We start from the raw sequence: 72089 nt of genomic DNA on the forward strand, positions 1-72089 counted from the left end.
TATGTAATGTGGTATTGGAAAATAGTTTTAGTAAGATTTATCATTTTGTGAAACTATTTGAGTGTACGCTATCCCGTAAACCAAATGTTTTGTTAATACCCTATGTGAGTTATTATAACCATACTAATGTGACTAGTTTCCTGAACGACGTGCTTCAGACGTCGGAAGTGTTACAACATTTGTCACCCTAGACTTGCCGGTCTAACTTTAGCTAACAGCTTAGGTGCGGGGTTGTCAATCCCGTATAGATCTATACGCAAGTGTCACGCTCTCCCTACAAGAGGCTCTGGTTATAATGCAGGTCTTAGTGTGTACTCTGGTAGGTATGGTGAAGCAAAATGTCTCACAACCAGTATCAACCAGTTTACATCTATTGTACTGAAAATTCGTTTTCTTGTAAATGAAATAATTATACCTTTAAATAATTATATGTTTCTTCTGAAATGATAATGTAGTTTTGTGACTCCCAAACTATACCACTTATAGATTATCATGATTCCTTGTCAAGAACATTTATATAATCATTTATATAAATATATAGTAATTATCTTGTCTAGTTTCAAAATGTAAGGTCAAACATCATAATTTTGGGTGGTAACCCACAAAATAGTGAAATAACTAGAATGTACTCGTTTTTGATAGAATAGCAAATAATATCTTATAGTTAGAAATCAAAAATTTTCTTATGATTTTATGACATGGATTATATTTTGTTTTTGCTAGTTTTGCATTTGAAAACTAATATATCACAAATATTTGTATAAAAGCAAGTAACAACCATAACTAATGCAAATAATATCTTATTTTGACATAAAGATAAAACATTGCAAGTATTTGTGTGGTAAACTAAGTTTTACTTGTATTCCCCCCTCCCCCCCCCCCTTAAAACATGGAAAACTTGAAAATGTGGGGGTATGAACTCACCTTGAGTGAATTTGTGGCTTGTTTAAAGAGATGGTGTGAAGATTTCCAAGCCTAAAACACTTGAATGTGGTTGATGAAGTCTTTCAAGGTGATATTATCCTAAGAGTTTGAGACATAATAATGTGTGTAAATATAATGAGACTAACATGAAAGGGTATGAAAACTCTAGATACTCAAGAAGAACTTCCCAAATTTCTAAGAATAAATGTAAGTCCCAAATTTGCTTGACGTATCAATCAAATCCAACTGATGGTGCGGAATCCCAATCAATTGGATGATGCCAGATCAAAATATAGAAGAAGGAGAAGAAGAATGATATGAATCTAATGTATTTATATGATTAGAATTATGTTCGTTACACAAGATTCACTTTCTCTCTCTAAAACACACCTTGAGTTTCACATACTTAAGCTCCTCTCTCTTTCTTGGCTGTATACACACTCTCGCCTCACGTCCTCTCTTTTATATCAACATGAAATCCTCACCCTTACAACTATATATAACGGGCATGGGCCGCAAATGATTTCAAGACCGTGAACCAGTTCACGGCCGTAAACACCACCTGGGCCGTGAACACTCAACCGCAAACACCATAAAGTTTACGATCCTAAACTGAAAAATACAGTTGACTAGAAAAGCAAAGTATAAACCAAATTTTTGACCCAACAATCTCCCCCTTGGTTTATAGCTTTCTTTTGAAGTATCTTCCTCTTGGCGCGTTCTGCCAGCCTTGTGCGTAGTAGGGAACGTATGCGCGATTTCGACAGTTTCGGGCAATGTGACCAGGTGTTCCACAGTGAAAACAAGTCTTTTTCTTCATGTAGGAATTGTTTCTTCTTGCCCCTAATGGCGTGCCCTTGCCTTATATTTTATTGTTCCCACATGCACATTTGCAGCAGGCACTCTGATTTGCTTGTTTTGGTGGCCTGTACTTACCAATAACATGTTTAGAAGTAACTGAGTTAGGAGCAACAGATTCAGATTTCAAGGAGTCATTGGATTGTTCAATAGTTTTCTCCTTGTTCTCATCTTCCGCTACTTTACATGCACATGAAGTAGAAACATTAGAATCTTTCATCTCAACACCCTCAGTTGGCTCAGATTGTCCAGTCTTAACTGAAACTAATGCAGGGGGTTGGCCATACTGAAGGTGTGCTTCATTTGCTATTTCTTCTTGTGTCAAAGGGGTGAAAAGTTAATTATGATTGAAAGGAGGAGGAACACTTCCATAACCTACACCCTTTTGTTGGTTATCTTTAAATTTGAAACAATTGTCAATCAAGGACATAACTACCTCACTTGACACATCAAATTTCTTAAAATTGAATTCAACATCTTTATATTATGCTTTTAATGCATCAAGTTCAGCAGTCACAGTGGCAAGCTGTTCCTTAACATATTTATAATTTATGCATTTGTTACTATATTCTTCTTGAAGTTTTCGGAAGTCCTTGGTTTTAGTCTCTGATTGAGCTTTTAGGGATTTTTGATCCTTCCTAATTGTCTATCTTTCGTATTTTAGGTCCTCAACCTCTCTTTTTAGTAAATCTATTTGTTCACGAAGAAACTTAGTTGTAGCTTCACAAAATGGAGTACATGAAACTTCATTTACCGGGATGTTTGAAGAACTCATTGTTTACCAAAAATGCCCTTTGACTAAAAACTCAAAAGTCAACCTTAAAAGTTAAATTTAAAAAGTCAAACTCAAGAAGTCAAACCGAAAAGCTAAATTTGAAAATTTTAAAGTTAAACGAGAAAGTCAAAGTTCAAAGACAAATGTTAAACTTGAAGGTCAAAGTCAAAATTTTTAAGTCAAAAGTCAAAAATCAAAGTCAAAAATTGAAAACTAAAATTTTTTTTTGGTTGAAAATGGATTTTGAAAATTTGAAAATTTGAATTTTGGGCAAAACATGTTAAAAATGTGAAATTAGTTGCAAAAGTATAATTTTGAGTTAACTTTTGAAGGCTTGTAACAAGATGCAGCCTAGCCCAACTGGTAAGACGCGAAGGTGGAAACAATGGGAGACCCGGGTTCGAAACTTGGCAACCCCCAAAAAGTTTTTAATTACTGTTGATCGCAAATATGAGGATACGTTGCAAGGCCGAGAACGAAGCTGCTGAGCCATAAACGCTGCTGACTGTGAACTGTCCGAAGACCGTGAACCAGCACAGACCTCGGACCGCACACAGTTCTCGGTCGCTTACGAACCGTGGACCGCAAACCCACCGAGGACTGGCCGTGAAAGCTTCTTCAGACTCGGCCGTGAACCCTTATTCCGAGGCCGTGAACCCTTCTTCGGATTGGCCGTGAACACTTCGCAGATGACGTGAAAAACAACGATTTTGCCCCTTTTTGCTCCAAAACTCGATAAAAAACTCGTTTTTATCAAAAACACAAAGAACAAACCCCCGCTATTTTGCCAAGATCTATCCAAAAACACAAAAATCCTTCAAAAATAGGATAAAAAACGCTCCAGATCTGGCCAAAATGATTGATACAATCCAAGCTCTGATACCAACTGTAAGTCCCAAATTTGCTTGACGTATCAATCAGATCTAATTGATGGTGCGGAATCCCAATCAATTGGATGATGCCATATCAAAATAGAGAAGAAGGAGAAGAAGAATGATATGAATCTAATGTATTGATAAGATTAGAATTATGTTCCTTACACAAGATTCACTTTCTCTCTCTAAAACACACCTTGAGTTTCATACACTTAAGCTCCTCTTTCTCTTGGCCATGTACACACTCACACATGTACTCCTCACCTCCTATATATATGGCACATGGGCCGTGAACAGGATCACGACCGTGAACCAGTTCACGGCCGTAAACACCCATTGGGCCGTGAACACATCCAACCACATGGACCGAAAACTTGATTGCCTAAAGAAGCAAAGTATAAACCATATTTTTGACCCAACAATCGCACAATGGTGACTGGAACGTGCAAAGTCCAAGAATCAAACCCACAAGACCAAGAAATCAACTCTCAAGAACAAAATGACGGCCAAGAAGTCCAATCCAAGAGATGCTCCAGTGAAACAAAGATCGGTGAGGTGAAAGTCATCTTGGCAGCCGACTTCAAATTCAAAAGCAAGTACTGAGCCACCCATCGGATCGAACAAGAAATAGGTTAAACCCAACTACAGATGGGTTCTGAAGGTTCACACTTCCAAATCTTCTAATAATTCTAATATTTCCACATCTTCTATTTGTGATAAGAAGGATATGTCATGGGAGAGGGTACTTTGCAAGGATGACAAAGGTCAACCCAGTTTCAAAATGGACTGGGTTCCAAAGACCAACTAATCCCGCTCTGTGCTGGAGAAGCTATGGAGGCATATTATCAAACTTCGGTTTGTTGATAGTGGTTGTTCCTGGCACATGATAGGAGGCATCTCTCAACTGTACAACATTCAGAACATTGTTTGATAGTATGTGTCCGTTGCGGCAAAGGAAGAAAGGAAAGGATTACACATGGGGTTTTGTGCTTAACGATATGAAGAATTTTCAGATCTGTTCTGAGATTATGCGTGCTAATCTCAGACCTTCTGGATGCAAATTCAGTCGGTGACTTATTGTTTGAGTTTTCTTCTCGATACTCCCGCGTTTATCTTAAATTGATTCGTTTTGAAGACAAACTTTTATTTTTCTTGTAGTTTTTCATTAGTAGGTATTATTGGGAAGTGATATCATCATGTGATAACATGCAATTTGAATCTGTGTAAAGTACCAAAGTTGAATTGTCTAGGCTCTGTGTTCGATGCGCTGGTAGGATCGAAATATTTAAATGGAATTGACTAGGTATAGATGAACTTAAGGAATCTAGAGATTTGACAAATCTTGATTTAGATAGTTCCGTTTAGCCTGACAATACGACGCTCGGGTAGATTGAGCAGGGAGATATACATGAGAATCTACCAGATACATTAAAGGAACCTGTTGTGGTTTAACTTTTCCTTGATGTATGGACTTTTGTCCTTAATTCTGGTATTGATAGGGTGACTGGGGAATTCCGATAAGTTAGATCTGTAGAAAGTTATTTTCTTTCTTTCTTTATGTCAGTCATTTGTTTCTTCCTCTGCGTGATTGGAAGATCCGACCTGGATTGCAACATACGCAACTCTATCTTCTATGCATCTCCTATCTATGCAATTCTTTATACCTGTTATCCATATGTTGTCTTCTATGCGTGATTGAAATATATCCGAGCTGGAACACAGCATATGCACCATTCTATTTCTCAATCCCTCTAAATCTAGTCAGTTATATGTTAACCCCTCTGCGTGATTGGAAGAGATCCGACTTGGGTGTTTAACATATGCAATCTAAATCTGTCCTCTCTCTTAATAATTGTCTGCTCATCTAATGTAAGGAACATTTCCGAAATTCTTGATTATCGGGGTATATCAGAAAGCGGGAAACATGTTCTAGTACAACTAAAATTGAACATTAAGAGGTTGTCTGTAGATCTCGCTGCTTAATTTAGGTGGACAACAATATCCTTGGTCGCCGTCAGTTGAATGGTCCTTTAGGAATATTATCTAGGATCATAGGGTCACAAGTCTTGTCACTTGTAGCATGTAGAAAATTTGTCAAATCTTTCGTGTTTAAGTGGACAACAATACCGGCGATTGACCAGATCTATTCATGAAGGGGGAGGTACCGATAAACAGATTGAGGTTGTCTAAAAACTTTGATCCCAAATATTTTTGTATTTGTTAAACTTGTTCATAGTTTTCCTCTATGCACAAAGTTAGGGGGAGAATTAAAATTTTAAAAACCAAACAAAAATCAGAAAACCAAAAATCCAAAAAACAGTGTTATTCTGGTTTTATTTCTTTTCAGAAAAATCCAAAATCCAAAAAAAAAATTTGTTTCTGTTTTATTTCTTTCAGAAAATATGAAAAATCCAAAAAATATTGTGTGCTAAGTTTTCTTTTAGTTTTGTTTTTATCTCAAATTTTTCTTTGTCTTGAAAAGTGAATTCAGATGTAGATGAGACTCATGGAGACTGTATCGAGATTTTCTGAGCCAAGGATTCATCCGTGATCATCGAAGAATTCTCATTCGAAGGAACAAGAAATGAAGATTATTCTTTCAACATTCAATTCTTCAACTCCAGAAGCAAGGTGAAGCTGTACTTGAAGATGATGTGACAGATTGAATTCAAGCCTCCTCAATCAATTTGCTGCTATCCTATACCTGCTGAAGTGATTCAGAAGATTCGTTCTCTCTGATATTCTCCCTGAAGATTCTCAAGCTGAAAGCACAAATTTTCAAGAATCTGTACAAGAAGCCTCCTCACCCAATGTGCGTTCAGAGTCAAATTTTGAAGAAAAGACCAACTGCTCAAGATGAAGTCATTTATTGAAGACTCATCAAGTTCATCTTGAAGCTGTGAAAAAATCGAAGATAAAAGATGAAGCCAAGCTCCAATGAAGATTGACAAGAAAATCCAACTACATTTTTAAGGGGAGTTTGTTGGGTCAAATTAGAAAAGAAAGCTATAAACCAAGGGGGAGATTGTTGGGTCAAAAATATGGTTTATACTTTGCTTTTCTAGGCAATCGGGTTTTCGGTGCATGTGGTTGGATGTGTTCACGAACCAATGGGTGTTTACGACCGTGAATTGGTTCTGGTTCATGGCCCACGTGCCATATATATATATATATATATATATATATATATATATATATATATATATATATATATATATATATATATATATATATATATATATAGGAAGTGAGTACTGCATGTGTGAGTGTGTACACGGCCAAGTGAGAGATGAGCTTAAGTGTGTGAAACTCAAGGTGTGTTTTAGAGAGAGAAAGTGAATCTTGTGTAAGGAATATAATTCTAATCATATCAATACATTAGATTCATATCATTCTTCTTCTCCTTCTTCTCTATTTTGATCTGGCATCATCCAATTGATTGGGATCCCGCACCATCAATTGGATCTGATTGATACATCAAGCAAATTTGGGACTTACAATAAACTTTGAGATTTTTAAACGTGAAGGATCTGGACTTGATTCTTTGAGAGGAAAATGGAGTTAACAATATGAAGTAATGGAAATGGTGGGGAGTCATGGGTGATTTCGGCCCTAATAAAGAGGGAAAGGATGATGGGATATTTACTTCGATATCTGGTGGGTATTTGCTTTGATATATGTTAGGTATTATTTCTTATTGGAAAAGAGGAAACATCTAAATCACGAAGTCAACCCCTATTCTTTCTTCTGTTAACCAAAACCCCCCCTAGAAAACCCGAAAAGATACCCCACTCACTTGTGATTTTGGCCCATGCTCTAACCGAAATCACATGGTGATTTCAGTCTTAATTCAAACCAAAGCACATGTGATTTCTGTCCTTACATCAACCAAAATCCCATGTTTTGGGGTCCTAGGCGGAAAACACTTAAATACGAATGGAATTTTTTCATAATTCTTGGTTATCTTGTTGACTTTTAAGTGTTTATTACGAATATGATTTTCAAAGTATATATATACCTATATATGTACCTATACAAACAATGCCCTTTTGGCTTTCAAAGTTTTATTGCAATAAGGTTACATTGGGGTTGTACTTATACATAGATACATTTTAAGCCTTGCTTAACATGAAATTTTCCAGTTGTCACACGATTAAACAACCCTCACCCCACGTTCAGTTGGCGTGTGATCATAGTTCTGCAATGCATTAAATGCTCCTCTTTTCCCAGAAATAATTTAATTTTGATTTTCTTTAATTTTAGCTGATAATGGTAAAAACCGAAGCTTTTGTCACTTCAACAGCTTTAATTAAATTGGTACCAATAATTTTTGAAGTCCGGAGGTATAAAAACCTCCAATTCTTTCCAAGATAGTTGTTAGGCTATCTAAACTCTCTCGACAAACTTCATCTTCTTCATCCTCTTGCTAAAACATTTTCTACAAGTTCTCAAAACCTTTTTGTAACAATGGTGAAGTCTGTAATCTCGAAGAAACAATCAAAAGCATCCGGCTCAGCTCGTCCCACTGGTTCCGAATCCACCATCAAGGATCAAAAACCATCAATTGCTTCAAGCAATTTTAGAGCAATCTTCGAAGATCATCCATCGTGCAATGAAGCAATCAAGTTAATGATCAAGTTCCTCCCTTCTCATCAACTGTTTCATGCTTTCGGTTCATTCACAGATTCTGTTCTTCTGTCCGTGCTGTTTCAATGTGCATTTTCGTCATTCCGACCTAGCCACAATCTGCAAGAAGTTCATCTTAAGCTTGTAGCTGATTCTCTGGTGATGTTATCTAAGGTAAAGTTTCTGAATGCAATCAATCTCAGAGTTCTTACAACAACGAAGTTTTACTCCCCCAACACAAACGATGTGTTGGTGAATTAAAAAAGAACCAAATACTAGCTATCTGGCAATTCGTGTGCCATTTCGTGATTAGGAGTCTCTCAGGAAGGACTGGTGGTACTGACAATATGGGAATCAAGCTCTTGGAGATCATCTGGAGTATCTACACCAACAATGCAGTGAATTATGGGCAAATTTTGTGGGATGATTTCTTACAATACATTCCCAAAGATGTTCCAGAGGAGGGTGTGACAGAGCTCACCTTTGCTCGTTTATGGTCTTTATGCATTTTTGATCTTCACAAGGAGGCTAACATTAGCTTGGACAACGACACCAATCTATTTCCAACCTGCGGTCTCAAAAGATATATTGCTTCCAAAAGATCAAACTCTTTTCGGTCCTATTCATCGACACCCCATGTATATCTTAGAGTCCATTAGAGTAACTACGGTTGAGGTTGTTGACCACATCATGGCTACGAGTGATATTGCCCCATATCACTCTTCCCCGCCTAGACCCAGTCAGCCCACCGCAACACAGGACCCTCAGCCTACTATATACCAAAATCCTAAACCAAAACCTAAAAGAGTCAAGTCTCTTTTTTTCCAAAGAAAAACTCCCAATAAAATTGTCAAAAAGGGAGTTTCTCCCTTGAAGAAAAGAAAAGCTAAAACCACAAAGCCTACTTCTACGGCTGCGGTTCATGACATTTTTGCGAACGTGTTTGATGAACACCAAAGTGAGCCTTTCGAATCACAACTTGTGTTTAGGAGAAAGAAATTCAAGTTAACTCCCAGTCATAGCTAAATTCTTACCATGACACATACCGAAGTCTCTCAACGGACCCCGGTAGCTATTCGAGTCACCACAGACTTACCCTATAATACCCAATCTTACCACTTAGATACAACAAGTGTATCTGTTTCATCACATAATGGATACATGACCCCAATTGTAACCCAAGTGGATCCAATTATATCGAGTCGCCCTAAGGTCTCCAGGGCATCAAGTGTGCATGTTTTTGATCCTTAGGAGTTGAAGTCCATTTTAGTTCGTGTCACACAAGCACTTCATACACCAGTTGCACCGCAGTGCACTTCCTTCTAAGCCCTTATCGGAACTTAGCCAAGGCCATACTTGACTTTAGGTCAAGGAGACCAAGGAAGCTTAGGAAATCCTATTCCATCGACATTACAATCAAGTGGTCTAGGCGTGGGGAGCACCAATATGCAAGGAACCACGAACCCGAGGGACACCTCGGTGAGACAAGGATTTGAAGGGTACACATCTGATGATTCTTCGAATCGATACCGTCCAAGTACCGAGTCTGGAATGACAAAGTTTGAGGCATTCAAGAGGGATGTGCAAGCACGTAAGGTGCAACAAGTGCAACAACAACAGCAGAAGGAGGAAGCAATTTAAACCGTAGAAAAATATTGGGCTGATTTCATCAACAATGCTAAAATGGTTCATGACATTCTTTCCATTCAAAAATGGATATCTACCATGGAGGCAACTGTTCAAAATGCTCATCAACTGGAGAATATCGTTGGCACTTCAAAGCCCCCTCCAAATGCAAAAGATCACGATTCAAACGACGAAAATGCAATTGAAATAAGCTCAGCTTCTATGTTTGGGCTATATGAAGACAACTTTGATGATGTTCAGTAACCCGTTCCCTCAGATGACTTCATAATGGTGCTAGATGATGAAGAATTGAGTGGATCCCGACACTCCACCTCTATGCCAAAACAAAAGAAGAAGAAGAAAATTGCGGTCTCCAGGAAAGAATTCCTCACCTTACAAGCTAAGGTTGATCAGATTATTGCTGCGTTATCACCTTAAGCACCGCGGAACACTGAAGTCCCAACACCGCAGTCATTGGTTGAAAGAATAGAAGTGTTAGAAAGAAAAGAAAGGTTGAATTCTCAACGAATTCTTATTCGACTTGAGATGGGAATTAGGGATCTAGACAACCATCGAACCACAGAGCACAAGGAGTTCATGTCAACAACTGAAAAACTTTTCAAGGAGCTAACTGATCTGAAGAATGACCTGAATCAAACTCTTGAAAAATAAACTAGTCATTCCAAGCAACTCTTTGAAGAAACGCACACCACATACGAATCAGGGCTTGGTGTTCTACAAAACACAATCAATGGGTTACGACATTCACTCATAGCACACTCGAGTGTTGATGAGATCCCGTGACTTACAAAGGAGATTTATTAACTACTCTTCAACAAGAAGATCCCCAACAATCAAAAGATTTGTGAACAGATGAAGACGTAGTTTAATGAAACCTTTGAAAAGATCGATGGGCTGTAGTAAGAGGAGCACTGCGAGCTTGCTTCCTCAAAAGAGGGAAGTGAAAACACTCCAAGAATTCATCAAGAAAAAGACCCTTCACAATCAAAGACCCCTTCGGTTCAGCAACATCCAACACCTCCAAGAATTCAACCTCTTCCTACCAAAGAGCACAACAAACCACCAACTTAAGGATCTTCACCGCAAAAGTCCCCACAAAAATCAACTTCTCAAGGCTCTCCGTAACAAACTCCCCCATATTTCAAGAACTTAGCCCATGAGATGTCATCTGAACACTCTGATGACTCTCCTGCCATGGCTCAAAGAAAACGCGATTGGAGGGAAGTAAAGTTTGTTGAACAGATTTGGAGAGCTCATGACTTCGATACGATGATGGATGAATCCTTAGTCAACTCTTGGGTAAACCCTACCCGCAGGCAATTGGATGATGATTATAGGCTAATTCTTACTTACGCCGAACCTCCATCAGACGTTACTGGGACATTCCCGTCTCCCCAAACTCCTATTTTTTCCAGTATTTCAATCTTTTGATTCTAGTCTTCCAGATGAATAGAGACTTCCGATGGAATTTGAGCGCCTTAACCTCTTCTATTCCAAGCATGGTTCCGAGTTCAAGAAAATCTGGTCTAATGATAGACTAGATGGGGTCAAAAACTACGAAGTGATAAAGTTTATGAAGGCTGAGTTCTATCAGTATACCCTGACCAGAAGAGGAGATGAATACATCCGAACTCAAGAAGATTTTGTGAATATGAACCCTGTGGAAATATTCTTCATAGCTCGCGTGTTTCAGATCAAAGCGGAAAAGCATCCGAAGATGAAGGTTGCTTATGAAAGAGCTTGTGAGTTTCTCATGGCACTGATTTTCGTTTTTCGAAAGATTGTTGCAGAAATTCACCCAATCCTTGCCAAGAAATTTGACTATCTTAAATTCGAGCCTGTTCCAACATACACTAACGGGTTTCAAGAAATGTCACTTGGAGCAAATAACTACCCAGAGATAGGAGTTGAATACAAAAGAGCTCAAGATGGTCCCAAATACTTCATTCCGGTGAACGCAATCCACAGAATCACCAAGAAACAACTTGACATCACGTTGGATTCAGTGAAAAAATCGAACCACACTACTGATGAATTCAAATTTGAGCTAACAAGGAGAATCCAGTGATTGTTCGAAGTCAGAAAATTCTGGTGGATTCTCATCTGGTTCCTTAAGTTGAACAAGTGATGAAAGATAGCTAAGAGGTCACTTTGGGGGAAATTGTTAATACAAAAAGTGACTGTCTTTCGCTAAAGGAACCGTAGTCTGGATTGTCGCTGCTGCAGAAGAAGAAGTTGACCACCGAAGTTGGAGAAAGCTTTTTGTGAACCGTAACTGCAACCGCAACCGCAACAACTACCGCAGAGGTGAATGATGAAGACCTTCAAGTTACTTTACTGACTTAGCGTGTTTGCTTAGTTATGTCCAGTTAACCTTGCATGGTCACTGAAGTCAGTAGAATAGTATTTGTTTTTTTCAAATGTAACTTTTCGGGACTCTTTAAATAAAGGATCCCACTTCATGTACAACTACACCTTTCACGATCTTTTTGAACTGTTATCGAAATAAAAAGATCATTCATCTCCATTCTATCTTAACTGATATTCCGAAGTCCCTCTTCACTCTATGTTGATTACATTTATTAACTTGTGTTTGCATGCAATCCTTGTTATGAATCAACTTGGTGTCTATTTGATATAACTTCCTGCCATTTATATTTCCTTTACATTTCTGCAATCTAACATTTCTAACTTATTATTGTTGAGCTAACAAGATCATTGAGATTAAATTATTCCGCAACTTCTTATATTCTACTAACATTTGTTCAGGTATTCTTCACAATTTTTCTCTCAACACGAAGCAAACAGGACTAACTCAACTGCAGATGTCAAATGTGTTTCGAACATGATTCTTTGGTATGTATCTATCCGGGCAACCCTTCTCAAGATTACGCCGAAGATTTTCGATGATAAAAGGCAATAAAGAAGGCTTCATTCCGATTTGACACAAAGGGGGAGATTGTTGAGTCATATTTTATGTTGTGTCAAATGGTAGTTTTTGGAATTTTGTGTTGTTCCAATTCCGAAATCGGCATGTCTGTTTTTGGAATTGCTGTCTTGCTTGGTCTATACATAGCGTCTATATTTGTCTTTTATGTAACAACTTCGGTAACATTCTCTTCCAACATTAAAAGAATAGTTCCGATTCCACGAACTATTCTATTGTTGGGATTAATGGAGTTCAACTTCTTTTCAATCATTATCGTACCATATCATTCATCTTCTTTTCAATCATTATCGTACCATATCATTCATCCGATTCATAATATAGAATCTATCAGTCTCTTCTTAATTCTATCATTTTCACTGATAGCTTGAAGTCCTAAAATAACATTTTCAACCAGGTCTTTACCTTCTTCATCACCAGACTCAAGAGGTTGATGAGTTCTAACCTCGAGTATTTCTACATCGAACGACTCATCTCGGAGCACAAATTCTGTGACAGGTTTCCAATAAATGCCCATTTCTCTTTCACTAGCTCCTTCTTCCCCTCTTGCATTGGAAGGCCCAACATTCGATGCAAGTCTACTTTCTTGTTGAAGTTTCGATCGTTCAAACACTTTTTGGAAGCTCATATTGATTTGTTTGGCGAGAGCATCATAGGCTTCGGCTGTGGGAGCTTGAGCTTTTAGATGGGAAAATGTTTCATCAATAATGACGAGCATCTCAGCGATTTTATAATTTGGAAGATTAACAATATTCCAGGTGGCTCAGATCAGCTGGATGAGAACCTGTTGTATAATTATATTCATTTCATCCTTTTTCTAAATCTCCTTTTCCAACCTTTGAAGTTGTTTCTAGTGACGAACATGAGTATGCTTGATGAGCTCGTTCGTAGAACTGATCATGTCATCATGAATCTTGAGCATAATGGTGGTGGTGGATCTGTGATGATCCAGAGTGTGCTTGAATCATAGGGAAATGAGTTGGTCGAGTTGATTTGATCTCTGAGAGAGATTCGAGAATGATTTTAAGCTTGGAGTCGAGACTGAAAACCTTCTGATCAATCTTGGAATCAAGTTGTGCAACAGTCTTGTCGAGAGAGTCAACTTTGGAAACTACATATGCAATATTGTCTCGGAGTTCTAACAAGGCAAAAGGATCTGCAATGTTTTCATTCGAAGATCCTATGTCTGACGTAGAAATCTTAGACATCTTATCATTGTGATGATTGTCAACTTCATTTTTAGGTTCGGAAGGCTTGGGATTATAAGTTGGATTGGCTTGATCTTCGTTTCCTTGATTGCCTTGTATGTGGGCGTCAACATCTACTTCTTCTTCTTCTTTGGATTCTTCCGAGGAGGAGAAAAGATCGAAATCATATGATGGTTTGGAGGACGAAGGCTTCTATAACGTTTTGAAAGATGTGAGGATCGGAATGAGACCAACAGAAGTGACGTCATCATGAAACATTACATCATCTGAATGATCTTAATTGGAGGTAGGCTTGGGAGTTTCATCGCTTGTGAACGTCGGAGGAGGATCATCCGAAATAATTGTGGGATCGGGAACATCTCTTGTAGCGTCTTGTTGAGCTTATTTGGAAGGATGGAACACTTGATCAGTCTGTTTATCCGATGTAAAGGAGAAGGGAAGACAACTTTGAAGAGCTCGTTCACACATGGAAATAAGCGTATACTCCACTTGTTCTATTGTTAGCTCCAAATGTCTAGAGTGACCCCTGTCAACAAAATCAGACTAGTCTTTGTCAAAAATACCTGATCATCCTTTACCTGAAGTAGGTACCAGACCGGTTGGGGCTTTCAAAGTAGGAGGGACCGCTCCAACTTCAAAAATATTTGAATCAGAGGCAGGAGCCACTCATTGTGTATGTGTAAATTGAGAGGGATTTTCGAAAAGACTCGTGGCGGTTCAAGGGACTATTTTCAATACCAACACTATCTTTTTTGGAAGATATGGGTAGATTATGTCCTAAATCCTCGTGAGTGTGTGCATGTGATATTGAAACTCCGAAGGTTACATCGGAATAGTGGACGGGAGGGGTATACAATGATCCAACGTCGGATTGATTGCTAATCTGTGAATCCTGTTGAGAGGATCCATTGGCTTTGGTTCTCTTTTTGGTTCTAACTTTGAGGGAAAACTCTTTCGTTTAGCCATTTTCATCTTACGACAACCAGTAGAAGTTGGTTTGTTCACATGCGAAGGCTGATCATCCCAAACTGTGCTAGATTATGTAGGGTCATACACAACCAAAGTCTGTAGATGGTGTTTGAGATATTTTGAGTAAGATGGAACTGCAGCCAACATATGTTCTGGCAAATGACGGTGTAAGGTCCTTGACGGAAGGATCTTCACCAATGATCAATCAAGCAAATGAAAATAAAGAACAAATGGAGTAGAAGATGGAATGAAACTTGAGATTGCATACAATTCACACACGAAATTGTCGGATACAACTCAATGGACCGAAAACACCAAATGAACCACAGTGGATCAACAACTTACTACTGACAGCCTGACAACCTATATATACCCAACTGGACCGAAAACAGGTTTTGGTCAGGCTAACCGAAAGCCTATTTTTGGTCACTCCCTAACCGAAAGCTCATCTAGACCGAAAACACCAAACATGCACAAAAGACTCCAAAATACATCGTCAAATGCCCTAACTCATCTATACATTGTTGCCTACCTAAACCATATATATTGGCCCTTCAATCTCCCCCTTGGTTTGCAGCTAGTATGATTCAGTCTTTATCAACCACCAGCACGTCTGACTTTCCCATGGCTCTATTCCACATCTTCTTTTGAATAATATCAGCAACCATGGCAGTGTACTCCTTAGCAGCATACTCAAAAAGGTCTTCAGCCACCTTGATCTGATGATGAGAAATCTGATGTATATCCCACTTTCCAAACTATAGCAGATCTCTACTGTCATACAAACGAATACATACATGTTCAAGTTTGATGACAGCGGAAAGCTGTAGTTTCATCAAACACCCAGTATTACATGGATTTTAGAGATCCATCTGGATGGTTCTGAAGGATAGGAATCTGCTTTACTTGATTAGTAGCAGGCCACATCACAGACCGAAGAGGCTGATTGGTTTTGGGATCAATGACACTCGGGTATATCTTGATGATAGACTCTGCAGTCTTCATTGAGGGAAAGCCCTTTGCCACTTGAACTTCCAAAAATAACTTGAACTGTGTCGCCTTGGGTTCATTTGATGGATTTGCAAAAGGAGCCTTAGACAACTCCGTAAGATCAACCCTGGTCCAAGAGCGGAAGTCGTGAGCATCTTTATACAATTCGTTATTTCCACTCTTCCTTCTCATGATCCACATGTTCAGAGTGTCGTGGAATCCCCATGAGATGATCCCTGACCTATCACCATATACGTCTCTGAAGCGATTTTCTCCAAGATCCGTAAAGGTGATGTTTGGTTGACCCCCGGGAGCATTCTGATCCGAGCTCCTCTTGAACAAAAATTGACCCTTCTCAACAGACTTGGCTAGTTTAGCACGTTTTAACGCCACGACATTTGGAGCCTGCGCTGGTTCTTTGTCAAAACGATTGCCAATCGTGGTTGTTCTTGTTGGAGGTGGAACTACGGGAGCGTCTTGATTGGGAAGATAGACCCTTGGCTCATCGACAGATGATTTGAATTTGTCACCAAGTTCTTCTTCCAGCTTCTTCTTCAAATCATAATAGCTGGCGGTCAACAAACCAAAATGCGTCTGAAGATCGGTGATCTCCTTTTTCTTCAGAGCTTTATCTTCAAGAAGATCAGCAACTTGAATATTGAGCTTGGCGTTCTCAGTTTGAAGGTCTGCAACCTTGATATCAAGCTCGATATTTTTCTAGTTCAGCACACCAATCTCCTTTCTCAGCTCAGGCACTGAGGCGTCATCATCTCCAGATATGCCTTCCTCAAAGGATATTCCTTTTCCGCGTGAGGAGTGAGTTGGACTTAATTGCTGGTCCAAATGAATGGCTAGTCTCTCAGAGACAACATCATGATAAGGCCTTGGAGGAGACGATCTCAGGCCAGAAGACGAACCACCAGCTTCATGGATAGAGTTGGGACTCTCTTGAATGGGCACAGATGAGGAAGGGGCAACTGTTGTAGATGGAGGGGTCTCTGTGGTTTGAGTTTGATCAGGAAAAATTACTCCCACCCTTGATCAATTCTGCGTCTCTTTATCAGGGGTTGGGAGGCCAGGACTGTCTGGGAATCACTTGTAACTGGCTCGAATGTAGGAACCACATTATCAAGGGGAGGAATCCCTGATGATGTGTCCATTTGAGTTGAAGAATCAGCCACCTGAACGGTAGACGGAGGCACAGTCTCTTGAGCATCAGCTTTCTCCCTTATCTCCGGTGTTTGATTAGCACCATCATGGATGCAGTCAAAGAAGTCATCAAGGTCTTCGTTTGACAAAAGATTCTCATTCACACCACAATTCACCGCTACATGATCTCTGTCGTAACCGGATAGGTCAAGAACCTCATAATCATCATTTTCTCCTCCTTCACTGAAATCATTTTGAACTGTCACATTCTCAAGCTCATGCTCTTCAGCAACAATGGTGGGCGGAGTAACATCTTCAATCTCATGGTCTGAAACGGTGATGACATCATCATTTACATTTGCATGATCTGACAATGCTTGATCTGTAGACTCTTGTTCTGGGGACCCATGAGATTCTGACGAGTCGGCCAGTTCCATAAACTTTCCAAATTTCACGAGTGGATACTTTCCCTGAAACATGATTTTCCCTTTTCGATTTTGCTTGATGAGGCTTATAGTGTTGGGACCAAATGCTTTCATGTCTAGTATCTCTCCTGTCTTGATCAACTCAGGGTATTGCTTGTTGATAAAGATTTGAATGAATCTTGCGTACAATAGAAATTGATCTTTTGACTTCTTGTTAGCATTTGTAACCATTTCCTCCAAAATGAACTTTGAAAAATTAAAGTCAATCCCCGCAGCCAGAGCAACAATTGCCTGAGTATTCCTTGAAGATATCTCATCTGAGCCACCCTTCCTTCCAGAAATGCAGTTAACAAATACGTGAGCTAGAAACCTCCAGTAAGGAGGTAACAGCTTTTTCAAAGTGGGTGGGAAGTCACCTTCATATCCCATTTTCTCAAGATACTCATCAACAATTCTCAAATCGATGTCAGTCGGGTAAGTAGCTTTGTCATCAATCTTCAAGATATCTCTGATGAATTGCTCAGAGATAACAATTTTGCATCCCTTGACAGAAGCTTCAATGATCACTGAGCCATCTTCTCATTTCTTGACAAGTGCAGATCTCCAGAACTCATTGATTAGGTTCAGATAGATGATTGGATTCCAGTTTAGTGCAGTGAAGATGCAACATTCCCTTAATCCAAACATCATTGACTCGAATTCATTGTGTACTACTAGAGGATCATCGAGGAGGATGGATACATTGTGACTGTCAGCAACTTTAAGACTTGCCATTTTACCTGCACAAAACTAGCCTGGTGAGAAAACATTTGATTACAACAAATTAAAATTATTTTCTCAATTAATTCCATTTATTTTGGCCATTTAAAATAAAATTCATTTGTCAAAAATTTGGTTCTCGTTCAAGACAGTTAGACCGAAAGCTCATGGACCGAACACTAATGTTGACCGAAAGCCTTTAGAACCGAAAAGGCTTAAATGAGCCGATTTGACCGAACACGGCTTCGACCGAAAGCCGTCTAAGCCGGTTTGACCGAAAATGGCTCGGCTTGACTGAAAGCCGGTTAGCCGGTGAACCGAAAACGGCTCGACCGACCGAAAGCTCCGACAGTCATGTTTTCGCGATTTTGCTTCGATTTCATGGTCGATTCTCGGTAAAAATTACATAGGCATGGTCGGAATCTTCATACCTTCAAGAAAAACAAGTCGATTTGAAGAAATAACACAAAACATTTTCGAGCGTTTGAGAGAATTCTTGGAGGTTTTCGGTCAGAGGGGAGTAAAATGAGGGAAGGAACCGATTTCGGTGTCCCTTTTCCCTTATAAACCTGGTCCGTATCCAGTTCATACCCGGATCCATAATCGGTGGGCTGCACCCGAAAGTATGTGAGGCCCAATACCCAAAACCTTTTTTTAAAAATAAAACTCTTGGAGGATTAAAATAAAATAGAATAAAATAAAATAAAATAAAATAAAATATTCTAAATTTTACCAATCCTAAAAATTTAAAGAATAAAAACAAAAAAAATAAAATAAAAATAATAAAATAAAATAAAAAAATATTTTCTAAAATTTATCAATCCTAAAAAATGAAAATAAAATAGAATAAAATAAAAATACCAAAATTTTTAATTCAAACTAATTTTAATCCTCTATCTTGAAATTGATTAACTTTTTGTGATATGGGATCAAAGTTGTTAGACAATCATTTTCCATTTATCAGTACCTCTCCTTTCATGAATAGATCTGGTCGATCGCCGTTATTGTGATCCACTTAAGCACGAAAAATTGTGAAAAAATTTAGGAATGCTATCAGTGACAGGACAAATTGATCCTAAGTTACTAGATAAAATTACCTAAGGACCATTTATCTGATGATGACCAAGGATATTGTTGTCCACCTAAATTGAGCAGCGAGATCTACAGACAATCTAGAATTGTTCAATTTTAGATGTACTAGAACATGTTTCCCGCTTCCTCACATACCCAATAATCAAGAACTTCCGAAATACTCCTTACTTTAGGTGAGCAGACAATTATTAATAGAAAGGATAGATTTAGAATGCATATGCTGTACACTCAGGTCAGATCTTTCAATCACACAGAGAGTGAAGCATATGACTAACTAGAATTTCAGAGGGACTGAGAAGTAGAAGGTTGCATATGCTGTGTACCAGGTCGGATTGTTAATCACGCAAAGGAGACATCATATGGCTAACAGATAGGAAGAATTGCATAGATAGAAGATGCAGAGAAATAGAGTTGCATATGCTGCAGTCCAGGTCGGATCTTTCGATCACACAGAGGAGGCAACATATGACTGACAGTAGGAGAGAAAGAAAACAATTTCCTACAGACCTACTTTATCGGAATTCCCCAGTCGCCCTGTCAATATCGGAATTAAGGACAAAATCCATACATCGAGGAAAAGTTAAAGCACAGTTCTAGATATGGGTTCTTTAATGTAAATGGTGGATTCTCATGCATATCTCCCTGCTCAACCTATCCTAGCGTCGTATTGTCAGGCTAAATGGAACTATCTAGATCAGAAATTGTCAAATCTCTAGATTCCTTAAGTTCATCTGCACCTAGTCAATTCCATTAAATTTTTCGTGCCTACTAGCGCATCGAACACAGAGCCTAGACAATTCAGCTTTGGTACTTTGCACAGACTCAGATTGTCTGTTATCACAAGCTGATATCACTTCCCATCACATCATTTCTCAGCGATATTTTTGATTTTTCTATTTTTCTAATGTTTTTGGATTTTCTGATCTCCTATTGTTTTTGGATTTTTAATTTTCTAATTTTTTTGTTTGGTTTTTGTTTATTTCTCCCCTAAATTTGTGCATGAGTGAGAATGAAATTAAAATGCGCAAATTTAAACTAACCTAAACAAAAATTAATCCTCAGAGCGAATCATTTTCAAAAAGTTTACCAGCACATCGAATCGAGCTTTGTTAAACGACTTGGTGAACAGATCCGCCACATTATTAGCAGTGGGAACCTGTTCTAGCCGAATGAGCGAGCGCTCATAACAATATCTGATAAAATGAACTTTGATGTCGATTTGCTTGGTTTTTGAGTGCTGGACCAGATTTTTAGCAATTTGGATTGCAGCCTCATTATCACAGAATATAGGGGTTTCTTGAAAATTCAAACCGTAGTCCAACAGCTGATGTTGGATCCATATGACTTGAGAACAACAGGCACACGCAGCTACGTACTCCGCTTCTGCTGTTGAGGTCGAGACAGTATTCTGCTTCTTGCACTGCCATGACACCAGCCTATCTCCTAGAAATTGACATCGACCTGAAGTCGATTTCCTGTCAAGCTCGCAGCCTCCGTAATTGCTGTCTGCAAAAGCATAAAGATGAAATTTGGAATTTTTCGGATACCAAAGACCCAGTTTTGTGCTGCCTTTGAGGTACCGAAAAATCCTTTTAACAGCAATAAGATGAGACAGTTTAGGATTAGCCTGGTAGCGCGCGCATTGACAGACCACAAACATAATGTATGGGCGACTTGCTGTCAGATAGATCAGCGATTCGATCATCGATTTGTAGTACGTTTGATCTACGCATTCGCCTTCAAGATCAGGAGTCAGCAGTGGTCTCTCCGCCATGGGCGTCAAGGCAGGTTTGGCATCTCTGAACCCGAACTTCTCGAGCATATCATCCACATATTTGGCTTGATGAATCAGGATTCCGGCTGAAGATTGTTTGACCTGAAGCCCCAAAAACGTGGTCATCTCCCCCAAAGAACTCATCTCGAACCGCTTTTCATAACGTCCTCGAACTCCTTGCATAGCTGAGGACTCGTCGACCCGAAAATGATATCGTCCACGTATATTTGGACAAGAATTTGATCTGGACCGACATGCTTGATGAATAGGGTCTGATCGATAGTGTCGCGGGAATAGCCATGGTCGAGCAAGTGCTGTGTTAGGGTAGCATACCAGCCTCTAGGAGCTTGATGCAGCCCATACAAAGCCTTGTCTAACTTGTAGACATGGTTGGGAAGTTTTGAGTTAACAAACCCAGGAGGTTGGTCAACATAAATCTCCTCCTTCACCTTTCCGTACAAGAAAGCCGTCTTGACGTCCATTTGATATACGGTCAAGCTCATGTAGGAAGCGTAGGCGAGGAAGATACGAATAGCCTCCAAGCGCGCCACCGGAGCATAGACTTCTGTATAATCAAGACCGTCAATTTTTCTGAACCCACGGACCATCAATCTCGCCTTATTCCGTACAATGACACCCGAATCATCTTGCTTGTTCCTAAACACCCATCTAGTGTCGAGAGATTTCTTGCCTTTAGGCAGCTCCACCAACTTCCAAACCCCGAGCTTTTCGAATTGATTGAGCTCGTCATGCATGGCATCCACCCAGCTGGGCTCATTCAAAGCCATTTCGACGTTCTTGGGCTCTATTTGAGAAATAAAGCAAGAATAGAGACATGTGTTGACGTCTCCACTCTGGCTTCTCGTTCGAACTCCGTCGCCCAGCTGGCCAATGACGTTTTCTATCGGATGATCGTGATGTATGCTAGAGGGGATTGCGCGACTGATGTCATTGATTGAAATGGGAAGATTATGGATATTAATAGCTTCATCATGTGCTGAAGAATCCACGGTAGATGTACCAGCTTCGTTTGGTGGATTTGCTACAAACTCATCTGCGATTCGTTCGGGAAAGAGAAGTTCCATCAAATTTTGAGTGACAGCGGAAGTATCTTGGTTCATGAACTCTCTTTCGACCGGAGTTAGAGGAGTAGCATCATCATCTGGAGCATGTTGTTGTCTTGAGGATTCAGGAGAAGCGATTGGAACAGTAGACACCACCGGAGGATCAGTAGCATAAACCAATGGTGGTCTGTAGACAACCTCTTCATCTTCGTCTTCAATGATAGTCTTCGAGCCAGAGGTAGACCCAGCTTGGTTATCAGACGACACACTAAGGGATTTAAATAGCGATGTGTAGTCAAATAGCCAATCAGGACCCACCCTAGCGTCCGTCTCATTCTCTTCAAGCCAGCGAACATCGAAAGACTCCACGATTTGTTTCGTCTTCTTGTTGTATACCCGGTAAGCAGTACGAGCAGTGTATCCGACAAAGTAGCAATCATCAGCTTTTGCATTGAACTTTGGGTTGGATTCCAAGTGGAGAAGGGTGCAAGGATAGCCAAATACTCTGAAATGGCTGACAGACAGCTTGTGTCCATATAGAATCTCGTACGGTGTTTTCATCTGGGCTTTGTTGATCAGGACACGATGTTGAACGTAGCAAGCCGTGTTAATCGCCTCCACCCAAAAGAAAATTGGAAGTTTAGAATCACATAGCATCGTCCTTGCGGCATCTTGTAGTGTCCGATTCCTCCGCTCAGCAACACCATTTTGTTGTGGTGTCCGAACAGAACTGAATTGACGCATAATACCCTTCTCAGCGCAGAAATGATCAAGAACAACATTCTTAAATTCTGTTCCATTGTCTGTACGAAGCGCTTTCACTCGGTTGTTGGTTTGGTTCTCGATCATTACAATGAACTTCTTGATGAGGTCAGCAATCCCAGCTTTGTTGGACAAAAAGAAGACCCACGTGAAACGAGAGAAATCGTCTATCACAACGAGACAATACGCATTTCGGTTGATGCTGAGAATGTTGACCGGACCAAAGAAGTCCATGTGCAACAATTGGAGCACCTGACTAATGGAGTTGACCTGCTTTGGCAGATGTGGTTTCCGATGGTGTTTGCCTTGAGCACAGGAAAGACATTTTTCAAAAGTAATAAAATCTCTGACACGTAGACAGCAGACCATTTCATTCTTAGCAAGCCGGTTCCGGTTCTTTGCATTTGCGTGGCCGAGTCGACGATGCCACAACATTGCTTTTTGTTCTAAGACTTTGGAAAAGAGACAAGTGACTTCATCGGGTACATTGATGTTCATGTCGATAATATAGGCATTCCCATCCCGCTTAGATTTGACGAGAATCCACTCCTCCGGAATGACAATGCCCGGCTTTAAGATTAGACATTCTTTATCGGTGAAGTGTGTTGAGTAACCCTTGTCACAGATTTGAGAAACTCTCAGCAGACTGTGCTTCAGCTCAGGAGCATAGTTCACATTCTCAAAACTGAGCACTCTGTTCGTCACCGTTCCATTCTGTGTTATCTTTCCACCTTCTCCGCCCACAAAGGAGACATATCCCCCATTAAATGTTTGAATGTCGTGCAGTTGGGAGATATCTCCTGTCATGTGCCGGGAGCAGCCGCTGTCGACATACTAGGGTCTGACGACATTCCTTCGCAACTGTCCCTGCACGATGAGCAGAATTATTTAGATTTAGGGACCCAGGTCATCACAGTCCTGGGTTGACCCTTTACTTTCGCATATTTTTCCTTTGATTTCTCTTTTTCAATAGGTACAGAGGATGATGATGACTGATCAAATTTTAATTTTGGCACCCATTGAAAATTAGGTTTTGAAACATTTTTCGTTTGAGTTTGCTTCGAGCCGGTGGATTTTCTACTCGAAGAGTTTGAAGATCCAGACCTACTCTTTGACGAAATCGACTTTGGCTTAACTGGGGTCAATTTTGGCAAACGGTTTGTGAATTTATTAAAAACCGGTTTGTTCTTTTGAAAAACTGCCAATTTCTTGTTCTGATTTGCTTTCCAGTCATCATCTCGAGAGCGAGTTCTGGAGGATGTTCTAATTAAAGATCGACCTCTAGACTCATTCTCTCCCCTTTTTGACATGTGATGCACAAACATCCGGTTTAGACAATTTCTGGCAATATGACCAGCAGTAGCACAGTTGAAACAAATTTGTTTATTATCATTGGAAATGGTACTGCTCTTATCAGATTTCTTGCGATTATTAACATTTCTAGCATTTTCACATTTGCAAGAACAAGCACAAGATTGTGTGGCAAACGTAGAAGATGTAGAAGCACTTGAATCAAGCTTAGCAACTTTATCAGAAACGACATTATTATTTTCAATCTTATCATTCTGAAACATCACGCCATCAGAAACAAAAACATTTGTTTTAGAGTTCACAACAGACTCATCACAAAACTCAACACCAAATTTAGACACAGAATTATTCGACTCAGACTTTTCAGCTTCTTGCTCCCCCTGAACTACTGACATATCTGCACTTGATGTAGAAATGTTAGTATCCAAAATTTTATCACTAGGCCCAGTTGCTTGTTCAGCAGCTGGCCTTCCATAAACCATGAAAGGTTTTCTGTCAATCTCTTCCTGAGTCAAGGGATTAACATAATACAAATAGTTAAATGGAGGAGGGACACTCTCAAAACCTAATCCTACTTTTTTCTGGTTTCCACATGTAATGTCCTTCCACTGCATCTGTTCCTCTATCATTTGTACAACTACTTCACTAGACCCATCGAATTTTTTAAAATTAAATTCAGCATTTTCAAAACAATTTTTCAATGCGTCAAGCTCAGCGGTCACAGCAGCAAATTTTCTTTTGAGATGATCATAGTTCTCGCATTTGTTGCTGTAATCCTTTTGCAGTTTCTTAAAGTCCTTTGTTTTATTTTCTAATTGTGTCTTTAAAGGCTTTTGATTTTTCCTAAGTGTGTAACCCTCATACTTAAGGTCCTCGTTCTCTCTCTTGATTAATTCAATTTGCTCACGTAAGAATTTAACAGTTTTCACGCAAGATTGAGAATAACCAGATTCACTGACCTCGGGTTTGGCTGGCTCAGGAGAAGTTTGCACTATGAACGCAAACTGAAGATTCATCATCTCTTCTTCAGGGTCTTTCTCTGCTTCTTCCTCCACACAATCCTTGATTTGAGCAAGATGCACATTTTTAGGTCCTGAAATATTCAGAGCCTGAATTTGATCTTCCCAATCAAAGGATTGGGCCACCATCGCCAAGTTAGCAGTCTTATTGCTTGAAGATGATCCTCTGTTGACATTGTTCACCGGCACCATGGTTCGCTCAGAATTCTCTCTTCGGTCTGGCTTTGGACATTCCCGAGCAAAATGACCAGGCTCATGGCAGTTGTAACATCGCAGCTTCCCTTTGTTGAACCCCACTTTCTTGTCAGAGTTCACGCTCCAGTTGTTTTTCCCAGTTTTCTTGGAGAATTGCTTTGCCCTAAAAACAGCCATGGCCATTTGCCAGGTGATGTCCATCTCCTCCACATCCTCTGGATGGATCTGATCTAGGTCAGCAAATGATAATTGTGGGGAAAGTTCTCCGGCCACAAAAGCATTGTAGCAGTTCACCAGACCAGTGGCGAGGGCCAAATTTTCTTCCTTCTCTTTTAAAGATGAAGCTTGAGAACTGTTTCCATGAGATTGAACAGGTGCAGCTGTGGATGAACCAACACTAGAACCAACTTGTTGAGCTAAAGTTTGAGGTTGAGGAACTTGAATGTGTTGCATTTGAGGGATCACGTATGAGGTAGGCTGATGAGTCACATAGGGTTGAACTTGTGGAACATGAGAAACTGGAGGAGCTTGAGGAGTTGAGAAGCTTGAGAAAGCAGTGTTGTTGGTGGTTTGGATCCCAAGATTTGATGTGGAGTATGAATTAACATGATTAATCTCCCTTTGCTTATCATCGAGATCGCAAGCCTTGATGATCGCCATTGTTTCGGCCAAACTCAAACGGTTCAAATCTTTGGTCTTTTTAATCACTGAGACATTCATATCCCAAGATTTTGCTAGAGAATTCAGCAACTTCTTGTTGATCTCAGATCTTGTAACCATCACACCAGTAGAGCTCATTTCTGTGGTAAGTGTGATAAACCTTTGCAACTGATTTTCAAGTGTTTCTCCCAAGACATGGTTAAACATATTGAACTTTTGTCGCAACATGTCTTGGCGACTCTGTTTCATGTCTTCATTGCCTTCATAGACTTCAATCAGTGCTTCCCATAAGTCCTTTGCTGATGTATACTCACGGAAACCTTGAGCAATTTCCAGAGATAATGCCATCGTAAGTGTAGCAAGATCCTTTTCCTGCTCCTCGACTCTCTCAAAATCATCGTCAGTGTAATTTTCAACCTGCTTGTCAGTTATGGTTCCATCTTCCAATGTGATTGTGATGCGGATGGAACTCTAAGAATGCTTCGCCATATCTTGAAATCCTTCATTTTGATGTACTTCTCGATCCGATATTTCCATTCTGGAAATCCTTCTGCGGATAAAAGTCGTGGAATTCGAGAAGTGGTTCCTATAATCGCATCTAATTCATGGTGAGCTGACATGCTTTGAGATTCCATTTTTTTTTATTTTTGTTGTTTTTGTTTTTTTTTAAAAATTTTTTTAATAAAAATTAACTTGAAAAATAAGCAAAAAGTTCAAGCAAATAGGGTTTTCGGTTGAGTAGTGATGACCGAAAACAATGTTTTCGGTTGAAAGGAAAATAAGGTTTTCGGTTCTGAAGAGACGAGGTTTTCTGTTTATCAAGTGTTTTCGGTTTATGATGATAAGGGGGGGTTTTCGGTTTCTGAAGATTAAAGAGTTGTCGGTTGAAGAACAGTTTTCGGTTTCTGAAGATTAAAGAGTTTTCGGTTGAAGAACAGTTTTCAGTTTCTGAAGATTGAACCGAAAACTAACAGTTTTCAATGAAAAACTTAGATTTTCGATCCTAGATTGATTTCCACACACTGAAACCTCAAACACAGCCTTCAAACAAGATAGATTTGGACAGAAAACAATTGAATATATATTTTCGGTTTATGAAGATCCAAACGAAAACACTGAGAATTCAATCGAAAAGCTGAATTCCAATTAGATCTCTATTCCACATGATGCAAATTGTGATCTGATCTTCAAAACTCGAGCAAATAGTAAGCTCCTAGATGCCGAGAACGTGAAGAACAAAGATGTGAAAACCGAGAACTGAAAAACAAGCTTGATTGACACCGGTTTTGCTCTGATACCAATTGTAAGGTCCTTGACGGAAGGATCTTCACCAATGATCAATCAAGAAAATGAAAATAAAGAAGAAATGGAGTAGAAGATGGAATGAAACTTGAGCTTGCATACAATTCACACACGAAATTGTCGGATACAACTCAATGGACCGAAAACACCAAATGAACCACTGTGGATCAACAACTTACTACTGACAGCCTGACAACCTATATATACCCAACTGGACCGAAAACAGGTTTCGGTCAGGCTGACCGAAAGCCTGTTTTCGGTCACTCCTTAACCGAAAGCTCATCTAGACCGAAAACACCAAACATGCACAAAAGACTCCAAAATACATTGTCAAATGCCCTAACTCATCTATACATTGTTGCCTAGCCCAAACCATATTTATTGGCCCTTGAGGCGCATAGGTCCGAAAATAGATTGGTCCGGTAACTTGTAAGTTTGTATAGCTTTAAAGGAACAATATACCTATTAACGATCCGAATAAAGAGAAATGCCTTCTAATCTTTCATCGTACAACTGTTGAAGCCTCAGAGCCCAGAATCTTGGACTTCAGATCTCGTTAGGATTCATTTTGATTCCAAACTTCCGAAAGTCCTGCCAGAGTACCTCGATTAGATCCATAGTATTGTTTATTCTGGAATCGATATTGTACACAACGTACAACTAGTCCTTACTCATGGTGCGAGTACCACCATACTTTCCGGACAATCCTCGAAGGATTAGGTGCATTAAAATAGTCCAAAGCCTAGGAACAAGTGACTTGTTGAACTCCTTTGCTTTGAATTCCCTGTTATAATTGATTTGATTGAGAAACGTCTGAAACTCTTCAGTCGTTGGTTCTTGAACACGAAAAACCTTGGGGTTTTCTAGAATGCCCATTACCTTGAGGAAGATGTTCTTATGGAGAGGAACAATTTTGTCGTAAGCAATTTTCACTTCAAGCACATTGTTTTCGATCTTGATCCGTTCAAACGCTTTGTGAAGAATGTGAACATGAAGTTTAGGGTTGGGAATTTTAATGAGAGTAACTGCTATAGTATGATGGGCAATGAAACCGATCATGATGCGGAGGGATTTGTCTTAATCCATGGGATCTAGTGAGATTAGTTGGGTTGTTTCCCTTAGGATAAACTCAGTGGATGATGATGAGGCGAAACCCTTTGAAGATTTTTTTCTTTGATGCAGGTTTGGAAACTTGAGGAATAGTTTGGGAAGACGCCATTGATGAATGTTTGAGAGCTCGAAGAACAGAGTACAGAGACAAAGGCTATAGGAAGACGATAACAAAAGTGAAAAGTAGGAACTATTAGGATTCAAAATCCTTTTATAGGTTGGATATTTCGGGTCGGGGTCGAAGAAAGTAATGATGACACGCGAGCACGAAATGGGTTGCATTCAATGCATTTCCAAAATGGCATCATAAACAACAATAGCACACAAAATATGGGACGTCTGTTTGTACCAAAAGAGATAACCGTCGTTCCAGTTCTGATTGGTAAAGAACTTTATTGGAACGTGTGCCAAAGAACGTTTATTGAGAAATAAGGATAATCATTAAGAAAAATTACAGTTAATATATAAATGGGAAAATGTTTCGTATTAAAAACTTTAATGAAAATATAAAAATTCTTTTACAGTTGAGGATCTTGTAACAATTGGATTTCGAGATGGGATGTCATAATATACTTCGAAAAGAATGTGAACAGATCATTAGTACATATATAGAGTTCTCGATGGTACAGTCTCAAGCTGAATATTAGAGGTAAAAAATCGTGAAGATCTTAGAGGACCAGTTTTAAAAGATTAAGATTCCAAGAATTGAATGAATAGATTTTGGAAGAAGATAAGAGATGAGCTCACATTACCCTTTCGAATTTAAATTCCTAGATGAACCTCATACACGCTTGATTTTGACATAAAATTTGAGATGAGATGATTGCAAGTACAATGATGTAACTATATATGTCAGAAGCTTCAAGTTATGAAGAAAGCTGGAAAACTTAAAACTACAAGAAGAGGTTAGACAAAAAGACACATATGATGATCCTATATTTTATGAGAGGAACTGATTCCAAGGAGAAAATAATTCGACTTCGGAATTACTTTAATTTCTATTGTTTCCATCAAACAGTACTAGCCTTTTGAAAGAATTGTGGATCAGCCATCATCATTCCCTTTATGGTTAGAAACCTATTAAATTTGGTTTCATCTAATGCCTTAGTAAAGACATCAACAATTTCATCATCATATGGAACAAAAATAAGTTTGATGTTTCCTTTTAAAACATGATCTTTAATGAAATGGTACCGAATATCATTATGCTTGGTCATGGAGTGCTGAATTGGATTGAGAGAGATCGCAATTTCACTTTGAGAGACAAAATAGATTGGAATTTTTTGAAATCGATATCCACAGTCCAGAAGCTGAGATTTCATCCAAAGAACTTGCGAAGTGCAACTTGCAGCAGCAATGTATTCTGCTTCGACTGTTGAGAGAGCAATACAATTTTGTTTCTTGATTGAGCAGCTAACCAATATTCGACCCAAAAATTAACCACCTCCAGAAGTACTTTTTCTATCCAGTTGAAACCTCCATAGGTTTAGTTGGAATATGCATAAAGAAGTAAACTTTCATTTGTCGGATACCAAATTTCGAGGTTCTTTGTTCCTTTGAGATATTGAAATATATTCTTGACAACCCGAAGATGAGACATCTTCGGATTAACCTGAAATCTAGCACACATGTATGTAGAGAACATGATGTTCGAACGACTTGCAATAAGGTAGAGTAGTGATACAATCATTCCCCTATACTTCTTCTGATCAACAGCAATACCTGATGGGTCCTAGAAGATCTTATGTCCAAAACCCATTGGAACCTTTGCAGAGACACAAATGTCCACTGAATATTATTTTAGAAGTTTGGAAATATATTTCTCTTCATTAATAAAGATTCCTTTGTTGGTTTGCTGGACTTGTAGTCTGAGGAAAAAGCTTAATTCACGATTCATGCTCATTTGTAATCGACTAACCATTAACTTTGCGAAATCAGCAACCATCGTTGAATCCATGGATCCAAATATGATGCGTCAACATATATTTGGACTAACATGAGATGGATTCCATTTGATCTTTAGAATAAGGTAGGATCAACAAATTCCTCTTTTTAAATTGGAATGCTTCAGAAAAATTAGTGTGAGTCTCTTACCAGGTGCGCAGAGCTTGCTTGAGGCTATAAACACCTTTTTGAAGTTTGTAACAATAGTTTGGATATGAAAGATTTACAAAACCAAGGGGTGTTAAAGATACACTTTGGTATCTAGTTCATCGTTGAGAAAGGTACTTTTGATGTCCATTTGGTAAACTTTAAAGCCTTTATGAGCTGCATAAGCGAGAAAAATTCGGATGGCTTCAAGACGAGCAATAGGAGCAAAAGTCTTGTTGCAACCGAGTCGTTCGATCTGAGTAAATTATTTGGCCACCAATCATGCTTTGTTTTTTTTACTATAACTTTGGTGTCGTCGAGCTTGTTTCGAGCGACTCATCTTGTGCCAACAATAAGGTGATCTTGAGGAGGAGGGATAGGAGTCCACACTTGATTTCTGTCAAATACTGATAACTCTTCTTACATGGATGTAATCTAATCAGCATGTTCTAAATCATCCTTGATGGATTTTGGTTCAACCATTGATATAAATGTTGAGAAGTGACAGTCATTTTGGATTTTGGTAGCTGAAACAAGTTTAAACACTAGTGTTGAGATTTCCAATGACTTAATTTGGAGGTTGATCCTTTGTCCAAATGTGTAATCTCGAAAGTTCTTGTGCAACGGATGATCCAATACCAATAATGGGGTTGTGCTTCTCCCCCTGAACAATTTGAATTTGACGATGATGCTCCCCCTGAACTTTTGAACCAGATATGTCTAGTTGTCATCGTTCGGGAAGACAAAGAAGTTAGCATCGTGTTTGTCATTCTTCATAATGCAATCAAATACAGCTAATTGTTCTGTTACATCTTGAAATCCATAAACATTTGATTTGATGGTTGGAAGACTATTCTCCCCCTCAACCTGAGAAGGTTGAAACGGATTCGAATTAAATAGAGGAAAGGTTGGTGTTGGACCACATACATTTTGAGAAATTAGACCTTCAGCTGATGAGGATGGTATTCATCGAGATTTCCTAGTCAAGAGCAATTTCTAATGGTCAAAACAAGCTTTCGAAGTCAACTTCATGGATAATTTGGAAATTCGGAGACCCAGGCGGTGGAGCATCAGACTCAATGATGTGAATTGTAACACGAGTTGGACATGAGTTCCGAACAAAAATATCATCAAAAGTGACATCAAAGCTTTCTTCAAGTACACATGTTCGACGATTCAGAACTATATAGGCTTTGGATTTCGCTGAGTATCCAAAGAAGATTTCTTCATCGGCTTTGGGTTGAAACTTGGTGAGTTGATCACGGTTGTTTTTGACAAAGAATCTGCAACTGAAAAAGTGTAAGAACAAGATAATTTTCGTTACCCATTGTCTAAAGCTGTGACAACCCAAAAAATTTTGTCTTCAAAGTCCAGCCAATCAATTGAGAGTCAGACTCATTTCTGCTATCTTTTAGCATTGTTAAGGATCATTTTATGAGTTTTAAGCCTAGTACACTTAAGGATTTGGTGTTGGGATGTGTTATCTTCAGTTCATCGAGTTGTATTCAAGCCATACACTCCTTCAAGAGGAGAGTACGGCTGTACACATGGGTGTACGACCGTACACTCAATGTGGTCGTACACCATCTCCTATATATATAAGATCACTTCATTTTCTTCATTTCTTCCTTCTTTGGCCGCAAATAAGTCCATTCTCTCTCAACTAGCTTTGTCTAAGAACACTCCAAAGCCTAAAAAACGTAAGTGTTTCATCCTTAAACTTGTTATACTTAAATGACCACTTGATCCAAGCCCCGATTCTTCATGTTTCATCCATGAAACATCTTCAAAACTCAAGAACATCAAGAGTGTATGGCCGTACATTCTATATACGACCGTATACCCTTGTTAAGTCCATAATCTAAGGCTTTAAACTCTTTCTAGGTGCTAGTTATCCATTAGAACTCCTGAAACCTTGAACCCATTTGAATCAAGACCCAAAAATACATCCATTTTGGAGAGTATACAGCCATACACAGTTGGTATGGCCGTACGCAAGACATGATACATGTCTTGTGATACTCAGTCGACTGTCTTATTCATCTTAATTATTCATAACTTGTATATGTCAGGCGATCATAGTGGTACCGAGGAGAATCTTAGTATAAAGTATCGACACTAGTTATCAAAGCACTTTCACTGTATGTACTCGCTTATCGCGGTACGATACGTGACAGTGTTAACATCAAGGAGAAAACAGAAAGCACTAGAAAGTCTACACAGAGTACATTGTCGAGCACTAGAGATACACCTTTATATAACAAGCATTTCTTTCAAATCGGCCTAACTTTTTTTTCGGTAAAGAGTCCGTTGTCATCATTCGTCATGGATTGGCGTGGTCCTCGCCATACTAAGTTCATATGTTTCCATCGCCTTGACCGTCAAATACACGAAACCCTCGTCATTCGTAACAACGGCCTAACCCAGACCTCGAAATCGTCTACCTCGTATTCTAAACCCCGAGGTACTCATGCAAAGAGTATTTTTCCCTCTGAAACCTTGTCGCCGTATATTCAGCAGACCTTCCCGAACTACCACTCGTCCAGCAGACCAAGTTCAAGCATAGAGGCTAAGGACGAATACAGCCCACCTATCACTATTAAGATTATACGCTAGAGTGGTATATAATTATGATTATACAAATTTAGTATGTGGTTTTCCACCCTATCTCCTGTTCCTTGTTTGGTTGTGGACCTGCGGCAGAGTCGCACATCCGACCGTCTTACTAATCTTAATTATATACGACTTGTATACACAAGGTAATGATAGATGGACCGAGTATGAATCCTATTATGGACATAAGGGAAAAGTTGGCCAGGTCTACGAGTGGGTATTCTACCAATCAGAGGAGCTCAACCCGAGTAGTACTGCTAAGAAAGCTAATTTCGGGACGAAATTCCATCTAATGGGGGGATAATATGACAACCCAGAATTTTTTGTCTTGAAAGTCCAGCCAATCAATTGAGAGTCAGACTCATTTCTGCTATCTTTTAGCATTGTTAAGGATCATTTTATGAGTTCTAAGCCTAGTACACTTAAGGATTTGGTGTAGGGATGTGTTATCTTCAGTTCATCGAGTTGTATTCAAGCAATACACTCCTTCAAGAGGAGTGTACGGCCGTACACATGGGTGTACGGCCGTACACTCAATGTGGTCGTACACCATCTCCTATATATATAAGATCACTTCATTTTCTTCATTTCTTCCTTCTTTGGCCGAAACAACTCCATTCTCTATCAACTAGCTTCGTCCAAGACCACTCCAAATCCTCAAAAACGTAAGTGTTTCATCCTTAAACTTGTTATACTTGAAAGACCACTTGATCCAAACCCTGATTCTTCATGTTTCATCCATGAAACATCTTCAAAACTCAAGAACAACAAGAGTGTACGGTCGTACACTCTATCTATGTCCGTACACCCTTGTTAAGTCCATAATCTAAGGCTTAAACACTTGCTAGTCACTTGTTACCTCTTAGAACTCTTGAAACCTTGATCCTCTTTGAATCAAGACCCAAAATGCACCCATCTTGGAGTGTGTATGGCCGCACACACTTCGTGTGGCCGTACACACCTCAAAGCCCTCCAAAATGAAAGCCTTATTCATCCTTTTGTTGAGCACTTGTCATACTAGCTTCCCCATGGATCAAACACCCATTTTTATCATGTTTTATCATGAGTGTATGGTCGTACACTCCATGGACTTACACCCATTGGCCGTACACTCCATGTTGTGTTCTTAAACCCCCTTTGATCAATCACATGTGATTGTAAGACTTAGTTAAAGTGTTTCTTAGTCCCTAAAGTTGTTTCCTTGCATGTTAGTTGTGTAAAACACTAATTACATGCCTATATATATATGCCATTATATGTCATTTAGGACTAGTTTGTGTCTCGGAAATTCATTCGTGGAACTTCTCATCCTTACGTGAAGCTGCAATTGAATCACCCACATAAGGTTAGTTCATACCCCCGTATTTTCATAGTTTTTACGGTTTTAAGGGGGGGGGGGGGGAATACAAGTTTAACATAAATATTTTGTGTTATAAACAAATGGTTTCAAATATCTTATCTAAATGGATTTCAGTTATCATCAATTCAAATGGTTTTTCAATGATTGTTTCAAAATGACATCAAGTCACCAGAATATATTTCAAAATTTTAAACTTCTTTTAAATGCTTTTATAAACTTATATTTCTCCCAGAAATCATACTTATATAAATATATTTATATAAATAAGATTTAAAAGGCTTAGGACTGATAACCCAATTTGGTTCCTTTTCCTTGTTTGGATGTGGGATTATAAGCATCAGTTATTTGTCCGAGTGTCATTTAAATTTTACTTATACATATATATATATATATATATATATATATATATATATATATATATATATATTGTATATGTATACAAGTATAAAAGTTAGTTCATTAAGTTTCAATTACCCTTTGTAACATGTTGAGCAAGAGGTTACATTCATAAATACTCAGTATCAGTTCATAAAGTACATATAAACTATAATAGGTATAATTTATGAATTCACAGAACATTAATTCACGATTCAAGTATACTAAAGTACATTGTTTTACAAAAACAAAGGTTTGATTCAAAACTAATCAAGAGTATACATCTTTCAAAATACATGTTAAGCATAACAATTCAAGAACATACAGTCAGTCATTTATTCCAGAATGATTGGGTTTTTCATAACTATTATACATGTAACATTTATATGCTTTATGAGTCAAGTAGTACACGTTGTTTAATTCATTTAAACAATATAGTAAAGTCCTGACATTATAACCAGAATCTCCAGCCGGAGATCGAAACAATGTGTGTATAGATCTATATTGGAATTGACAACCCCGCACTCGGACTGCTTGCTACAGTCAGGCATACATGCCTGTGAGTGACAAATTGTTGTCAACAACTTACAGCGCATTCATAACGTTGGGTCAGGCCACCAAGTTAGTATGGTTATAATAACTCATATAAAAGATATTAACAATACATTAGTGTATAATTAACTAAATTTAAGTACATTTTCAAAGTACTAGTTCACAAGATACAGTTTACAGTAATACATTACAGTTTACAATAACAGTTGATGAAACCAGGCACACTCTCAGATATAAGTTTACAAAAGGATTACAAATATAGCACATTGGTTTACAAATTGTACAGTTTTATGTAACTAAAACTACTTTTCATATACAAAATACACGATGCCGGGTTTGTACTAACAAAGGTATGAATACCACGTACCAGGGTTAGCAAACATGAGTATGATACATGAATTATTTATAAAGGGTACATCTACAAAGTACCGGACAATAGTAAATAAAAGACATAAAGATATACAAAACTCACAGTAATATCGACTGAGGCGTTAAGAGTACATGATTTCATTACTTCTAGTAATTGTCCAAATATTAGAACAACGCCTCATAACTTATTCATAATATGAACATTCAGTTAGAAGGGGGCCTATAATGCTAACTTTATGATTCCTCGGTAGATACATTAGGGATATATATATTAATCAAGTCCAACAGATAGTAGGATGTGTGTCTTCCGCTTCATTTCCTGTTCCTTGTTTGGTTGTGGGCTTAAAGCAGATGCACCCGGTCTACTATCTATTCGATCTTGACTATATATATATATATATATATATATATATATATATATATATATGTATATATATATATATATATATATATATATATATTCCATATACACCAAGTAATCATAAGGAGTACTAGGTATAGGTCAGGTCATAGTATACAAATTCAATACATTGTTTTCTAGTACAAAAACATACTTCCAGATAGAACATTGAGTAAACTAAACTAGAAACTTATCAGTGAAAGGTTTAATCCATTTTATTAAACGAGTACAACTTAAGGACCATAAGTGGTTATTTCTATAATACCATAGTTTACACATCAGGGTTATATATATATAATATCCGACAGATAGTTAGATGTGTGCTTTCTGCCTTACTTCCTGTTCCTTGTTTGGTTGTAGGGTTAGGGCAGATTCATACAATTAACTATCTATTTGATATTAGATTATATATAGCTAGTATAAACTAAGTGATTATAGAAGGAACTATTGTGGTTACCATTTTTTATTAAAAGAAATAAGGGTTTTCTTAAAGAATGTTTTCATCAAACATAAAGGAACTATTACAATTAACTCCGTGAATACCAAATGAATGCACCAGGGTTATATACAATAAAGATCTAACAAAGAATGGGATGTGTGACTTCCGCCTCATTTCCTGTTCCTTGTTTGGTTGTGGGCTTAGGGAAGATTCACACAATCGATTGTTTGTTTGATCTGAATTCTATATAATTTTGTCACACCCCAAAACCGGAACGGCGGAAACGTTCTGGGGTGGAGGACGTCATGTCAAGTATCACAACATATGCAATATAGTAATCAAAGTACAACAACCATTGCATTAATAGTAATAATTTTACATAGGTTACATTTAGCAACAACATCAAAAGTAAATACAGAGAATAACATAAACTGCAGCTTGGTACTAGGCTGACTTCGCAAGAGTTCCCGGAGTGTACCTGTCTATCGATGACCTGAGAATACAAGTTATTTTGAAATCGAGTATCAGCATTTTAATGCTGGTGAGTTCATAAGTATTTAATGGCATTGATATAAATAGATGATTTTCTTCAAAATAATCTTATAAAAGATGGTGATTTAGAATTTACAGAGTATTAGAATTTCACCCAGAAAATCCTATATTTTCTAATAAAAGTAGTTTTCTACCAAAACTCGACTGCTCTATGTTTAAGTGCATGAGTTTCTCTACTGAAAGCAGTCTTCTACCGATACCCAACTGTTTATTGTCTAAGGAGTATTTTCCCCTAAAAGTACTATCATTATCAAAAATAGTTTATACTTTTAGGAATATGTGAGAATATGCCAAATAAAAGTAAATAGGGAAAATAATACTTTTCTTCAGCAATGACGTTGCTGTTTTATAAAGAAATAAAATACAGACTCCAGGTGGCATTGAATGAACAACACGCCTCAGAGAGTCTAAAGAATGAAGTACAGACTCCAGGTGGTATTGAATGAACAACACGCCTCGAAAAGCCTAAATGAATGAAGTGTAGACTCCAGGTGGTATCGAATGATCAATACACCTCGAAAAGCCTAAATGAATGAAGTGCAGACTCCAGGTGGTATCGAATGATCAATATGCCTCGAAAAGCATAAATGAATGAAGTGTATCTTTATATAGCATATAATGTATTCGTATAGACTCATGAATGAACTGACTCTTGTGTAATTCTTCATACTAGAAATAGTAAATAATATCTCCTAACTACCCATAATAGATACTAGTATTTTATGTATATGAATAATGGAAGGATGCCTACTGATAGAACTTTTATTACCATATAGGTATACATGATATATATAACTAATATTTAAACGACCTTCGGACGGATAACCGATACCCTAAAGCCACATCCAAACAAGGAAAAGGAATTAAAGCGAGCTAGCCTTCCTAAGTCCTTTAAACATTTCTTATATAACTATACATATGTAGGCATGCATTTTACAATATAAAAGCATAAAACAAGTTTTGGTAAAACCTTTGAAAAAGCTTTAATAATCTAACAAGTGCTTTTCATACTTTAAAAGAGATTTGGAAACAAGACTTGAAAACCTTTAGCTGGATAAAACAGTTTAACATGCAAAAATCTATTTGCTATACGGTTATTAATCACATGTGATTGATATAATAACCTTATAGTTCAACTTGTATTACCCACCATAAAAGCATTTAAAATCATTTAAAAGGTTGATTTAGTGGTATGAACTCACCTGACGTGGGTGATTCGGATGAACGGATGGTATAGAATGCTATGTGTCAAGTGAGGACTTGAACACACACTCGGATCCTATTTAACATGTAATGATACATTTAAGTATCTAATTAGTCATTTAATAACTAATTATGCAAGTAAAGGCATCCTAATACATGAAAACACATTACTACAAGTGCTAGGAGTACTAAGGGTTGCATATAAAGAGAGTATGGCCTCATATTGGAGTTTACTCCTCAAATGGTGGCCTTTATGAGTGTTTACGGTTTCTGGACCACTTCCCCTATGAGTTTACGGCCGTAAACTCATGGGAATGGTGCCATTGGGTGTTCTAAGGTCTTATACTACTCAAGGAAGTAAGCTAGACTCGAATCAAGAGCTTAGGAAGTGACTAGGGCTCAGAATGGACCCTTGGTGGGGTTTACGGTCGTAAACACATGAGTTTACGGCCGTAAACTCATGTTTTCCCACCCATTTTGTGTTTTGGTGTATCTATCTTATGCATGCAAGGTTCTAGTCACTTATACAAGCCATATGAGGTGTTAGGGGCACAATATCACCCCTTTATAGAGTTTACGGCCAAAGGACCATTTCCTTATGAGTTTACGGCCGTAAACTCTATGTGGACCTGGTTTATTTGATGTTTAAGGTCCCTAGTTCAATGGTGGTTGGTTCTAGGCTATGTTCTGGGCATAAGGAAGGAAGAAAGGGCATCATTGCACCCTTAAAGGGAGTTTACGGCCCAAGAACATGCCTTGGCCGTAAACTCTATTCTAACCCTTGTTTCTTGATGTTACTAAGGCCTAAGCATGTTAAACCTAGTGTACAACGAGTCAGAACAAGAGTACTTACGATCTAGGAGCTTGAATGGTCGGTTTTGGCCAAGAACACTAGTGTGTGTTCTTGGTGAAACTTGAAGATCTACACAAATGGAATGATTTCACGGATGAAACCATGTAAGATCACTAGCTTAAGTAAGATATCAACTAGTTGGGACAAGAAACTTATGAGTTTTGAAGATCGGGGACGAAGATCGGGATGATAGTTGAGAGGATTTCAGCCAAGGGAAAAGGAAAGGAATGAACAAATGGCCAACCTTTCACCATATAAGGTGGTGTTTACGGCCCACATGGAGTTTACGGCCGTAAACTCCCATGTGGTGGCCATGAACTGCATGTCAAAGTGTTTCAGGCCCGTTTGTTGTACTATAGTTTCAGCAGATAAACCCCAACACTTATTCCTTAAGTGTACTGGGCTCAGAACGCTCGAACAGACTCTAAATTGTGCTAAATGATAGCAGGAATAAGTCTGACACTAATTTGGGTTGACTGGCTGAGCTTTTAAAGCAAGAGAAAATTTCGGGTTGTCACATCATCCCCCTGTTAGAGGGAATTTCGTCCCGAAATTTGAGTTTAGGCAAGGAAGTAGGCATGAATAATCGAGTAAAGAGATGAGGATACTTCCTATTCGATTGGTCCTCGCGCTCCCAAGTGAACTCCGGTACTCGCTTGGCGTTCCAGCGAACCTTCACGATTGGGATGCGGATTCGTTTCGTTCGCTTGGCCTCTCGGTCCATGATTTCTACAGGTTCTTCCACGAAGTTGAGGCTCTCATTGATTTCAATCTTGACGAGTGGGATTTCGAGAGTCACGTCAGACAAGCATTTTTTCAAGTCTAAGACATGGATAGATTTGGGTGGAATTGATGGAATTCCAAAAGTAGTTGAGGTCTGACGGCGGTTGGACCAATTCTTATCAAGAATTTCTGATGGTCCTAAGCTCTTTGGGAAGATAGAGCTTTTTAGTACTTAGAACATAATGTACTTCTATGATGAGATCATCACTGGCGTGATCGCCATTTTGAAGTTCCAAAAGTTCTCTCTTACTGAGGGTGTAGTTCTCCGAATTGGTTCCTAGAAGGCTCATGTCGTCTTCGGATTCGTATTTCCTACTGGGTAGCTTTCGGAGGTTTTTTGGATCATCGGGTGTATTGGCTATATACTGGCATCTATTGGTTACGTGACATCTATCTCGACCTAGTGCAAAATGGACCTGCACTTCTAACTCTTGAGGTGTTTCTAACCGAAACTCTCAAAGTCGGTGTGATAGGGGATTTTACCAGACGATGCTTAGAAAATTTGAATTTTCATCATCGTCTAATGGATACTTTCGCAGTATGATTCCTAACTAGCGGGAATCATTCTCTTACTCGCTTCGCTGTTTCATGGATAGCAGCCTCTGATCAGGGCTAATTTAGTCCTCAGAGGTTTTCGAAAGGATTGACTATCTGAGGAGGTGGTTCTACTATCTCTTTCGAGATAGTATTTCTTGGAACACCTAGTAGTCTAACAAATCTCTAAGATATGCTACATTCTCCATTGTGTCTGCTCCCTCTAGTTTGTAGGAAACGCGTGTTCCTGTATAATCCATTGACTAGCACCCTGACTGGTGTCGAGTCTACAATCTCTTTATGATCTGGGTTGTAAGGTTTAACGCAACTTACCGCCTACTTTCCTCAAGTATTCTTGGTCGCGAAGGTTATCCTGTGGCTCTTGGCATTCTAGTATTAACTTCGATGAATGCGGTCGATCGTCTATAGGGTGACGGTGACTTTTTCTCGCATGAGGAGGCGCTGTGTCCTAGGCACTACTCGTCTGTAACGGGATGGACAAAGTGCCTGAGTAGTGCGAGTATCCCTTGCAACTACTTTTCCGGTGTTACTGAGTTTTCTCTATCTGGATTAAATCTAGATAGCGTAAGATTCTGCTACTCAGAACCTCTGATTTCCTCATCCATTCTTCTCAGAGTTTAACCTGTCACAACTTTCGGGTTTCTGGGCCTACCGCTGAGATGCTTAATTGGTGGGATTAAGCGCGAATGGATGGTCGTAGTCAATGTTTTTGACTCTTACGACTTGAGTTACTTTTCCTAACCGAGGGTGTTAGCTACTATGTTGGCTTTAACCGGGATGACAACAAATTTCGAATTTGTGGTCATTTTAGTAGCTCAACCCGCAGTGGTTCTCATGACTCCAGCTCCTTTTCTATGGGATAGGATGAAGGGTCTTATTATAAGGTTACTGGTAGACCTCATACTCGGCTCAATCACTATTACTCCGTGTATGCAAGTCGTATATAATTGAGATTTGACGGGATGTTCAGATGTGTGGCCCCACCCCAGACCCACAACCACACGAGGAACAGGGAGTAGGGAGGAAGCACACATCCTAAATCTTATTGATCTAAATTATATACCACTCTAATGCATATACTCAGTAGTAGTAAGTTAATCCCATGAGTTCTTTCTCTTGAATTACGAACCTGGTTGTGTGGTGCTAATGGTCTTTCGGGAGGATCTATTGAGTAGGCCTCAGGCGGTTACTGCCTTCCGGAATATCTGCATTGCCTTTCGCTTTAGGTTTTGATGACTAAAGAGGGGTTGGTTAACAGTGCGCGGTATCCTTCTCCTGGGTACTTCTGAAGGTTTGGATAAGAGAGACGACTGACGGTTCGTATTAGGTTTTCTTATTAGGTTCGGAAGAACCTTTATTTGACGCATAGGCTATGGTGAAAGTTCTCTTTACGCATCACTAGGAATTCTCGCATGGTTGAACCAAGTCAAGCCATGACTGACGGCAGTGTCGAAATTGGCAAACATCGACACGATATGGAATGAGGATCGATAGGACCATGTGCTGAGCAGGGCACACAAGTTCTTAGCGTCTCGGGTTTCGTCCATGGTATCACTATCGCGGATACTTGGACCGATAGAATTGACACGGAACTCTAGGGGTCCTGATGTTTTCGGAACAATGTACTTTTCATGAATGGATTTCTCACGAGGCCTCTCTATAACCGCCTAGTATACACTAGTCATGTATAATTAATATTAAAAGGACTGTTGACTGAGCAATTCCGCCCTAAATCTACAACCAAACAAGGAACAGGAGATAAGGCAGCATCACTCACTCGAGGTCTATCAATCTTAATTATAAATGACCTTAATGCATATACTAAGCCATCATAGCTTTACCTGATGGGTTTTTGAATTTTACAACAGTGCTGCGACTTTCGCCTTAACGAGGGAGTAATTATAATTAGAATTGATTTATTAAAGTTCTCAGTTAGCTACTTAGGATTGAGAGACGTACCAAAATTCTACTGGGTTCTTTGATGCTTCTCCTAGGCATTAGGGTTAAACTCCTCCTGCGTCTTTGTCATTTCTTTCAGTTGGGCAGTCCCTCTTGAAGTGCCCAATTTCAGCACATAAGTGGCATACTCGACTGGTCCCCACATTGGTGGTTGATGTAATGAACTCAACCAGGGTTCTACAGAAGCGAGCGGTATGCCCCTTCATGTTGCACCTAACGCAAAAGAGTTCTCGACAGATACCATGATGATGGTAGTTACACTTGATGCAGCAGGGAAGGTTTCCTAGGTATGGTCTTCCAGGTGTCGAGGCAGAAGGGTTGACAGGGGTATTGACTACCTACGCTCGTTGCCCTACGGGAGGTCCTTGAGTCGAGGTACTTCCCTCCTCGTTCTTAAACTTTCTTTTCAGTGGATTTGGTTGGGGTTCTTGGGTGGCTTTACACACCGGTGCTGGTTGCTGCGGTCCATTGCTTTGATCGGGATTCCCGATAGGGCTCCTGCTAACATTGGCGTTGTTAGCATTCAGGTGAGCCATGACAGCGGCTACGGCTGCTGAAACTGCAGCTCAGAACATAGCTTCATCGAATTGAAGGACCGATGTCTTACTAACGGGTTGGTTACGTCTCTTCGGAGGCTTGGTTTTTCCTACACGAAAAGGAACACAAGCTGATGAGAGACGATGGTTAACCCTAGACGTATCTTTCTTTACTATGATAGGCATAAATTTTCCCGCGCCTCGAATTATGGTTATTTGAGCGTCGACCTACATCCCTATGATGCAGTCTGGGTAGCAGGGTAGGAGTAAGTGTATCGGAAAGCCATAAAATGGGTGTCGTTCCTACTAAGTTATCCTTACATTGGAGAGGTTCACTCTCCGGCCTTGAAAAGATTTGAGAGAAGCTCGGAACGAAGATCATAGAATAAATGGCTCATGAAAGACGATTTGCCTAACACATAGTGTGAGCAGTGTAATCACTAACTCACTAAATTGTATTATTTTATGGATTTATTAGCGTGACGATAACGAGGAAAAGACACTTCTCGGGTTCTATGTATTGGCTCCCTCTGTCCACCTCTTATCCTTGATTGGAACAGGCGTTGGTTTTCTTCGGGTATTTTCCTAGGGTTTTCTTCTCTTGCAGACATATTGAATTTCTGCTCCGCCTTACTTCTGATTCTGACTCTGAGTGTCATCACCTCATAATGGATGACTGGAATCTTGGAAGTTCAGGCGAATCTCCCACCGATGTCCCTAAAAGTATAGGCACATAGTGGTTGTTGGGTTTTAGCATTCTAACACTTCCTAAGTGTACATGCAACCCTAATAAACCTTGGATCTATGTTTGTCTAAGGTACATGCAAAATATTAATTTCCAAGGTTTATAACCTATCTAGCATGGCATGGGGTACTTTTAAACATAAAACGACTAGATGAATTACATACCTTTTGTTGATTGTTGATTCCTTGGAGTTTGAGAGCCAAACACCAATAATGTGAATGCCTCAAATGGAAATCACAAATCACCACAAACTTGGAAAATATATGAGAGAGTATACTAACACTTAGAAATCGGCCACCTCTATTACACACACACTAGGGTATTATTTCATGCAACATGAGCTTGTTTATATAGTGTGCATGGTTAGGGTGAAACCCTAATAAGCCATGTCTTTTGCTTTCCAAGGATCCATGGGTTAAAAGCTCCATGGATCATCCATGGACTTCCATATAAGCTTAGCCCATTAACAAATGAGTATTAGCCCACACCATATAAATATAATAGCCCATGATTTAATTAGTCTTCCTTTTAATCACTAAATTAATTCATAATTAATTCAAGATTAAAACTAATTAAATAACATGACTTTATATTAATATATTATAACTTATAATATATTAATAAATCGTAAGTATACAATTCTCATAAAATTATCTATAAACAGTTTGGGTGAAGTGCAACCCAAATGGACCATGCCGGGTCGGGTCAAGTATATACCAAATAAGTTATGGACTTAGACACCTTATCCAACAGTCTCCCACTTGGATAAGTCTAATAACTGTATTTGCGTATGTTACTTCAGGAACCAACCAGCAATCGTAGCTCTCGAAAACTCTGTTGAACTATGAAGCGCCATTTTAGATAAGTGATCATATAATCCTCTGTTCTCATGATATCAGTCGGACAAATACATGGAACAACGTCGTACTTATTGTCCAACAGTTTGTTTCTCGATTTCCGATTTGTTTGACAAAGAACTAAATTGAACACATCAATTAGGTTCTGACCGGGCCCGGTACATAGGTCAAAACAAAATCATCGAGGGGCCCAGATATCGCTTCTAATCCTCCAAGGACTAGAAGGAACAGATAAACTTCGACTCATATACTTGTTTCTACTACTTGTTGAATTATACACAAAGGCACGTTTTATAACATCAAGTTACTGATGCGTTTATGTGCAATCAATGCACAACCAACTCATAGGTAACAACTCATATCTCTAGGTTTGAAGACTTATATGATATTACCGTCTCACGATCACTCGAGATAAATTCCATGAAGTGATACAAGTGAGTGTGGGTTAATTCCAATACTCATAACTTATGAGTACTCATGAATGTTGTAGCAACCATTAATATGTCTAAACACGTTTAGCCATCTAAAAACTCGATTCATGACAGTCTTAATTCATACCTACTTCCAACATATGAATGACTGTGGAGTGTTTAAATAACTTAGTCATTCGGAAAGAATAACCTAGCTATTCTGGAAGTCAAAACATGCAAAGTGACACACAATAATAATCGAATCCAATATGGTCTCAAAACCCTTTTGAATATAAATAAAACCACCTTTTATTTATCACCATATTGATTACACATTATTCATTGTATAAATTTTCAAATAATCAACTTAATACTTGAACAAAAACAACAGTCGTCCCATGCTCCTAGCATGTACACTTTGTTTTTCTAAACAATAGTTATTCCATACTTCAAGTATGCACACTATGTTTGTCTATGATCTTTACTTTGTGAAATAGATCAATTGAACATGATTTCAATGATGCTCATTTCACAATCCCAAATCCTTATTGTAAATGTAAGAATTCCTAATTCGTACCATTTACCAAAAATCTGTTAGATTTTAAACTTATATGCATTGATCCTCTCGTAATGATTATGCACAAGGTCACCAAAACCTTGTCATCAGTCATTACAGAGGATTCCAAAGGAGATCAACTCTATGGAAACGAACTCTCATATTCAAAGTACATTGCTTTGAACATCCTTCTTGCATAAAAGTTTCTAACTTTCTCATAGATTCTTAATATCCAACTCCCAATATGGAAAATTTCCATATTCCTATTTTGATTATCATATCTGAACAAGAGCTACCTCTTTTCAGAATATATCCATATGGTCCTTCCAAAATTTAACACTATACTTCCAACTGTCCCTGAGCAACCAATCTTTGGTGAGCCTTAGATAGTCCTCGACAATTGCTTAATCATTTTAGTCTTATCCAATTCTAGACTTTTCCCTTCTTAATGCTCTGAGCATTTGGAAAATTTAGAAAGGATGAATATTATAGCACATGTGACCGATCCTATACCCGAAGCATATGGGACACGATTCACGATGTCTCACATAAAGACCTGATACTGGATCAGTCTTTTGCTACAATATTTTTTTATGTTGAACTTGAGGGATGTCGTGATCATAATCGAATTTGAGAACGCAATATATATAGAATTTCCTTATGTTGAACCATTCCAACATAAAATTCATATATATATCCTTGACTAAAGATGATTAAAACTCAATCTAAGCTTTTAGAATTGAAATGAAGTATAATTTCCTCTCCCTTAATTATAGCAAAACAACTTTTTCAACCCCTACAACTTTACGAATTGAAACTTTTGTTTTTCTATAATTAACATTGCTAACTTGCAACACTAAACATAATAATCATGCTCCCACTAACATGATGATTATCAGCATAACACTTATGCTCCCACTAGCTCTGACATATTTCTAGAAATTAGCTGGACTTCTGAAATTTAGATTCGTACACCCTTTCTTAGATAGCTCACATGTGTGTCTAAACAATTTCCAGAACTATGAAAAGGGATGCCGTAATCATAGTCATAATTGTTTAGACCTTTGCCATTTCTCACAAGTCCATGTTAGTGTGCCGGTTAACCACACACGCTCCACTAACGACTTTGAGAATGCAAACATCACAATTGCTATCTACTTAAAATCTTCTTAGTGAAAGCATTTCCTCACCATCATTTTCATGAATCGGAGAGAAACCTTATGACACTTAGATTTTATGGTGTATGAGTTCCTATCCATGTGAATTTGTCAAAACCATAATCACAAGACAAGGTTAGTAACAAATTCAGCCTTACATGGATTGAACTTGTTCAATCTTAATTTCTTGTCATCTGGTAGCACAAGGCCCACCAATGCTTCCAAGCTGTTATGCACACAGTTTAGAACTAACAGAACTCATATGCATAGTCAACTTAATAGGAACAGACACAGAAACAAGAATTATGTCAACTTAATAGGTTTCAAACCTTAAGTCGTGTGCTAGTGATAAAACTCAGGTTTTACTCTTGATTAAATCTTGAAATCCTTTCAGGATCTTTAAGACTCCCACTGTCCTCTTGACATATAAGTTTCCCTAGTCAAGAACCATTCCTTGACAAAACAAATATTCAAGGGATAGTACGGATTCTTATCAAGACTAACACTTCATACAATTGGTCTTAATTGGTCTTTGTCTCATTCAAGACATCACAACTTACCAATTTCAAATGTACAAGAGTAGAAAACATTTTACACTACATTTGATAAGTGTTTTAAACCTTACTTTATGTCACTCAATGTTACAATCTTGGAGTATGACTCTAAGAGTTGTTTTGGAATGAAGTATGACTCATTCTCTTGATTTTAACCATTCCAACAATTCATGACCCCTCTTCTTAGTCATAACAATGCACTAAGATATCCTTAGAGTATGAATTTGTGATATGGTTTCATAATCATTAAGATGATCATAAAAACATGATACTAAAGTACTCTCCCATCTTTTCAGATTTGAGAAACTTTTATCTCTCTACCAAATTTGATTCTGCTCATCCGTTCTGCCATACATTGAAACTTTTCCAATGTTACAGAATTATACTTAACCTTATAAGTATAACCATATTTACTAATCTTTAGTAAATCATGACGAATTGATCTTTGTGGTGGACCTTGACCAGCACACACCTAGTGTACCTAATTCCTTAGTCCTTCAATTGACTCACATATGCATGTGATCAATGAATTAGTCTCAATTTTACAAAGATGAAAATTCTCATTCATCATACAATACAACTTGTATGATTCCAAGTTTCTGTCTAACTGAAGCTTGGGTGATGAGAACCTTTCCTCATTTGGTAAATTCAGACACTACCACATATGAGAGAATCAAACTCATATTTCCAATATTGCTAGAAACATACAAACATCAATTTTCCATAAATGCCATTGTAAGGGGATATAATATAAAATAAACTAAACAAAACTTTTATTTCTTTATTAAAATGCGGAAAAATATTCCTTACAATGCAACTTTAAAAGAAAACTATGCTATTACATATTTCTTAGCAATCTATCATAACTTTTAAGTAGTGGCTCAAAAATCCGATCCTCGAACCATGCAATAGAAATCCATCTTCGTGATCAGATTCAACACACTCTTCTTTTAACCTTCCTTTTGCTCGATCCTGCTAAACATCAAGATGCAACCTAGTCACATCATGTAATAAGAATCAACAATTAGGAACTTTAACAAAGTTAGATAGTGAACTTACCTGAAGCCGAGTCAAACATTTTGTCTCTACTTGCTTTCAAATATTTCAGGTATTAAGTGCAGCTTCGCTTCCAATGTCCCTTCTCATGACAATAAAAACATATAGACTCTTTGGGAATGGTACACGAGACAATCACAGAGTTAGCCTTTCCCTTTACCTTTTGGTCAACCGGGTTGACCAAGGCCGGTCCCCTTCCATTGGGACGAGAAAGCTTTTCTGTACTTCCAATGTTACTATTGTCCATGTCCATGGAAGTTTGAGAAATAGATTTTCCATCAATATTTGCTTGACCATTGCGCCAAATCATTGCTGATTCAGCAGCAACAAGCAAATAAGAAAGATCTATTAGGGTTATGTCAGGATGTGTCATATGGTAGTCTTTAATAAACTCACCATACGACTCAGGAAGTGACTGAAGAACCCAGTCAACAGCGAACTTCCTTGAAATAACAGCACCCAACATTCTCAACCTGTCTATGTGTGACTTCATTCCTAAGACATGAGTGCACACAGGTCTTCTATCTTTATGTTTCATTTCTAGTAGAGCTTTAGTGATCTTGAACCTTTCAAGTCTTTGGGCTTGTGGGTCAGGGAGAATAAATGGAGGAGGTGGGGGGAGTGAAGCATGATGTTGAGGGACAACATCTTCAGGAGGAAAGCTTGTTTCAAGCGATTTGGGAAGATCATAGTTGTCTGAACCAGACATCTACAATGGGAGAAAATCAAGTTAGTTGATTCAAGTCCTTAATATAACACCCAATATGAAATATTAAGGCTAGGACCCAACACAATATTTTATAACTTGGAAGAGGGATGCCGTAATCCAAGCTATAAAATATTTGAAGGTAGGTGAATGACGATTCACCAATTTCCACCATGAAAAACGAAATAATTTATTAGGTTTTAATTGGATTTGAAACTCCTAGATCTTTTGAGATTCATTGAACTTTTCAATGGCATGTTTCAATCTCGATTGTGCCCTTCAGGTTTTGTGACTGGGATGCCGAGGATCACAAAACAAGGTGTGAATAACCATGCAAACTCACTTGGTACCCTTAATATTATCACCTAATCGATGTGCCGGTTAACCACACACGCTCCACCGATCTATGATAAACATTAAGTCACCCTTCGTGATCCTTACTAGTCCAAGTTAGTGTGCCGGTTAACCACACACGCTCCACCAACGACTTGGTAAGGTACAAAGTGTGAATTTCATGGGTTAGCACCATATTCACATTTTCCTAAAGTAACTAAGATTGGGAATTTATAAAAGGTTTAGTTACTTTATAATATTCATTATACTTTTAATGAGAATTTAAAGTCATTGTCCTACCCGTTCGGCTAACGACCCTCCACCGATCAAGGAAGCGGTGGGTGAGAATGGACACCCATTAAGTTGCCATTTTATAGGCAACAACCTTATACCCCCCCTATAGACCGGCTTTGTGAATGAGGCCTACTAACGGTAAAACGACTTGATCTTATACATATATATAATAATTAACCATTAATGTTATAAATAGTATAAGGGTTGAATTTTAACTTTTAAAACTCTAAGGGTTTGGAATTAAAGTTTATTAAAGTGTGTGAAACTTTACAAATTCCAAAACTTGAGGGCAAGTTTTGTAACTATCCAAAACTTTTCATTTCATAACTTATGAATTAAAGGTTCATAAAAATGAAGACTCTTCATTTTATGTAACTTATGTGTTTTAAATGTATGTTTAAAAGAAGTGACCTTTGGAAATCCATAACTTGAGGACAAATTATGGATTCCATTAAAACACATAAATGATCAAGAATTAATCCTAAACAATTCAGCAAATAATTCCTATCATCTTCTAAATTCATAAGAACATGAACATGATCATCAAATTTTCAAGAATTATATGAACACATACAAAGCATGAAATTTTGATATGAGCTATTGTAAATGGATTAGAACAACCATTACACCAACTAAAACAAGTTTTAAAACACCAAAACAGTTTAGGGTAATGTTTCTAGTCCATTTCCAGCAGCAAAAGTCGAAAATCTGCATTCTGAGGCTCCTACTCGCCGAGTGCACGAACCTACTCGGCGAGTCCCCCCATGGACTCGGCGAGTTCATCAGTCAGACAGCAAAAAATCGACTTTTTATCACTATTTTGCATCAAGTATCAAACAAACAAACCTGGCTCTGATACCACTGTTGGGTTTTAGCATTCTAACACTTCCTAAGTGTACATGCAACCCTAATAAACCTTGGATCTATGTTTGTCTAAGGTACATGCAAAATATTAATTTCCAAGGTTTATAACCAATCTAGCATGGCATGGGGTACTTTTAAACATAAAAGGACTAGATGAATTACATACCTTTTGTTGATTATTGATTCCTTGGAGTTTGAGAGCCAAGCACCAATAATGTGAATGCCTCAAATGGAAATCACAAATCACCACAAACTTGGAAAATATATGAGAGAGTATACTAACACTTAGAAATCGGCCACCAGTATTACACACACACTAGGGTATTATTTCATGCAACATGAGCTTGTTTATATAGTGTGCATGGTTAGGGTGAAACCCTAATAACCCATGTCTTTTCCTTTCCAAGGATCCATGGGTTAAAAGCTCCATGGATCATCCATGGACTTCCATATAAGCTTAGCTCATTAACAAATGAGTATTAGCCCACACCATATAAATATAATAGCCCATGATTTAATTAGTCTTCCTTTTAATCACTAAATTAATTCATAATTAATTCAAGATTAAAACTAATTAAATAACATAACTTTATATTAATATATTATAACTTATAATATATTAATAAATCGTAAGTATACAATTCTCATAAAATTATCCATAAACAGTTTGGGTGAAGTGCAACCCAAATGGACCATGCCGGGTCGGGTCAAGTATATACCAAATAAGTTATGGACTTAGACACCTTATCCAACAGTGGTTTCATTAGTCTCGTCCCTGTTCATTTATTTCCTAATTGGAAATCTTCTCAATGAACCTCTTCTGGGTCTGCATCGACTCTTCTGCCGATTACTGAAGTGGATAAGGCTTTCTAAAGGGTTTCGTGCGAGAATGGAAATGTCTAAAGAATCCTAAGAGATTATTAAAACATTTCACTGGGTGATCCATATCGAGTCGTGCTGAAATTACATAGCGTACACAAATCATATATAACTTAGATCTGATAGGCCTTCGAATATGTGATACTACTCTATATCCACATCCAAACAAGGAAAAGGAAGTAGAGCGAAACCACACATTCTTAGCCTATGGGATCCTTACTATATATAATCTTGGAAGTATACACTTTCTAATCATAGGTCTATCAATAAGGATCTTTTTAGTTCTCACGCAAGGTTATTTATGGTTCCTAAAATACCCCTATAGTATTTTAATTACATGTTTGATTCTTAACTTCTGAACGTGCCTTTGGGTTTATTGTGAGTCTTTTAGTATCCTAAAATACTCCTATAGTATTTTAAACTTTATGTTTGGCTCTAGCATTCCTATTTGGTAAGTTTCAGATTTGTTGCAACACCACCATCACTCCCAAGCACACGTTAGTCGCATCTTGAATAAATATAGTTGATCAGGTTATATTTATTCTAGCTTACGATTACATAACTGCCCAGGTTTGACGGTAATGGTCAACATCCAAAGACTTTTATTCTTATTCTTCTTGTGATACTTTGTTCGGGTGCTTAGATTCTGGATGTTCTTATACTTTTGTAAAATATGGTTATATTTTAAAGTATAACTCTTGGTCAGAGTATTTTATCCCATTGTATTTATAGGTCGTATATCTTTTATGATTTGATATACTAAGCTCACTATAAACAATGCTCTGATACCAATCTGTCACACCCCAAAACCGGAACGGCGGAAAAGTTCTGAGGTGGAGGACGTCATGTCAAGTATCACAACATATGCAGTATATTAATCAAAGTACAACAACCATTGCATTAATAGTAATAATTTTACATAGGTTACATTTAGCAACAACATCAAAAGTAGATACAGAGAATAACATAAAGTGCAGCTTGGTACTAGGCTGACTTAGCAAGAGTTCCCGGAGTGTACCTGTCTATCGATGACCTGAGAATACAAGTTATTTTGAAAGCGAGTATCAGCATTTTAATGCTGGTGAGTTCATAAGTATTTAATGGCATTGATATAAATACATGATTTTCTTCAAAATAATCTTATAAAAGATGGTGATTTAGAATTTACAGAGTATTAGAATTTCTCCCAGAAAATCCTATATTTTCTAATAAAAGTAGTTTTCTACCAAAACTCGACTGCTCTATGTTTAAGTGCATGAGTTTCTCTACTGAAATCAGTCTTCTACCAAGACCCAACTGTTTATTGTCTAAGGAGTATTTTCCCTTAAAAGTACTATCATTATCAAAAATAGTTTATAATTTAAGGAATATGTGAGAATATGCCAAATAAAAGTAAATAGGGAAAATAATACTTTTCTTCAGCAATGACGTTGCTGTTTTATAAAGAAATAAAATACAGACTCCAGGTGGTATTGAATGAACAACACGCCTCGGAGAGTCTAAAGAATGAAGTACAGACTCCAGGTGGTATTGAATGAACAACACGCCTCGAAAAGCCTAAATGAATGAAGTGTAGACTCCAGGTGGTATCGAATGAACAATACGCCTCGAAAAGCCTAAATGAATGAAGTGTAGACTCCAGGTGGTATCGAATGAACAATACGCCTCGAAAAGCCTAAATGAATGAAGTGTAGACTCCGGGTGGTATCGAATGAACAATACGCCTCGAAAAGCCTAAATGAATGAAGTGTAGACTCTAGGTGGTATCTAATGATCAATACGCCTCGAAAAGCCTAAATGAATGAAGTGTAGACTCCAAGTGGTATCGAATGATCAATACGCCTCGAAAAGCCTAAATGAATGATGTATATCTTTATATAGCATATAATGTATTCGTATAGACTCATGAATGAACTGACTCTTGTGTAATTCTTCGTACTAGAAATAGTAAATAGTATCTCCTAACTATACCCATAATAGTTACTAGTATTTTATGTATATGAATAATGGAAGGATGCCTTTGCTACCCAAAGGTACTGAACTGACTGATAAAACTTTTATGACCATATAGGTATACATGATATATAACTAATATTTAAACGACCTTCGGATGGATAACCGATACCCTAAAGCCACATCCAAACAAGGAAAAGGAATTAAAGCGAGCTAGCCTTCCTAAGTCCTTTAAACATTTCTTATATAACTATACATATATAGGCATGCATTTTACAATATAAAAGCATAAAAGAAGTTTTGGTAAAACCTTTGAAAAAGCTTTAATAATCTAACAAGTGGTTTTCATACTTTAAAAGAGATTTGGAAACAAGACTTGAAAACCTTTAGCTGGATAAAACAGTGTAACATGCAAAAATCTATTTGTTATACGGTTATTAATCACATGTGATTGATATAATAACCTTATAGTTCAACTTGTATTCCCCCCCCCCATAAAATCATTTAAAATCATTTAAAAGTTTGATTTAGAGGTATGAACTCACCTGACGTGGGTGATTCGGATGAACGGATGGTATAGAATGCTATGTGTCAAGTGAGGACTTGAACACACACTCGGATCCTATTTAACATGTAATGATGCATTTAAGTATCTAATTAGTCATTTAATAACTAATTATGCAAGTAAAGACATCCTAATACATGAAAACACTTTACTACAAGTGCTAAGAGTACTAAGGGTTGCATATAAAGAGAGTATGGCCTCATATTGGAGTTTACTCCTCAAATGGTGGCCTTTATGAGTGTTTACGGTTTCTGGACCACTTCCCCCATGAGTTTACAGCCGTAAACTCATGGGAATGGTGTCATTGGGTGTTCTAAGGTCTTATACTACTCAAGGAAGTAAGCTAGACTCGAATCAAGAGCTTAGGAAGTAACTAGGGCTCAGAATGGGCCCTTGGTGGGGTTTACGGTCGTAAACACATGAGTTTACGGCCGTAAACTCATGTTTTCCCACCCATTTTGTGTTTTGGTGTATCTATCTTATGCATGCAAGGTTCTAGTCACTTATACAAGCCATAGGATGTGTTAGGGGCACAATATCACCCCTTTATAGAGTTTACGGCCAAAGGACCATTTCCTTATGAGTTTACGGCCGTAAACTCTATGTGGACATGGTTTCTTTGATGTTTAAGGTCCCTAGTTCAATGGTGGTTGGTTCTAGGCTAAGTTCTGGGCATAAGGAAGGAAGAAAGGGCATCATTGCACCCTTAAAGGGAGTTTACGGCCCAAGAACATGCCTTGGCCGTAAACTCTCTTCCAACCCTTATTTCTTGATGTTACTAAGGCCTAAACATGTTAAACCTAGTGTACAACGAGTCAGAACAAGAGTACTTACGATCTAGGAGCTTGAATGGTCGGATTTGGCCAACAACACCAGTGTGTGTTCTTGGTGTTCTTGGTGAAACTTGAAGATCTACACAAATGGAATGATTTCACGGATGAAACCATGTAAGATCACTAGCTTAAGTAAGATATCAACTAGTTGGGACAAGAAACTTACGAGTTTTGAAGATCGGGGACAAAGATCGGGATGATAGTTGAGAGGATTTCAGCCAAGGGAAAAGGAAGGAATGAACAAATGGCTAACCTTTCACCATATAAGGTGGAGTTAACGGCCCACATGGAGTTTACGGCCTTAAACTCCCATGCGGTGGCCGTGAACTCCAGGTCAAAGTGTTTCAGGCCCGTTCGTTGTACTATAGTTTCGGCAGATAAACCCCAACACTTATTCCTTAAGTGTACTGGGCTCAGAACGCTCGAACAGACTCTAAATTGTGCTAAATGATAGCAGGAATAAGTCTGACACTAATTTGGGTTGACTGGCTGAGCTTTCAATGCAAGAGAAAATTTCGGGTTGTCACAAATTTGTATCCATTTTGTATTCATAGAAAAGATTGTAGAATCATTTTTACTTATTTTTCATCATATCAGAAGATATAGGATCTTCTGGAGGAACAAGCGAACTTTTCTAAAAGAGCTTTTAACTTACTAATACATCACTTAAATACTTATGAACTCACCAGCTTAAATGCAGATCTACTCTTTCAAAATAACTTGTATTCTCAGGTAACTAGTAGACAGGTACGCGTGCTTGGATTAAGAAGATGGAGCATAGTAGCTTCATATCTTGTATTGTTATTTACTTTTGGATTCAATCTTTTGTGAATCACTACTTTGTAAACACTTTAATATTAATACAATGGTTGTTTGTTACTTTGATTACAATGATACATGTCTTGTGATACTAAACATGACGTCCTCCGCCCCCGAACGTTTCCGCCGTTCCGGTTTGGGGGTGCGACAGATTGGTATCAGAGCATTGTTTATAGTGAACTAAGTATATCAACCTATAAAAGATATACAACTATAAATACAATGGGGCCGAAGTGCTCTGGATAATAATATATTTTAAAGGTATAGCAATACCTTATAAAAGTATACATACATGCTTATACATACTAGAACAAGTATCACAAGAAGAACATAACTGAAGTATTTAAAGGTTGAACACTGCGGTCAAACCTGGACAGTTATGTAATCACATCTGGAATCAATATAGCCTGATCAACTATATTCATTTGAGATGTAACCGACATGTGTTTTGGAGTGATGTGGTGTTGCAACAGCCTTAAAACTTACCTAACTCTATTCAAAGTATTTCTAGATCTGTACACAAAGTTAGAATACTATGGGAGTATTTTATAATACTACAAGACAACAACAAGTTAAAACATACCATGTTCATTACATTAAAATACTATAGGGGTCTTTTAGGCACTATATATAACTTATGTGAGAACTTAAAAGACCCTTCTGGTAGGTCTATGATTCCGGAGTGTATACTTCCAAGGTTTTATATAATTGAGATTTTATTGATTTAGAATTTGTGATCTATACTTCACTACCTGTTCCTTGTTTGGTTGTGGTTTTGTAGTAGGATCACTTATTCGAAGGTCTATTTAATCTTAAATTATATACAACATGTATACATTACGCAATTATAGGAGGACCTGGAAAGGATCACCCCATAAATGTTACACTTAAACTCATGAATTCTTTAGACACTTCCATTCTCGCACGACAAACCCATATAGATGTAACCATTTCCTCATAGTGATCAACAGAAGAGTCAAGGAGGAAGAAGAACAGGTTCATGAGAAGTTTTCAGAGAAAGATCAGTCGGAGAAACTAAAACGTCTTATGTATCACACTAATAAATAATACCTATGAATGACTTAGTGAGCTAGTGGATACACTGCTCACATTATGTGTTAGGATTATTTCTTTTTCGTGCAACTGGTAATAGTTATTCAATTTACAGACATTCATTCGAGGATAGTCATTTCTGATTAATAAAGTTTATTTTTGTATAGACTCTCTTTATGAATCATTTTTCAGAACTCTATGAAAGTCAGAACCAGATACACTACGAAACAAGGATAATTTAGTTCAAATATCACTCGTATAAAAGCCACTTCTACTTACTATCATGGATATATCTCAGAAATGTTGGCAGAAACATTGAGAGTAGTCCAGCAAAGCGTGAAATTGTTTAGTACATTTAAGTTGATGGGATACAATTAGTGATGACCATCTTTACTCACGAGATCATTGTTCGCCAATAGGCGAGGCACCAATTCTGCAAATAGACTCCGCTACTTTTCAGGCTGCAGTCACAACTGCTGTGACAGCCGTCATGGCACATTTCAATGCTAATAACTGCAGCGGAAGCGGAATCGGTGCCGGTTAAGCTAATTGCGGTAACAATCAAGGGAACCAGCGAGTGTCTGTTGACAAGGAAACCCCAGACCATAAACCTAAGAACAAGAAACGAAAGAATAAGGGGAAAAAGTCGGCTCAAGGTCCTACCAAGAGACGATAGCCCGTAACTACCCCTGCAATTGCAACAACAGTTGCCAAACCTGACACGCCAACGCCGACACGACAATATGTGGGGAATCGCCCAAAATGTAATAAGTGTAACTTCCATCATTATGGAGCCTGTCGAGAGTTACACTATAGAAATTGTAACAGAAAGGGGCACACTGCCCGTTTCTGCAGGGCGCCGGCACAGCCAATCTCCCAAGTAAAACAGGTTTGTTTCAAGTGCGACGAATCTGAACACTTCAAGAAGGAATGTCCAACGAAGAGAAATGACGAAGGAGTTCGCTTCTGTAGAACTCCGACTCAACACATCACTTCAACCACCGATGTGAGTATAGTTCAAGTATGCCATGCATGTGGTGAAATGGTACATTCCAAGAAAGACTGCCCAACGGAGAGAGGTGACGGCGGAGAAGGAGGAATTTAACGACAAGACATAAGGGAGCAACGAAGGACCCCTGTTTTGAGATTTTGGTATGCCTTCTAAATAAAATTACTTTAAAATTGAAATTATATTTATATAAGATTAAAAATTGAGGAAAACATTTAAAAGTAATTATAATAACTCATTCATCTAAACGAGTCACAACATTCACAAGAGAACTAAAGATCCGTTCAGGGAAAGTATGATGACTTAATATATACATTAGAGTTGTGCATAACTAAGATTTTGCAGACTTAGAGTGAGTGATTCCGCCTTAATTCCTGTTCCTTGTCTGGTTGTGGATTTAGAGCAGAGTTACTCACTCGACTGTCTTATTCATCTTAATTATACATAACTTGTATATGCCAGGCGATCATAGAGGTACCGAAGAGGATCGAAACATAGAGTACTGACACTAGTTATCAAAACACTTGCACTATTAGTACTCGCTCATCACGATACGATTTGTGGCATTGGTAATATCAAGGAAAAAACAGAAAGCACTAGAACGTTTACACAGAGTACATTGTCGAACACACTCGGGATACACCATCGAATAAAAAACGTGTCTTTCAACTCGGCTTAACATTTGTTTCTATAAAGGGTCCGTTGTCATAATTCGTCATGGATTGGTGTGGTCCTCACCATACTAAGTTCATATGTTTATGTCGCCTTGACCGTCAAATCAACGAAACTCTCCTCATTCGTAACGACAACCCGACTAAGACCTCGGAATCGTCTACCTCATTTTCTAAACCCCGAAGTACTCATGCGAGGAGTACCTTGCTCTCTGAAACCTTGTCGCCGTATACTCAGCTGTTGGTGCATGGAAATGCTCCACAAATAATGAGTGTTTATTAGGTTGTATTTTCCCTTTATTGTATTTTGTGGTGTAAATACTCTCCCTCCTATATAAAGGGAGAGTTGGTCATTTATTACTTAAGCTAGCTCATTTCTTTTCTTAGATTAGAGATTACTTTTCTTACAATGTAATCCTAGAGAGAGAGAAAGTTGGTGGGTTCTCCCACCCAGGGAGAGTCTCTCTCCCACCATGTTCTTCATGAAATATATTTTATTCTCTCTTGTTCTTGGTCTCTTTTTATGAACTCATAATATGTTCTTGGTGTTCATACTTCCAAAAACACGATTAATCTCGAGATATCTTTCTTCCGCACTCACCGTTCATTATAAAAATGGGTCTCTACAATTGGTATCAGAGCCGTACCTTGAAGATCTCACGATTATTTCAAGGGAACGACTCCCGTTCGGTGATTATCTTGTGCAAGAAAAAATTTTCGGGTTGCAAACCGGAATTTTTTTTTATGATGTTCTTTCTTATTTCTATCTTCCGGGTGATTCTATCTTAGCAAAAATAAAAGTTGCTACTGCTGATCGTTCTATTATTGCTGGAAAATTGATGTTCTTCATGTTCTTATTACTTTTCTGTTGTAGAAGGGTACAAAAAATGGGAGAAGAAATTATTTTTGTGGTCTCCAAAAAGTTGAAGAAATTGTTCCAGGAGGTATCTTATTCTTGGATGAGAAAACACAATTAATGGGCTTATTTTCTTTGAAGTGGTGCTCTTTTTTTTACCCAGCAGCTTGGAAATCTTCTTGAGGTATGAAGTTCTTTATTCCTCATTTTCTTGCTGTGAATCTTAAATTGAAGAAAAAATGGACGTAATATGTGTTTGCATAAAGCACTTTGTCCTTTTTGCTCTTTTGGGTAAAGAGTAATTCACTCTTATTTGCCTTCCCAAGCAAAAACCATGTGACATTGTCCTTTCCCATCACCTTTTGTCCCTAAAAACCCCCTGCACACTCTTCTTTTTGCCTTCCCAAGACCCACCTTTGACTTAGAATGCTTTATAAAAAGATTCCCTCATTAAAATATGAATAAATGCCCTTTGCGGTACCATTTTTCATGAAAAAATAGCATTTTTCGTCACCTGTTCAGCCCTTTCCGGACTCCAGAACCGCAGCCAAAAACTGCCTACCGGAGTCCCCTGAGAAGCCTCTCAGCACCCCTTCTTAGCCTTGCTACCGCAGCCCCTCTCAGGTCCCTATCCGCAGCCGAGAGACTGCAGTCATATGCTTATTCCGAAAAACCGCAGCCATCCCTCTTGCTCGGACCACAGCCTCGGTCCGTAGGCATTCCCTCCAGTTTCGCACCGCAGTCAGCCCCTTTGCACTGTAGCTCGCATCCGCGGTCAGCTGTTTCATCCGCAACTCCTTGCTTTGACTTCGGTACCTGACTACCCCATCAGCGCCCAGCCCTTCCATCCGCACCCAAGACCCCCACCGCACTCACCTTCACCCGCAATCACCTCCCACCCAAACCATCTCCTCTCACCCGCAAGCTACTACACCCGCAACCATCCTCCATCAGCACCCTCCTCCTTCCTTTGACCAGACCTTCCCTCCTCCCTTCTCCACCCTCCTTCAGCCCCTCCCCTCCTCCCCTCTCTTCTTCCTTCTTCCTCCTCCTCCCCTCCTCCTTTCCTCCTTTTTTCCTCCCCTCCCCCCCTTTTTTTCCCCTTCCTTTTTTTTAAACCCCTTTTTTTCTAGAATTATTTTTTTATTATTCAGATTTTTTTTCTGCATTATTTTTTTTAATTAAATTTTTTTTACACCAATTTTTTTATTTAGCCAATTATTTTTTTTTAACACCAATTATTTTTAATTTAGCCAATTATTTTTATTTAGCCATTTTTTTTATTAAAACCAATTATTTTTTTTACACCAATTATTTTATTTAACACCAAATTTTGCCACAACCGCACCCTTGGATTGTCACATTGGTTCATTTCATGCCGGTTATTATTGGAAGAATACTCCTACCGCAGTCGGACTTCATATTATTTTTGGTGATGCTTGCACCGCAACGGCGATTGATCAACAAAGTTGTTTCGCATTCTTCACTTTATGGGATATTATGACTTTTCGCTATTGATTTTTGGTTGACGAATCATGTATCTTGAGCATGTGGACTTTATTCTCTATTGAAGACCACTTCAAGTGTTCCGGCACCGCAGTTTTGATATTTGGATATATTTTTGGCACAACAGATTATTCTCAGCACAGTTTCAACAACTATGTCACATGCTTCCTCATGACCGCAAGAGTATCTCTTTTACTCTGTCTCGTCTCGTATCGAGACCCTTCATACCTCTAGGGAGAGCTTCTCTATTAGCTCTTAGTATCCGACACTCTCCATCCGATGATTTGTTGATTTTTGATATCCGGTCATTGGTTATCAAAAATAGGGAGAGAATATCATCCGGATTTGGTTATTATGATTGTTTGAGTTTGGATTTTGAAGACTTCTGAAGACGATTATTTATTTAGTGATGCGACGTGACACTTCTTTTTGGTCTTTACGGATCAAATTTTTGGCATTACTCGATGTTTTCCGATTCAGATTATTTATTATTCGGACTCTACCATAGGATGATTTTGTGTTCGCATCCGGTTTAGATCTTATGGTTTCACGAGTTTGGATTTGTGATATGTTTAAGATGAAGATTATTTTGGCAATGTGACATGGCACTTATTTTTGGTCCTTGGATCAAATTTTCGGCATTGCTAGACCATGTTTTTGGACTCACATTATTTTTATCCGGACTTCATTTTATGGATGCTTCACATTTTTAGCAGGTTATTCTTTGAAGAATTTCGGTGTATTATGATTCGAGAACTCGAGATGTTTTTCAGACTTTTGAAGCCGAAGTGTTTCTTTTATTGGATCTTCAACTTGCTCATGGTGACCTCCTTGTTCGGGTGATTATGACTGGTTTGAAGATTTGGATCTTATATTTTTTCTGCTTCATTGGTTGTGCTTGGAAGCCGAAGACCTTCGTTTCAGAGATTCATGACCAGTTTCAGACTGCACAGACACTTCAAAGTTTCAGAGACATTTCAGCACTTGGTTTCACTTTATTACCACACTTGCTAGTCGGATTACTGTATTATAGCCTTGTATCACTTATTAGATCTCTCATCATTTGTAAGCATTTAGGGAGAGAATATTGGTGCATGGAAATGCTCCACAAATAATGAGTGTTTATTAGGTTGTATTTTCCCTTTATTGTATTTTGTGGTGTAAATACTCTCCCTCCTATATAAAGGGAGAGTTGGTAATTTATTACTTAAGCTAGCTCATTTCTTTTCTTAGATTAGAGATTACTTTTCTTACAATGTAATCCTAGAGAGAGAGAAAGTTGGTGGGTTCTCCCACCCAGGGAGAGTCTCTCTCCCACCATGTTCTTCATTAATATATTTTATTCTCTCTTGTTCTTGGTCTCTTTTTATGAACTCATAATATGTTCTTGGTGTTCATACTTCCGAAAACACGATTAATCTCGAGATATCTTTCTTCCGCACTCACCGTTCGTTATAAAAATGGGTCTCTACATCAGCAGACCTTCCTGAACTACCACTCGTCTAACAGATCAAGTTCAAGCACAGAGGCTAAGGACGAATACAGCCCACCTATCACTAATATGTGTAAATGCTAGAGCGGTATATAATTATGATTATGCAGATTTAGTATGTGTGTTTCCGCCCTATCTCCTGTTCCTTGTTTGGTTGTGGACCTTGGGCAGAGTCGCACATCCGATCGTCTTACTAATCTTAATTATATACGACTTGTATACACGAGGTAATGATAGATGGACCGAGTATGAATCCTATTATGGACATAAGGGAAAATTTGCCCAGTTCTACGAGTGGATATTCTACCAATCAGAGGAGCTCAACCCCAGTAGTACTGCTAAGAAAGCTAACTTCGGGACGAAATTCCATCTAACGGGGGGATAATGTGACAACCCAAAATTTTTTGTCTTGAAAGTCCAGCCAATCAATTGAGAGTCAGACTCATTTCTGCTATCTTTTACCATTGTTAAGGATCATTTTATGAGTTCTAAGCCTAGTACACTTAAGGATTTGGTGTAGGGATGTGTTATCTTCAGTTCATCGAGTTGTATTCAAGCAATACACTCCTTCAAGAGGAGTGTACGGCCGTACACATGGGTGTACGGCCGTACACTTAATGTGGTCGTACATCATCTCCTATATATATAAGATCACTTCATTTTCATCATTTCTTCCATCTTTGGCCGAAACAACTCCATTCTCTATCAACTAGCTTCGTCCAAGAACACTCCAAATCCTCAAAAACGTAAGTGTTTCATCCTTAAACTTGTTATAATTGAAAGACCACTTGATCCAAGCCGTGATTCTTCAAGAGTTTATGGCCGTACACTCAATATACGGTCGTATACCCTTGTTAGGTTCATAATCTACGGTTTTAAACTCTTGCTAGGTGCTAGTTATCGATTAGAAAACTTGAAACCTTGAACCCCTTTGAATCAAGACCCAAAAATACATCCATTTTGGAGAGTGTACGGCCGTACACAATTGGTCTGGCCGTACACACCTCAAAGCCCTCCAAAATGAAAGCCTTATTCATCCTTTTGTTAAGCACTTGTCACACTAGCTTCCTCATGGATCAAACACCCATTTTTGTCATGTTTTACCATGAGTGTACGACCGTACACTCCAAGGCTGTACACCCATTGGCCGTACACTCCATGTTGTGGCCTTAAACCTCCTTTGATCAATCACATGTGATTGTAACACTTAGTTCAAGTGTTTCCTAGTCCCTAAAGTTGTTTTCTTGCATGTTAGTTGTGTAAAAAACTAATTACATGCCTATATATATATGCCATTATAAGTCATTTAGGACTCGTTTGTGTCTCGGAAATTCATTCATGGAACTTCTCATCCTTACGCGAAGCTGCAATTGAATCACCCACATAAGGTGAGTTCATACCCCTATAATCAATCTTTTAAATGTTTTAAATGCTTTTAAAGGGGGGGGGGGGGGGGGGGAATACAAGTTGAACACAATGATAATTGTGTAAATGTTTTGTGATAAACATCATTTTTAAGGATTGCTTATGTGTTTATAAGTGATCAAATCATTGCAAAAACTCTTTTAAAGTTATGTTACTTTATGGTTTATAAAACTCCGTTTTTAAAGTACAATCATAACTTAGTAGATAAATGAGTCTTTATTTCAAGGTAGTAACAATTCAAACAAACATACTAGTAAACTATAATAGGTATAGTTTAGGGGTTCAGTTCATACTATAGCTAGTACAGAGAGGAGCATACTATAACTAGTACAGAGAGTTCATACTATAGCTAGTACAGGGAGGAGTATACTATAACTAATGTAGAGAGGAACATACTATAACTAGTATAGGGAGGAACATACTATAACTATAACATAAGAGAAAATCATGAATTACACACTTATACTATATATTCCTAGTATCCTAGGAACAGATTGTATCTTTAACTCATTATTTATAACAAATAAAGGTAATACATCACGCCGGGTTTGTACTAACAAAGGTACAAATACCATGCACCAGGGTTAGCAAACACGATGCCGGGTTTGTACTAACAAAGGTACAAATACAACGTACCAGGGTTAGCAAACACGAGGTAATACAACATACCGAGTTTACACTAACAAACGTACAAATACAATGTACCAGGGTTAGCAAAAACGAGTATGATACAGGAATTATTTATAAAGGGTACATCTACAAAGTACCGGACAATAATAAATAAAACACAAAAATATATACAAAATACACCAGACCGGGTTTGTACTAACAAAGGTACGAATACCACGTACCAGGGTTAGCAAATAGGATGTCGGGTTTTTACTAACAAAGGTACAAATACAACGTACCATGGTTAGAAAACACGAGTATGATATAGGAGTTATTTACAAAGGGTACATCTACAAAGTACCGGACAATAATAAATAAAATACATAAATAAATACAAAACTCACAGTAGTATCGACTGAGGCGTTAAGAGTACATGATTTCATTACTTCTAGTAATTGTCCAAATATTAGAACAACGCCTCATAACTTATTCATAACATGAACATTCAGTTAGAAGGGGCCTATAATGCTAACTTTATGATTCCTCGGTGGATACATCAGGGATATATATTACTTGAGTCCAGTAGATAGTAGGATGTGTGCCTTCCGCTTCATTTCCTGTTCCTTGTTTGGTTGTGGGCTTAGAGCAGATACACCCAGTCTACTATCTATTCGATCTTATATATATATATATATATATATATATATATATATATATATATATATATATATATATATATATATATATATATATATATTCCGTATACACCAAGAAATCATAAGGAGTACTAGGTATAGGTCAGGTCACAGTATACAAATTCAATACACTGTTTTCTAGTACAAAAACATACATTCAGATGGTTAGATGTGTGCTTTCCACCTTACTTCCTGTTCCTTGTTTGGTTGTGGGGTTAGGGCAGATTCACACAATTAACTATCTGTTCGATATTAGATTATATATAGCTAGTATAAACTAAGTGATTATAGAAGGAACTATTGTGGTTACCATTTTTTATTAAAAGAAATAAGGGTTTTCTTAAAGAATGTTTTCATCAAACATAAAGGAACTATTACAATTAACTCCGTGAATACCAAATAAATGCACCAGGGTTATATACAGTAAAGATCTAACAAACAATGGGATGTGTGACTTCCGCCTCATTTTCTGTTCCTTGTTTGGTTGTGGGGTTAGGGAAGATTCACACAATCGATTGTTTGTTTGATCTGAATTCTGTATAATTTTTATCTATTTAGTATTCATAGAAAAGATTGTAGAATCATTTTTACTTATTTTTCATCATATCAGAAGATATAGGATCTTCTGGAGGAACATGCGAACTTTTCTAAAAGAACTTTTACTTACTAATACATCACTTAAATACTTATGAACTCACCAGCTTAAATGCTGATCTACTCTTTTAAAATAACTTGTATTCTCAGGTAACTAGTAGACAGGTACACGTGCTTGGATTCAGAAGATGGAGCATAATAGCTTCATGTCTTGTTTTGTTATTTACTTTTGGATTCAATCTTTTGTGAATCACTACTTTGTAAACACTTTAATATTAATACAATGGTTGTTTGTTACTTTGATTACAATGATACATGTCTTGTGATACTAAACATGACGTCCTCCGCCCCCGAACGTTTCCGTCGTTCCGGTTTGGGGGTGTGACAGATTGGTATCAGAGCATTGTTTATAGTGAACTAAGTATATCAACCTATAAAAGATATACAACTATAAATACAACGGGGCCGAAGTGCTCTGGATAATACTCTATTTTAAAGGTATAGAAATACCTTATAAAAGTATACATACATGCTTATACATACTAGAACAAGTATCACAAGAAGAACATAATTGAAGTATTTAAAGGTTGATCAAATATAGCCTGATCAAATATATTCATTTGAGATGTGACCGACATGTGTTTTGGAGTGATGTGGTGTTGCAACAGCCTTAAAATTTACCTAACTCTATTCAAAGGATTTCTAGATCAGTACACAAAGTTAGAATACTATGGGAGTATTTTATAATACTACAAGACAACAACAAGTTAAAACATACCATGTTCATTACATTAAAATACTATAGGAGTATTTTAGGCACTATATATAACTTATGTGAGAACTTAAAAGACCCTTCTGGTAGGTCTATGATTCCGGAGTGTATACTTCCAAGGTTTTATATAATTGAGATTTTATTGACTTAGAATTTGTGATCTATACTTCACTACCTGTTCCTTGTTTGGTTGTGGTTTTGTAGTAGGATCACTTATTCGAAGGTCTATTTAATCTTAATTTATATACAACCTGTATACATTACGTAATTATAGGAGGACCTGGAAAGGATCACCCCATAAATGTTACACTTAAACTCATGAATTCTTTAGACACTTCCATTCTCACACGACAAACCTAGATAGATGTAACCATTTCCTCATAGTGATCAGCAGAAGAGTCAAGGAGGAAGAAGAATAGGTTCATGAGAAGTTTTCAGAGAAAGATCAGTCGGAGAAACTAAAACGTCTTATGTGTCACACTAATAAATAATACCTATGAATGACTTAGTGAGCTAGTGGATACATTGCTCACATTATGTCTTAGGATTATTTCTTTTTCGTGCAACTGGTAACAGTTATTCAATTTACAGACATTCATTCGAGGATAGTCATTTCTGATTCATAAAGTTTATTTTTATATAGACTCTCTTTATGAATCATTTTTCTGAACTCTATGAAAGTCAGAACCAGAAACACTAGGAAACAAGGATAACTTAGTTCAAATATCACTCGTACAAAACCCACTTCTATTTACTATCATGGACATATCTCAGAAATGTTGACAGAAACATTGAGAGTAGTCCAGCAAAGCGTGAAATTGTTTAGTACATTTAAGTTGAAGGGATACAATTAGTGATGACCATCATTACTCACGAGATCATTGTTCGCCATGCAACAAAATCATGCCTTCACAAGGAGGAAACCAACCAACAGGCGAGGCACCAATTCTGCAAATAGACTCCGCTACTTTTCAGGTTGCGGTCACAGCTGTTGTGACAGCCGTCATGGCACATTTCAATGCTAATAACGCCAGCGAAAGCGGAAGCGGTGCCGGTTAAGCTAATCACAGTAACAATCAAGGGAACCAACGAGTGTCTGTTGACAAGGAAACCCCAGACCATAAACCTAAGAACAAGAAACGAAAAAAAGGGGAAAAAGTCAGCTCAAGGTCCTACCAAGATACGACAACCCGTAACTACCCCTGCAATTGCAACAAACATTTGCCAAACCTGACACGCCAACGCCGACACGACAATATGCGGGGAATCGCCCAAAATGTAATAAGTGTAACTTCCATCATTATGGAGCCTGTCGAGAGTTACACTGTAGAAATTGTAACAGAAAGGGGCACGCTGCCCGTTTCTGCAGGGCGCCGGCACAACCAATCTCCCAAGTAAAACAGGTTTGTTTCAAGTGCGGCGAATCTGAACACTTCAAGAAGGAATGTCCAACAGAGAGAAATGACGAAGGAGTTCGCTTCTGTAGAACTCCGACTCAGCACATCACTTTAACCAACGATGCAAGTATAGTTCAAGTATGCCATGCATGTGGTGAAATGGTACATGCCAAGAAAGACTGCCTAACGGAGAGAGGTGATGGAGGAGAAGGAGGAATTTAACGACAAGACATAAGGGAGCAACGAAGGATCCCTCTTTTGAGATGTTGGTACGCCTTCTAAATAAAATTACTTTAAAACTGAAATTATATTTATATAAGATTAAAACTTAGGGAAAACATTTAAAAGTAATTATAATAACTCATTCGTCTAAACGAGTCACAACATTCACAAGAGAACTAAAGATACGTTCAGGGAAACTATGATGACTTAGTATATACATTAGAGTTGTGCATAACTAAGATTTTGCAGACTTAGAGTGAGTTATTCCGCCTTAATTCCTGTTCCTTGTCTGGTTGTGGATTTAGGGCAGATTTACTCACTCGACCGTCTTATTCATCTTAATTATACATAACTTGTATATGCCAAGCGATCATAGAGGTACCGAAGAGGATCGAAACATAGAGTACTGACACTAGTTATCAAAACACTTGCACTATTAGTACTCGCTCATCACGATACGATTTGTGGCAGTGGTAATATCAAGGAAAAAACAGAAAGCACTAGAACGTTTACACATAGTACATTGTCGAACACACTCGGGATACACCATCGAATAAAAACGTTTCTTTCAAGTCGGCTTAACATTTTTTTCTGTAAAGGGTCCGTTGTCATCATTCATCATGGATTGGTCCGTTGTTTCGGTCGCCTTGACCGTCAAATCATCGAATAACAAACGACAGCCCGACTAAGACCTCGGAATCATCTGCCTCGTTTTCTAAACCCCGAAGTACTCATGCGAGGAGTACCTTGCTCTCCGAAACCTTGCCGTCGTATACTTAGCAGACCTTCCTGAACTACCACTCGTCCAGCAGATCAAGTTCAAGCACAGAGGCTAAGGACGAATACAGCCCACTTATCACTAATAAGTGTATACGCTAGAGTGGTATATAATTATGATTATGCAGATTTAGTATGTGTGTTTCCGCCCTATCTCCTGTTTCTTATTTGGTTGTGGACCTGTGGCAGAGTCGCACATCCGACCGTCTTACTAATCATAATTATATACGAGTTGTATACACGAGGTAATGATAGATGAACCGAGTATGAATCCTATTATGGACATAAGGGAAAAGTTGCCCAGGTCTACGAGTGGGTATTCTACCAATCAGAGGAGCTCAACCCCAATAGTACTGCTAAGAAAGCTAATTTCGGGACGAAATTCCATCTAACGGGGGGATAATGTGACAACCCAAATTTTTTTGTCTTGAAAGTCCAGTCAATCAATTGAGAGTCAGACTCATTTCTGCTATCTTTTAGCATTCTTAAGGATCATTTTATGAGTTCTAAGCCTAGTACACTTAAGGATTTGGTGTAGGGATGTGTTATCTTCAGTTCATCGAGTTGTATTCATGCAACACACTCCTTCAAGGGGAGTGTACGGCCGTACACTTGGGTGTACGGCCGTACACTGAATGTGGCCGTTCACCATCTCCTATATATATATAAGATCACTTCATTTTCTTCATTTCTTCCTTCTTTGGCCGCAAAAAACTCCATTCTATCTCAACTAGCTTCGTCCAAGAACACTCCAAAGCCTCAAAAACGTAAGTGTTTCATCCTTAAAATTGTTATACTTAAAAGACCACTTGACCCAATGTAACACTCGTGTTTCTAGTCTAGGCATTAATCTTGATATGATAGTCTAGGTTAACCTTTGTAACTCATTTTGAAGAAATGAAAAAGGAATTATGTGAATTCTATGTGTTTTATGTGTTTTATGCTTAATTACTAGGAGTTAATTAATTAAGAATAAAAATGAGCGTCAAAAATAAATATTAGATAAAGCCGATATCTATTAAGAAAGTTGTAGTGGTCGTGACAAGGATTATGGATATATAAAGAATGCCGAAATCCGAGTTATAACGAAGAAGTTATGACCTGTCGAACTTTCACGACAAAACCGGCTCTTCTGAATGTCATAAAAAGTGAGTTTTCGATAAACTACTTTTTAGCCTTAGTGATCTAAACGAAACTCGTAGTGTTTGTTAAACCGAGAGTAGGTATAAAAAGAACACCCAAATCTGACTTCGTATGAGGAAGTTATGATTTTTCGAAGTTTCAGCTTAGTAGTAGACAGCTAAAAACTCGAATTTTAGATCGAGAGAGTTTTAGCCGACATGACCTAAACGAGAATCGAAGGTCTCGTAAATAGTAGCACAACAGTAAAAAGTCTGACGAAAACGGACGTCGGATGAAGAAGTTATGAATTTTTAACGGATTTCCAGTCCCGGTCTGTTAAAAATAATAATATAAAAATTAAATTCAAAATTAGCTGACGAAGTCTAAACGGAAGTTGTAGAGCGTAATTTTAGCTACGCGTGCATATAAAGAACGTAAAAAACGGAGCTCGTATGCGAAAGTTATGGATTTTAGAAGTTTTTGCACAAAAATCGAGAAAACTCGCATAGTCACGTTTTTGCCACGTCACCCTCGCTTAGAACGTGCCACGTGTCCGAAATGGGTGAGTCAGGAGAGCCACGTGTCCGAGCTGCAGAGTCATCCGAGCTCCTGACCTTATCCGAAGCGGTCCAATAGCGGTGCGACACATACTCTCTTGCACGTGACCGAGCCCTCGCATGAAGCCACGGATGCCCTACTTCGGACCCTAGACCACGGTCCAGTAAGAAGCTGCCAGCAGCCACTTCGCACGCACAGCCCATGTGCGAGCCCTCCCTGCGAGCCTTCGGATCTTCGCCACCTGGAGGCTTCTTAGTCGTCCGATCAAAAGCTCCACCCTATAAATAGAAGGCTGCGAGCCTTCCCGGGTAACTTTGGAAATTTGCCACCTTTCACCCTAAATTTCATATTTCTTTCATATTAACATCCCCCGAAGCCCCGATATCGATTATAACCCCCGGAATACGCCACGAAGTGCCCGTGAAGCCCAAAAAATTTATCTTTTCGGTTTCGAAGCCCGACCCTCGCAGAGCCCCGGTTTCTCAATAAAACTCCCGGTTTTATTAGAAACGATCGTTTGAGGAAACGAATTGCTGCCTGATTTTCATTAAATCAGGTGAGTGTGTAGTCACTTTCATCTTACACATAGATATGAAGTATTTTATATAAAATACGTGATATGTGTATATATGTTATTTGGTTATTCGAGATGGGTGTTGAATGAATGTTTTATACATGTTTAAAATGATTTAAAATGTATATATATATATATATATATATATATATATATATATATATATATATGTTGGGTAAAACATGGGTAGACAAAGTATGAGGGATAGAAGTACAGTATAGATGTACGTTGGTAGCTACGGATTTAATATGTTGGCAGCTATGGACTTAGTGCCTGTTGTATAAACCTTGGCGACGATGTGACTTCGTGCCTATTTGACATAAATTGTTGAAGGAAAACAATGTTGTCACCCCGGTGTTTCTGTTATTTGATATAAATTGTTGAGGGAAAACAATGTTGTCATCCACGTGTTTGTTTTATTTGACATAAATTCCTGAGGGAAAGCAATGTTGTCACCATACTGTTTGTTTTATGTCAGGTTGTCTTATTTGACATAAATTGCTGAAGAAAGCAATGTTGTCACCTATTATTGGTTGTTTTATTTGACATAAATTGCTGAGGGAAAAGCAATGATGTCACCCCGGTGTTTGCCTTATTTGACATAAATTGCTGAAGAAAGCAATGTTGTCACCTTATTGGTTATTTTATGTTAGGTTGTCTTGTTTGACATTATTTGCTAAGAAAAGCAAAGTTGTCACCCCATTGGTTGCCTTATTTGACATAAATTGTTGAGGAACCTCCGAAGCAAAGTTGTCACCCCTAATGAAAGTCCTTAGGCTAGGTCCCTTGTGATAGTTGTTCAAGGGACGTAAGGTGAGGATAACGGGAATGGTTATTAGGGTTAATTTGGTTTATTGATTGATGTTTAAGCATAATAAATTATGTACTGTGGGTTGAAAACCCTATATGCTCACCAGGCTTCCAAGCCTGACCCACTCAGTTTGTTTGTATCACAGGTATCGATACGAAGTTTCTTTACACCGAGAGATTAAAAGAGATGTAGATCACTAGTGTAAGTGAGTGTAAGTTCTGTTTATGCTTATGTTTCTGTATTGACGATGACATCGCAATGGTTTAAGTGAATAAAATACATTT

The sequence above is a fragment of the Lactuca virosa genome, chromosome 4 (assembly GCF_052849685.1).
Source record: "Lactuca virosa cultivar CGN04683 chromosome 4, Lactuca_virosa_CGN04683_v6, whole genome shotgun sequence".
NCBI classification, from domain to species: domain Eukaryota; kingdom Viridiplantae; phylum Streptophyta; class Magnoliopsida; order Asterales; family Asteraceae; genus Lactuca; species Lactuca virosa.